The sequence below is a fragment of the Fusarium mangiferae genome (genome assembly GCF_900044065.1).
Source record: "Fusarium mangiferae strain MRC7560 genome assembly, contig: FMAN_scaffold013, whole genome shotgun sequence".
Classification (NCBI taxonomy): Eukaryota; Fungi; Ascomycota; class Sordariomycetes; order Hypocreales; family Nectriaceae; genus Fusarium; species Fusarium mangiferae.
This window is the reverse complement of record NW_024573933.1, coordinates 980,768-1,049,692: the sequence shown is the minus strand read 5'-3', so window position 1 is coordinate 1,049,692 and position 68,925 is coordinate 980,768. Positions and strand designations below refer to the sequence as shown.

General features: G+C 46.7%; 16 protein-coding genes and 2 non-coding genes across 18 annotated transcripts in view; 10 read left to right on the top strand and 8 right to left on the bottom strand.

Moving 5' to 3' along the window:
• Positions 1-1,750, bottom strand: part of FMAN_00338 (putative ZFR1 regulator of fumonisin biosynthesis) — a gene marked incomplete at both ends in the record, with an annotated part of 2,538 nt that extends 788 nt beyond the window's left edge. Inside the window, one exon of the mRNA XM_041822177.1 lies at positions 1-1,750. This exon is cut by the window's left edge and continues 788 nt beyond it. Within this exon, the coding sequence (XP_041687883.1) occupies positions 1-1,750 (1,750 nt within the window).
• A 7,831-nt stretch (positions 1,751-9,581) lies between these two features.
• On the top strand, positions 9,582-10,643 carry FMAN_00337 (putative AAH1-adenosine deaminase; the record flags this gene model as incomplete). The annotated part of the gene is made up of 1 exon (XM_041822176.1): positions 9,582-10,643. The coding sequence occupies one exon, from the start codon at positions 9,582-9,584 to the stop codon at positions 10,641-10,643; it is 1,062 nt and encodes a 353-aa protein (XP_041687882.1).
• A 344-nt stretch (positions 10,644-10,987) lies between these two features.
• On the bottom strand, positions 10,988-14,536 carry FMAN_00336 (putative ubiquitin fusion degradation protein 2; the record flags this gene model as incomplete). Its single annotated transcript, XM_041822175.1, has 7 exons — positions 10,988-11,879; positions 11,931-12,296; positions 12,352-12,444; positions 12,492-13,655; positions 13,704-14,092; positions 14,156-14,389; positions 14,471-14,536. The coding sequence occupies 7 exons, from the start codon at positions 14,534-14,536 to the stop codon at positions 10,988-10,990; spliced, it is 3,204 nt and encodes a 1,067-aa protein (XP_041687881.1).
• Positions 14,537-15,622: 1,086 nt separating this feature from the next.
• Positions 15,623-17,212, bottom strand: FMAN_00335 (uncharacterized protein; the record flags this gene model as incomplete). The annotated part of the gene is made up of 1 exon (XM_041822174.1): positions 15,623-17,212. The coding sequence occupies one exon, from the start codon at positions 17,210-17,212 to the stop codon at positions 15,623-15,625; it is 1,590 nt and encodes a 529-aa protein (XP_041687880.1).
• Positions 17,213-19,613: 2,401 nt separating this feature from the next.
• FMAN_00334 (uncharacterized protein) lies at positions 19,614-22,515 on the top strand (the record flags this gene model as incomplete). The annotated part of the gene is made up of 4 exons (XM_041822173.1): positions 19,614-20,585; positions 20,634-20,935; positions 20,986-21,301; positions 21,346-22,515. The coding sequence occupies 4 exons, from the start codon at positions 19,614-19,616 to the stop codon at positions 22,513-22,515; spliced, it is 2,760 nt and encodes a 919-aa protein (XP_041687879.1).
• A 1,053-nt stretch (positions 22,516-23,568) lies between these two features.
• On the top strand, positions 23,569-24,751 carry FMAN_00333 (uncharacterized protein; the record flags this gene model as incomplete). Its single annotated transcript, XM_041822172.1, has 3 exons — positions 23,569-24,326; positions 24,379-24,536; positions 24,588-24,751. The coding sequence occupies 3 exons, from the start codon at positions 23,569-23,571 to the stop codon at positions 24,749-24,751; spliced, it is 1,080 nt and encodes a 359-aa protein (XP_041687878.1).
• A 1,172-nt stretch (positions 24,752-25,923) lies between these two features.
• FMAN_00332 (uncharacterized protein) lies at positions 25,924-27,080 on the bottom strand (the record flags this gene model as incomplete). The annotated part of the gene is made up of 7 exons (XM_041822171.1): positions 25,924-26,039; positions 26,096-26,343; positions 26,405-26,482; positions 26,543-26,620; positions 26,693-26,776; positions 26,829-26,850; positions 26,903-27,080. The coding sequence occupies 7 exons, from the start codon at positions 27,078-27,080 to the stop codon at positions 25,924-25,926; spliced, it is 804 nt and encodes a 267-aa protein (XP_041687877.1).
• Positions 27,081-28,617: 1,537 nt separating this feature from the next.
• On the top strand, positions 28,618-30,159 carry FMAN_00331 (uncharacterized protein; the record flags this gene model as incomplete). Its single annotated transcript, XM_041822170.1, has 2 exons — positions 28,618-29,238; positions 29,296-30,159. 2 exons carry the CDS (start codon positions 28,618-28,620, stop codon positions 30,157-30,159), a joined length of 1,485 nt encoding a protein of 494 aa, XP_041687876.1.
• Positions 30,160-31,649: 1,490 nt separating this feature from the next.
• On the top strand, positions 31,650-31,768 carry tRNA. The gene is made up of 2 exons: positions 31,650-31,686; positions 31,734-31,768. It is a non-coding gene (tRNA).
• Positions 31,769-31,912: 144 nt separating this feature from the next.
• On the top strand, positions 31,913-31,998 carry tRNA. The gene is given in 2 exon segments: positions 31,913-31,948; positions 31,963-31,998. It is a non-coding gene; the product is annotated as a tRNA-Ala (tRNA).
• A 1,557-nt stretch (positions 31,999-33,555) lies between these two features.
• FMAN_00330 (uncharacterized protein) lies at positions 33,556-35,825 on the top strand (the record flags this gene model as incomplete). The annotated part of the gene is made up of 2 exons (XM_041822169.1): positions 33,556-33,647; positions 33,698-35,825. The coding sequence occupies 2 exons, from the start codon at positions 33,556-33,558 to the stop codon at positions 35,823-35,825; spliced, it is 2,220 nt and encodes a 739-aa protein (XP_041687875.1).
• A 3,434-nt stretch (positions 35,826-39,259) lies between these two features.
• FMAN_00329 (putative glutamate decarboxylase) lies at positions 39,260-41,096 on the top strand (the record flags this gene model as incomplete). The annotated part of the gene is made up of 4 exons (XM_041822167.1): positions 39,260-39,516; positions 39,576-39,603; positions 39,766-40,992; positions 41,043-41,096. The coding sequence occupies 4 exons, from the start codon at positions 39,260-39,262 to the stop codon at positions 41,094-41,096; spliced, it is 1,566 nt and encodes a 521-aa protein (XP_041687874.1).
• Positions 41,097-41,450: 354 nt separating this feature from the next.
• On the bottom strand, positions 41,451-42,845 carry FMAN_00328 (putative acetylornithine aminotransferase precursor; the record flags this gene model as incomplete). Its single annotated transcript, XM_041822166.1, has 2 exons — positions 41,451-42,476; positions 42,531-42,845. The coding sequence occupies 2 exons, from the start codon at positions 42,843-42,845 to the stop codon at positions 41,451-41,453; spliced, it is 1,341 nt and encodes a 446-aa protein (XP_041687873.1).
• Positions 42,846-45,336: 2,491 nt separating this feature from the next.
• On the top strand, positions 45,337-46,933 carry FMAN_00327 (uncharacterized protein; the record flags this gene model as incomplete). The annotated part of the gene is made up of 2 exons (XM_041822165.1): positions 45,337-46,022; positions 46,072-46,933. 2 exons carry the CDS (start codon positions 45,337-45,339, stop codon positions 46,931-46,933), a joined length of 1,548 nt encoding a protein of 515 aa, XP_041687872.1.
• Positions 46,934-47,683: 750 nt separating this feature from the next.
• On the bottom strand, positions 47,684-48,762 carry FMAN_00326 (uncharacterized protein; the record flags this gene model as incomplete). The annotated part of the gene is made up of 5 exons (XM_041822164.1): positions 47,684-47,836; positions 47,887-48,071; positions 48,123-48,349; positions 48,403-48,492; positions 48,548-48,762. 5 exons carry the CDS (start codon positions 48,760-48,762, stop codon positions 47,684-47,686), a joined length of 870 nt encoding a protein of 289 aa, XP_041687871.1.
• A 2,260-nt stretch (positions 48,763-51,022) lies between these two features.
• On the top strand, positions 51,023-51,775 carry FMAN_00325 (uncharacterized protein; the record flags this gene model as incomplete). The annotated part of the gene is made up of 1 exon (XM_041822163.1): positions 51,023-51,775. One exon carries the CDS (start codon positions 51,023-51,025, stop codon positions 51,773-51,775), a length of 753 nt encoding a protein of 250 aa, XP_041687870.1.
• Positions 51,776-52,236: 461 nt separating this feature from the next.
• FMAN_00324 (uncharacterized protein) lies at positions 52,237-53,473 on the bottom strand (the record flags this gene model as incomplete). Its single annotated transcript, XM_041822162.1, has 3 exons — positions 52,237-52,450; positions 52,496-52,704; positions 52,751-53,473. The coding sequence occupies 3 exons, from the start codon at positions 53,471-53,473 to the stop codon at positions 52,237-52,239; spliced, it is 1,146 nt and encodes a 381-aa protein (XP_041687869.1).
• Positions 53,474-59,062: 5,589 nt separating this feature from the next.
• Positions 59,063-61,397, bottom strand: FMAN_00323 (uncharacterized protein; the record flags this gene model as incomplete). Its single annotated transcript, XM_041822161.1, has 2 exons — positions 59,063-61,137; positions 61,184-61,397. 2 exons carry the CDS (start codon positions 61,395-61,397, stop codon positions 59,063-59,065), a joined length of 2,289 nt encoding a protein of 762 aa, XP_041687868.1.
• Between the last annotated feature and the right edge of the window lie 7,528 nt (positions 61,398-68,925).

The following is a 68,925-nucleotide window of genomic DNA, read 5'->3' as shown; positions in this document are numbered from 1 at the left end:
TGCTTCCGTTTAATCGATGGAGTAGAGATACGGTCTCGAGAGCAATGTGAGTACAGCTTTCGAGAGAAGCCATCCGAGCCTCGAGGGGGTACACAGGATCGAGATGATGCCGATGTAGGAGAAGACGAGCGTGGAATAGGTATGCCAACGGAGCAAGAAAGCCAGGTGCAAGGGGCACGCTGCTCGAAGGATCGCATGCTGGCGGAAAGGTGTTCAGACATTTCTTTAGATGGGTGTCAAGGGTTGAGAGATGAACTGATGACATCGACTGGGGTGTCAGCGCTGTAAGAAGCGACGAGTACGACCGTACAACATGGATAACGGCGAGTAGAGAGTGAGTCAAAGGTTCCGCCCCCGTAGGTACCAACATGCCTCCTTCGTGGATAAACTGATCGTCTACCCCGGCTGGCAATGACACGTCACAGTCGTCGTCGTCGATCAGAACGGGTCGGCTCAGCTCAGTAGCCAGGGTCCTATCCAGTATGTATATCATCCACCAGGTCCTGCGTCGCATCTCTCCTTCAATCACTGGCCATGGTCCTGATTCAACGTGCATGCCGAGATCTTGAGAAACACGGACAGCCCTACCCAACCATCCCCAAGCCGCTGACTTCAGGTTCATCTCGTTCAGGCAGAGAGTTACTAATGTTAGTGCCCGGGCATGTTCCAGAGTAAAGTCGTTAGACCATGGATCAATCATCTTGTTGACCATCTCAAGAAATTCGGCAGGTTCGTAAAAGGAGTTTGGCTGGGAGCCTGATGTTGTGTTAAAGAGACTGCCAGTTGCCAGGACTGCGAAGAACATAGAAAGCCAGGCTGGGGACATTCTGTTGGACGCATTGCTGTCGTAGAGGTCGTTGATAGTAGATCGGAACGATGGCATGTGTATGATCGGAAACATGGAGTGGGACGAGTTGCAATAGGCGTGCAGCAGTTGGTCTACCACGTGCCTAGCAGGTAGCTCTGGTCTCGGGGGGTCGAAGAATATAGGGGCTCGTTCACGATACTGGGCCGGGAGTTTCCAGATACCTCTCGAAAAATCGCGTACATTGGCCCTCGCTCTCGCTAGCTCTGGAACTGGTGCCGGTCTCTTTCGTCGCTTCGGTTCGGATCCAATGGCCGGTAAGCTAAAGCTATTCTCGTCACCTCCTTCAGCATCGAGGTCCATGGGCCCTTCTCGATCCTGAAGCATACGGCGCAATCCACTGTTCTCCCTTTTCACTCGTTCCATTTGCTTCTCCAAGTCCTGCACCTGTTTGATAGACGACATGCGCCGGTTCGTCTCCTTGGTGAATTGACATTTGACATTTCGACTCGAACACTCCGAGCAACTTGTCGTCTCGGTTGCGTCACATTTCACCTTTCTTTCTCGACAAGCATCACAACTGGGGTCCTTCCTTCGCTGTCGGTATGCTCTCTTCTGTCCCTGACCACCTGGTCCTGTTAAATGGGCGGATGATGGTCCCGGAGTGCTGGCTACAGATTCATTCGAAGCGAGTGAATCGTGTCCAAGAGAAGATGACGTGGTCATTGGGCCGTACGGTTGAAAGCCCTGAGTGACTGGAGGTAAAGGGGGGATGCCAATAGGTTGGGGCGTTGCCGGAACATTCAAACGTGGGTTGGTACTCATGGCCCCTGGCGCAAACTGGGACAAAGATTTGGGGGAAGTTGCAGATGAGACAGAAGACGAGTCGTAGGATCTGTTTGAGAGATTGGGCGAGCGAGCATAAACGTTCTGCGGTGTTGACATAGCTGGGTGCCCTCTCGGTGCCCAGCCTCTACTAGGATTTGTCGAGGAAGCCTCAAAAGGTCCCCCAACGGGATGAACGTTAGGGGGGCGTCGGTCAACGAGCATAAAGGTAACTCTGTTGAACGAAAGCTGCAGGTCGTCAAGTACAGAGTGGGCAAACTCCCGTTTCTCGCTTTGCCCGGAAAGAAGAAGCTAGGATATGCCGTTTGTTTGTCAATTAACCCTGCAACGGAGCCTTCAATCTTTGCCGCCAGTGTCCTAGTCCGCAATCAACAGTGTGAATTCGTCTCTGCGAAATGGATATCTTGAGTGCCGCGAAGCTGTGTAACCCGAGACCTTTTTGCTCCGAAGTAGTTATTCGGCTCATCACCTTGTTTAACACTAGGAATAGATTGCGGGTTTCCCAAACTACAATGCTTGGACCAGGAACGGCTAAGCAAAGCTCTAGGCCGTTACCGTTGTACCTGATAGCACTCCTCCTAGACTTAGAATGTCTATTTGGGGTCCAAAGTTCCAGTGGTAGGCGACAGTATCTGCGGCTCGGAGTACTGGCCGGGTTAGAACGAGTGACTTCAAGAAGGGCGTCGGCTGTGTGTTGAAGTCGCAGCCTTAGAGACCCGGGACAATCTTCTGTTCTGGAAGGGCCTGCGAAGAAGAAAAGAAAAGGCGAGGCCACGAGGCCGGAGCTGACGTCGTTAGGTTTGGCTCACGGCGACTAGGCTGAGAGAAAGAGGAAATGTACCGTATGGAAGAAGAGGCGCCTGCAGGCAGGTATATCGCTGCTCGTCACTAGCTACCTGGGCGGGCACAACAGCACCAGGAGCAGCAGGAGCAGCACCGTGTTAGTGGCGCTGGTCCGTGATCCGGGGCTCTCCGCGCGTTAACGCAGATTCGGAAATATTATCTGGGCCAGGCGATGGTAAATTGGGGGGAGGGGTGGCCGGACCCTTGACGAGTTGGCTGAGCAGGGCTGTTGAGATCAGCCATGGCCGCTAATGTGTTTCGAGCGGAGACGGGCATCCTGGAATATGTTGCTAGTCATAATCCCAGATCCTAGCAGTATATCCATCGATCCAACAAGACAAGTGCTTGTACCAACCCCAATGCCACCCTCGGATGTCAGAACTCGGGTCCGTAGTGAGATCCTGGACTTGATCATCAACAAGAAGACCCTGTGCGCCAAATGCTCTCAGCTATGCCAGGCATGAGCATGACTACAGAGCATATGCCCTCAAAGCTTGGTTGGTTCAGTAAGCGCACTATATGTTCAGTGACCAACGACTGAGTGAGCCATTTCCCGGCGCTGTGCTGACGATATGCCCGTCTGGTTCTCGGCGCTGGTCTGCTGAGAAAAGTTTGGTACTTCCGGAAGATGTTATGCACAAACAAGCCGGTCGATATTCGGTCATCTGTGCCTTGTGTTATCCGCGATGCCATGTGCTACCCCCGCGCCTAGATCGGCGTGCCTTGTTGTAGTAAGGCCGGTCAGGTATTCGTAGATGAGGCCCAGAAAATTCGCCGAATCTCAACCTCCAGTCTCAGACACGTTGAGTTGATTCTAATGTACAAAATACCACTATAATAAGCCAGATCTATTCCCAGATTCCCCGGGCATAACACCTTGCAATAATATGCAGCCGAACCAAAGTTTGTACGTATCGATCAAATCGAGTTACTTATGTGAAAGTGACATGTTTGCAGGCGATTGCACACATCAGGGTGTAGTCTCAGAACTGAAACACATCGTCTGTGCGGTCTGGCATGGTTCAGCGGTATCTGGCTACTATCTGACTGCTTGGCTAGTGGAGCTATGGAGCTATGGAGCTCAACCAGTACTGGACTGCACAAGGCTCACTAACTCCTGATTCATGGTTGTCATGCCAGATATGTGGCGTCAGCAACCGATAGGCAGTTTGAGGCCAGGGATAGAATGGTGATGTACTCCGTAGACGGGAACTATAATAACTAGTCGCTCTCGCGTTTGTGTGCAGTCCGAGCATGTCGATTACAATGGCCCTTGGCCCATTCGAGGCTTTGCGCCGAGCTGGTGGACTGGAATCGTTTGCTGGTCGACTTAGAGGGCTGCAAGCTGCCGTTGGGCAGACGGCCTGCCGGGCGGGCATGGGTTCGGTCATGATGGTTTCCGAAGGTGCCACCTTGTCCAGGTGTTCGCCAATAGGACGGTTATATCCGCCGCCGTGGGTGGGAGGCGGATGACGAATCCCCAGTCAGGGTCGCAGTGGGGATTCGGGCTAGAGCCGAGTGAACCGCCGGGAAGGGAAGGGTTGGACGGGTGGCTCGCCCGGGCCCTATATGGAAGGGCAGGATCTCGATATCTGGTCAGCGCGAGGAATGAAGGTTAAAATAAACTGCACCATACAAGCATAGCAACCAGCTAGGACACCAAGGCACTCGGTAGGGAATTCATACATGATAACGTCCAGGGCCATGAAGGGTCCAGAGATTTCGCACTCCGCATGGAACTGTACAATCACCAATACATACAGTGCTGCCCGGGCCATGACCCGCCTTGTATGTAACAGAAGGCAGGGGCATACTGTAAGAAAGCACAGGTCGGCGAGCAACCGGCGTTGGAGATTCGAGTGGCTTGCTCTCTTTAGACATCCTATCAAGCCCACGTCCATGACCAAGTGAAGTGGGAGAGATGCGGGCCCGCCTCGTATGCTGGTTACATCCATACACATTCTAAAATTCCAGAAGGGCAGACGCAGTGCTTCGATGCCAGGATAGAGTTGGGACGAGATGAGTTAGTTGTCCAGCCAAGTCTGATTCGTATGCAAGTCAATCCCTACAATTCAGAGAACCGGCGACATGGACATGGACCACAGACACACTGATTCATATTTAGTGGCGGCAGGGGCGCTTCGCTTTGGGGAGTTGTCACGCGCCTCAGACTAAAAGCAATCCGTTGCGGCGTCTACCAACGGCCGATTGAAAGTGGAAACAGATGGTCGGGGCCGAAAACCGGTATACTTCGATCGGTGCCTTGTATGTATCGAGTCGTGTTTGGTCACGGCCCCCAAGCTCTCTAAGCATCCAAAGGTAGTTTGGCACAATAGCAAAGGCTGCGCTACGAATACTTGGCAGAGCATCGGATCGCGAATTGGGGTGATGAAGGTGAAGCCCTCATTCGCTACTAGGCTTTGGCGTGTGCCCTTGTCAAGATCGAGGGAGCGGGGGGCCGTGTGGGCTGAGATTCGAGCTGTGGTTTCGGATGCTGACTACCGGGCGTAGAAGGGGTGCCATATGTACATGCTATCGTCTTACAGCAGGGACCACGATCTCGGAGACGGTTTTAGTGTGAGCTATGGCACCGTGTTATTGATACAGTACTCGGGGACTCGCATGTGCGCGAGGTAGCGAGCGAGCGATGCAGGCTGTAGATGCAGCTGAAGCTGAAGCGGAAGCGGAAGTATCTTTTTCTGAATTCGCAAATAGGAGTTGAGAAGAAGATGAAAATAACGTTGTTGGCGGGGGGAATGCATGCCGCGATACAACTTAGGCGAGCCTCAGGTTTACGCTGTAGACAGGGAAGGTAAAGTTAAGGTTGCCTTTGTTACAGGGGTCTCACCGTGCAGGACCTGCCGTGTTTCTCAGTTCATACAGTATCCGATGTCTTTCCTTAGGCTTCTTGGTCAATTCAGGGAGGGAAACAATGATTCTCACTCAACCCACTGTCAATGAGATGGTTCCTTCTTCGATCGGTCGGGAATTTAGTACCTGCCTATAGTAGATAGAGTTAAAGATTAACTCCTGCCTCTAGAGTACTAAGTACAGCAAACCTGCTAATTTAAACTTATGGGCAGGAAGGGCCTTATCGCGGACATCTACTTGTCTGTATAACTTACCCTATTCCCATGCTCAGATTTCCATGTCGATGAACAAAACCTCCCCTGCTCCTTGTGTTGATTCATCAATTCCACTGCCAGGTCTGATTTCCCCGTTCCCTAAGTATCTTTCCTCGTATTCTCCGTCGGCCTTCAATGCCATTTCTTCAAACGACTCGCCTAATCCCTTCGGTCTGAGCTCTTTCACTCGGCCAAGAACCTTGCATTTTCAACAGCCACCTGAGAAGAGACGGATCTGGCGATCAAACTTGCCCGCTGGCACGGATTTAATGGTCAAGCCTTTGTTTCATCGGCCCGTCCTTCGTTTATGAGCCTTGTCATCCGGGAATGAATCGCGCTTCTGAGTATCAAAGCCAGTCCCTGACACAGATAGGACAGCATCCAACCCAGTTCGAGTATCACACAGACTCGGCAAGAGATTCAACGATCGAAAGACTCCGAGTGCCTCGGAGTTCCTCAAATTTGACAGTCAGCGGTTGAAGATTGGCCCATCGGTGCGTCTTTCCATCGTCTTGGATGTCGGAATGAGCCTTCAAGAGCCGTGCTACGAATTGACTCCAGGGGTTTGTGAGCAATTGGCTAAATTCATGAGCGATGGAATGTGGCAGCTCGAATCACCGCCACCGGCTGCATACATCCGCACTTGTTGATCATTCTTCTTCCTGCCAGCCGTTGGAGTCTTCAACAACACTTCGACTGACTCAAAGACATCAAAAGGCAGCCGATGTTCGCATAATTGATCAGCATATCGCAATTAGATATTTATTCTTGAGATACTTTCTGTCACTCTTTGGCGGCTCATCCTTCCTATTCAAGATGATCCGCTCAAGCCACAGAAACGTTTACATGTCAGGTTGACCAGAATGACCAATGATATAAGACGGATCTGTTGCACCTCACTCTTCAATTGGTTTCGTTGGGGCTGATTGAGACCCACATCTCACTATATACCGCCATGGGTTTGGATGGGCTTCATTTTCTCCAGCAACCTGGTTTTCGGACCAGGCATACGGTAATCGCCTGGTTGGATACGCGAATTTGGCGTTCAGAACCACGCCAATCCACGTGTTTTTACCGTGCGGATCGCGGAGAAAGATTATGACAGTTGGATAAGCATCAAGGTCAAGCCCTTTCCTCCCTCAGCTCCATTGGATACTTCCTCACTGATAAGTATGCAGGTAGCTGTGTGGCACAACAGTCGTAATTTCAAGCACCGCTAAATCATATAGCCGCCACAAGCTAAGACTAGCACAAGGCTTTGAGCATTTGACATGAATCATTGAGGAAGATGGCATTCCGCATTCTTCACCTGATTCTGAACATATCTCCGTACAATATCTCCTCTAGCCACTCGACTAGCTATCTGATCCATTTGCCTGGCCAAAATGCCGGCAAAGCTTGGTCCAATTAGCATGTGGCTCCTCCGCCCGATGTTTGGTTGCTAATCGGTTCTTGAGACATTCTAGCCGTCCTTGACTGGGATGCTCTGCCCCTTCTCTCCACTCGCTCGGCGAACAGACCAAGCAGGCTTATTCTCAATTCAACATCCTCGTCCCTCATGACTCCTGGAGCTTACGTACCCTGTTCCACATGGCCTAGTTTCTAGGACCAGCCTGCCAGCTCCATCGTGATGGATTAGAGCTCCATTGGTTGAGTTATGCCAAGGACAAATGAACGTCCCGGACAGGCAGATCTATAGCGTTGTACACGGCCCGAAACGCCTGTCTTTGTCTCCTGGACCGAGTTGAAGTCTGCTTGGGACTTGCGACTGGACCCTCAACTCTGTTGGTCTGTGTTCTCAATCGACGAAGTGTCTGTCTGTCAGGCAGGCAAGATAATAATGCACACTAGTATAACTAGTTAACGGGACACCTGCGTTCCGACGCCATCTGCCAGTTATATAAGCTACCGAACGGAATGGCGCCACCGACATTGCGACTAGCCCTTAAGCAGGTATATGGTATCAGACAACTCTGGTCAATTTCTGGTCATATCGCTTTCAAGAAGGAAGAGTTATCAATCCTGACTCTTAGTAATATCAAATACACGACTCTCTGACAGATAATGTATCCAAGAGGCGTTCGAGATCGTGTGGATTCTATTGGAGGGAAATCACACGGAGACAGATGTCCTCTTCGGATCAGAAACACGACTGGGCCGTCCATTCTCGACAGCAAAGGCCGAGTTGGATGACATTCCGGACCTGCCTGTCGGGAGAAACTCATCAATGGCACGCATTTGGGTCCCTACATCTCATCATGGCGGCACAGATCCAACCAACCCCCCGCAATGTCTGAAACTGAGCCATGTACAGAGCAGTAGTGTCCCTATGGAGTCGGGGAACCGGTCTTTTCCACCCCTGTTGCTAGGAATTGATATTTCCGAGAATCCGAAAATCCAATGTGAAGCGTGTTCTATTAACCATAATGCCATATTGCCTGTTGGGAAGGGAGAGAAGCTAATTACTGTCGATAGCGCATGTCACCCTATAGATGCTGTGAATCCTCATGCACATCCGATTGTGATCATGGGAACTGTTCCGATTCGTACCGTCACACTATTTGATGGATAAGATGCTACATGTCCTGACGAGGGTAGCAACCTAGCTGAAAGCTGAGGCGAGTCAAGATCAGGGGACCATCCTCCCTTCTCGGCGTGCACGCATACGGCTCCTACAGTAGGGAACGATAAGCCGGCAATTCTAGCCAGTAAGTTGCTTTTAATCGATTCTCCTGACACCCACATCCTTTTCGCCCATGCTCGGGAAGACACAAAACGCCTTGGCATCGAGACGGAGGAATACTACATCATCACCGCTAATACTAAGCTGGCACAGAAGCCCGCGCAGATTCTGGCGATACCTAACACGGAACCCAGAGCGAGGCAGGAAAAACATGGAGTAATCAATATGAGAGAATTGTCTCTCAAAGTTTGCTTGGCGTTTGAGAGTGCTGAGATGTGGATTTGGGACCCGCAAGCCATAGATATCCTATCCTAGCCTGTCTGTTCCTGAGGTTGTAGTGTACTGTGCTCTGAGAAGGACTGGACAAGGTTCATTTGCTTTTGGCGCGGGTGTCGGAACGGGAGTGCGTCCCTATTCCTGGAAACGGATGGTTCAGGGGTGGCACGATAAGCCGCTGTTCAGTCAAGTGACGGTCAAGACTCAAGACATTCAAGAGACTGGCATCTGAGGAGGAGATGAGAAGAAGCCTCTCAAGGGTGGAGAGACTTGTGCAGTCTTAGGCCGTGGAGTTCTTCGTGTGTGCCATGGCCCAACCCAACTAGCCCAACAAACGACTAGGTAGGCACAAGACGTTCAGTAGGATGCTAATTGACCACTAGGCCGGGACTAGTACCCGAGGTCAGCACTTGATGCGATGATCAGTGGACATTGAAAAGGAATTTCAATTGACAAAGGCAAGAGACTCCGGCACTCATTTCAGCCCACGGATCCCATGTCGACCTATGCGACTATGACAAGTCGCTTACCAAGCTTGCCAAGCAAGATACCTGTCTCAACACGTCGAGATCAACCAAGATAATAGCGACCATTTCAGCGACGGAATACTAACTACTCTGTCTACATACACAGAATACTCACACACAGTTAATATATCTATCTATCTATCTATCTATCTATCTGCCTAATGCTTGATACACTTTCCGAGATCACAATGAATGAAACCACAAACAAAGAATGACTTTAACGGGGCCGGGAGCTCCCGCAACTCTACGTGCTGTTATTGGACGAGATGCTAATCAATCTGGGCCTGGGCCTATCGAGTTCCATTGTCAAAACTTGATCAATCGGTGCGAATATTTCGAATTCTCCACAGTCTAATTGCCTCTGTCTCTTTGGTAAAAGCGAAGAGAAAGAAGAAGAAGAAAGACTGCAGTGGTAATCCCAGACAAGAACTCAGCGAAACGAAATAAACTTGATCGGCAAAGATCAATCACTCAATATGTGCAAATCTCAGTTCCACAGCTTCCTCAAGGCTCTGCCCAAGGTCGAGCAGCATCTCCATATTGAGGGAACTCTTGAGCCTGAGCTTCTTTTCTCCCTCGCTGAGAAGAACGGGATCAAATTGCCAGAAGACCCTGTCTATGAGTCGGCTGACAAGCTGCGAGAGCGTTATGGGAGATTCACATGTCTCGATGATTTCCTGCACTACTACTACCTCGGGATGAGCGTGCTTATCACCGAAAACGACTTTGAGACTCTTGCGTACCAGTATTTCCAGCGCGCGGCGAGCGAAAAGGTTCGACATGCTGAGATCTTCTTCGATCCTCAGGCGCACATCGCTCGAGGTGTCAGCTACGACACCGTCGTCGCGGGACTCACAGCCGCCAAGCGTCGTGCTCAGAAGGAGTTGGGCATTACTGTCGAGCTGATTGTCTGTATTCTTCGCCATCTTCCTGTTCCCGAGTCTCATGCTCTTGTCGATACTCTTCTGGACCGCGGCCACTTCAATGATGGTACCCTGACGGGCTTTGGCATGGTCTCGAGCGAGAAGGCGTTCCCCCCTGAGCTCTTCACCGAGGTCTATGCCCGTGTTGCAAAGACTGGTACTCATCTCACCACTCACGCCGGCGAGGAAGCACCCCCTTCTTTCATCACTGCATCGCTCGAGCACCTGAAGGTTTCGCGCATCGACCACGGTCTCGCAGCCGCTCAGGACCCCGAACTCCTCAAGAGACTGGCTGCCAACCGTACCCTCTTGACTTTCTGCCCTTGGTCAAACGTAGCTCTCTGCAACCTTCCTGAGCTCGCGGATGCCCCTGTGCGTAAGTTCCTCGATGCTGGCGTCCTCTTCAGTGTCAACAGCGACGATCCTGCTTACTTTGGCGCCTACGTCCAGGAAGTCTACTGCCGCGTCCAGGATACCTTCAGCCTCTCCGTCAAGGACTGGGCATGGATCGTCCGCGGTGCCGTCGAGGAAGGCTGGTGCTCTGATGAGCGCAAGCAGGAGATTCTCAAAGAGCTGGAGCAAGTGTTGGAGGAGTACAAGGATTTGAAGGCCTGAGTTGTGATTCAAAAGTGAAGTAGGCGTTGGGGAGAGGGGGAGGGATACGGCGGAAATACCCTGATGTGTAGGTAGATAGGACGGTTAACTGGAAATGCAACTCGCTATATTTCTGACGAACAAGATATTTATCATCTAAAAATGCGCTGCAGTTCCTGAGCCGCTGCTTGTCTTCATACCTGATCTGTCATATCATGTAGACTGTCCCTTCTAAGCAGGCCATTCTCCATGCTCATACGATGAGCGAAGTGACGCACACATGCACCACCCCCAATCTTCGACAGACAATAGAGCATATATAATCAGACGATTCCCCTTTTTCAAAACCATTCTATCGCATTGATTTAACCCTCTGTGGTATCCATGGCATCACTCTTCAACTTGTCCTTGGCAGCTTGCACCCGCTCCTCTCGCCACTGCTCAATCCTCTCCTTTAGTTCCGTCTGTGGAATTGCGTCATCGATAGTCATGGCTTGTCTCGTGAAAGGATCCTTAGGATCGCTTAGCAGATGCTGGACAATGGTTGATCGGTCAACGATATGCTTGCTGGGTAGCAAGACCGGATCCTTCATGAGATCACCCATGATGGGGTCCTCAAACTCGGCAGGGATGTCACCCAGGTCGAGTTCCGCTTGGTCGAGGAGCGTCTTGGCATCGACAAATTTCACCCTGAGCTTGTCCCATCGAGCGACATCTGCGGGATCCTTCTGGTGCTTGGAGACGAGGATGCGTGAAACGCGCTCCAGCACTTCAGGCTTGTAGGAACGACCATCTGCAGCAACGGCGTCAATGAAAACTGGTGAGTTGCCGAGATTGAGATAGATGTCGACAATGTCTGAGATGATCTGGATAGGGCGGAAGTGGTACTTGTCTCTGTTAGAAACACTGAGCTCCGCAGCCGCCTTCTTTCCTGCTAACGTCTCCAGGTTGTAGTTGAGCATGCTTGCCAGACGAGACACAATCTCGGGCATGGTAAAGGCTTCACTCATAGCCTCTGTGAAAAGCTTCATCATCTCAAGCGTCTCGTTGGCCAGCTGCATGAAAGACGTGGCCTGGTTAGCCAGTTGTTGCATCTCCTCCTCCTTCTTCTGGCGATCCTCTTGCGGTATTGACGGATCTTCGAGTTCCTTCTCAATAGCACGAATCTTGGGAAACTTAGTTAAAGCTTCGTCCAAGACATATGTAGCATCGTTCAGCAACATATTGACAAACTGAACGAAGAACTGCTTGTTCACGCTGTGGCGGTGTTAGTACCGTCTCAAACGATGACTTTGGGGGGTTACTGACCGACTCTCCCGTGTCAATTGTCGCTTGTAGTGGTCGTTGACCCAGACACATTTAATCACTTGGAAGATCTCGTATCGAATGTTGAACTTGTCATAGAATGCAGAATCCGCGCCCGTTGACTCGCACTCGATGTAAAACTTCATCAATCCCTTAAGAAGGTGATCGTTGGCGAACTGGCTGCCAACAAGCTGGTCACCTAGAACACCTCGCTTTAGATGCATCAATGGCCAAGTCGCTGAGAAGAGCAGTGAAACCAATGATGACTTCAGGTAGGGGTTCTTGATGTACTCAGTTGAGCGGAGGAATGTCACGCAGAGCGCAATCATTTCATCGCCAACAGCGCTGGGAAGAATTTTAGGTAGCCACCTGTTAACTTGTTAGTTGTTGGGGCCTCCATCGAGTGCCAGTATGGTAGACGAACCTAAATATGAACTTGAAATTGTCCACGATATTCTGTAGCGTATACTCTGGAAGACATGAGAATACATCTGACTTCTCCGCAGGAAGGGGGAGTCTACAGTTGTCAGTATCATCATCCATATTGCGCGCCAGAGCACATACTGTATCTCCTTCGACTCTTGACCAGGCTTGTACTCTGATCGAGTCACCAAACGAAGCAACCACACAGCCACAATGCGCATGAAACGTAATGAAGTGCTCTGCATCCGTTCATCAAGCAGGACACCTTCGATGGAAAGCTTGACGGCAATGCTCTTCTCGAGAGCGTCGACATGTCTCTGAACAGCCTTGTCATACTGTTGAAGTTGGACAGGATTGTTCACAAATTTGATACGATCTGCCTCCATGATCTTGACTCGCTTCTCCAGATACTTTATGTCCCTGTCCAAATTCTTCAGTTGGGAGTTGCAGGCTTCACTTCCATAGTGATGCGCTGCCAGGGTCAAGAAGAAAGCCTCCGAGATGAAATTAGTTTCGCCTGTTATCTTGCTCGCATAGAACGATTTCGCATATGCATCGTCTGCGTTCAGCTTTGTCTCATCGCTGATATCTATCCGTGGCTGCTTCCGGAAGTAGTTGTCATCAATCTTGTTTACTTTGCTGAAATCCATATCCATGAAGGGTTCGCAAAATCGGTCTAGAATCGTGGTCACATTAATCATAAATCCGTTAGAAGCAACCTCTCTAGGGTCAACTTGTAGTGCTCTCCTCTTGTGATTTGAGTTCATGATGTAAGCGAACCAGTCCAGAGTTCGAGATCTGGTCTCCTGGCCTGCACGGATAAAGGCGTTTGTGATCGCGAAAAGATCATCTTGGTGTGTCCTCAGCACCATTCGCAAAGCGTCTTGTGAGTTTGCGATTCTACCCTTGTCAAGACCACGAGCCCCAGGGAAATAGCTCTTGATGACTTCATTCTGGAGTGGTGAGATGCGGAAGAACGGGCCCAGAAGGGTGTGCTTTTCAATTCCAGCAGCTGACTGAGCCATGATGAAGATCGGGTGTTTGGCGAGGTTCACGATTAGAGGAGGGAATCTGGTGTACGTTAACATGGCCTGGATATACGGCTTGTAATCCTGGTCCATGGAAATTGTACCCAGCTTGTTGCTGATCTGAATCATGGCATCGTTGAATAGAGCAGGGAAAGCCTCGTCATCGTCGAATCGCTTGATAGCTTCCTGTATGAAGTTGAAGCAAAGACCGTTCTCGTCCTGCACGCCCTTCAACAGGTATGGCATGAGCGTATCATGCTTAGGGTTCGGTGATCGGCTACATGAGGCGTCAGGATTGTATCTCCGACGCGGTGAAATTGCTTACCCATAGAGATCCGGCATGGTCAGGGCAAACAAGCAGCCGCTCATACACAAACGCTTAGCCTCTTCGTGCACCTCGAACTTGGGCCCCTCCGTTCCCTTGAACTGGAGCGACGCTTTCACAGCACGCTTCCAGCATGGCAAGAAGTAGTTCATAAGAGGCTTGTCATGGGGATAGCTGCTAGCGGCCTCCATAAGAGCTTGATCTAGCGTGTTGACGGACAGCTTCAGAGGCTCTCCGGACTCGTTTAGTTCTTCATTCAGGTTCGGGAGGAACGTCAGCCGTTGACCACTGTTATTGACCATGTTGTGCGGGTCCACAGTGATGCGGAATATCTGTGACAATGTTCGGTCGGCATAGGATTCGACGGGCTCGGGTTGGGTGGTGGATGGCTTGGGGGAGGGTCGATCCGCTGGAGCGACGTCAATCTCAGATGCCAGTCTTTTACAATTCACAGAGGAAGTACCTGTTGAACTCGATGGCTCCGCCTTCACCCCTAGCTTGTCGAAGGGGTTCGGGCTGGAAGAAGCCGCCGGAGCGGCGGGAGTGACGTTGATCTTGGGCCGTGATTCAGCGGATGCGGGCTGCGGCTGCGGCTTCGGCGTTGACGTGCGCGAGGGGTTCGACGATTCGGAATCGGGAGCCTTGTTCTCGTCTGACTTGGCAGACACAGGCGTTGAAGTCCCTAGCTTGGCGAGACGTCTCGCGCGGATCTGGAGGTCCTAGCTTAGCATAAAGTCCCCATCATGAGCTCTGTTGGCGCAACTTGCCTGTTCCATCTTCTCCTTGTCTGGGGCATCGCCTCCAGCCCATGAGGGTTGCTCGTTGGGGTCCATGATGGCGATGACGAGTCGAAGTGCGGATGAGAGAGGAAGAGGGAGTGAAAAAAGACGAGAATTATGTTGAAAGAAAGAGGTTCAGATGAGATGGCGAGGCTGAGAGGGAGACGGACGAGATCTATGAGGTGTGGACCCAAGCCTCACAAAGACGTAGTACAGTTGATAATGATGAGCTTGGGGACCTGAGGGTGGGGGGATTCCAGGCAGAGCTGGGCCTAGGAACTCTTTGGTTCGAGGTGGGGCGGTGAGGCTTTAGTGGCTGCTTCTGAGCTGTGGCGCTGAAACTTTGGTTGCCTACTCGTGTAGAAGGACCTGGAAGAAACAGTCACTGAGGTATTGGTAATAGTGTTAATGATAAGATGTTAGATATCAGTTGAACAAAGAATCTACCATTAAAGCCGTAAGATTTATATTGGCCTGCCAAATCATCTCCCAAACTCCGCAGTACTCTTCTAAACTCCGCAATATAAAGTGGCTCACGGTTTCCGAGCACTGATGGTCATGTCTAAGCTGAGGTGATACAGAGTCGAGGATACAGCATCTGTATTTCCTGTATCATGATTAAGATCTAGAACTTGCATATGATGCTTTAAAAAGGAGCTTCTCAAAACCAATCAACTATGATGTGTTCTTTCTACATAGGTCAATCAATAGCATACTTATGGCAGCCTACGTGAAAATTGCATTTTGGTTTGTCAAACTTTCATCTCTTGTGGTCAGGCTGGCTCTTCCTTAACTCAACGTTAAAACTTTTTCATCAATGGCGAAGTACCTACTAGGTATGTGAACATGAATGGAGTTCTAGACCCCTGACGTCAGGCCTTCAAGATCTTTAAGTGACGCAGCGTCATGTCTGAAATAGGCAATGGGTCACAAGAAGCATCAAAAACACAGGAAACACACATGGAAATCAAACCTGAGTCGTCAGATTAGAATAAGTCTATGATAAAAGACTATCGCCGATGCTCAATGAACCATAACCCTTTTCCGACTAAGCCTACGTGTAAATGCCGGGGTATTCCATAAACCGTGACGCCAATAAAAGATTGAAAAAAGAAGTGTAGAAAATAAAGTAAACACTGATCACAGACGGGGCAAATCTGTTCCTTCGACACTAGCTGACCGACGACGTTCTGCGAGACGAGGGCCTTCTACCGACCTGTCCCTCTGCAAAGTCGCCGTGGATCCAGAGCTCGCGGCCGCTCTTATGCGGCCTTCTTCGCGGCTTCGGTTCAGGAGCCAGTTAACATGCATTCGAATCATGTTAATATTGTTTCGCAGTTCAGTTACCTCCTCGCGGATGGGCATGATTTGGTTGATAGTCCACATACTCTGCCGTGCCTCGAGGTGTGTCAGGTTCTGGTGAACTTCTTCGAAACCAGCGTCGAGGTCTTGAATTGTGCGGTTGTCACCCATTACCGATTCGCCCACGCCCCGGCGACTGAGAGATGAGTTAAATTCTGTGATGCGTTGATTTGTTTCATCCTGGCGAGTCTGGAGTTGCTGGACTTGTTGGCCGAGGTTGGTGTAGGAATCGATAATTTCTCGTTGTGAGCGAATTATCATGCCTGACGGTGTGTCTGGGTGGAATGCGCAAGCCAGAGTATGAGCATCCATTTGCCCGCGCATCGCACGAGCTGGACAACCAAACTCGCTATAAGGACAGTTGATAACAGCACCTTCGCATTCTAATTCATCGTGGTCCTTGATCTGGCTGCGATATACGAGCTTCCAGCATGTCTCACAGCGAGTTTTGCTGTTCGGACATGACAACAAATGCAGTTCGCGATCAGTGGCCTCGATTGTCACTTTGCAGTGTAAACATTTATCTTCCTTGTGTGGGCAAGTATCATCTTCGGGTTTGGAGCGTAATCTCTTGTCACAATCAGCGCCGGGGCAGGTGAAGTCCTTGAACCGGCATTCCGTCGTAGCATGTGTTTCGACTACCTCCCGACGAACTTCCGATTTGCAGCCTCGTGCATGGTAAGGACACTTGACTTTGAGACTATTAAGCTGAGTGCGAATGAGCCGTGGTGCGCTGAAGCAGTTAGGCCAGGCAAGAGGCTCTCGGTCAATGGGACAGGCCGTTCCGGAAGGACCAGAATCGATGCTCTGTCGCAAGCATCGATAGCAGAATGTATGATCGCAGGGAGTTGTAACTGGATCCACCAGCGGATCATGACAGATAGGACAGAGTAGATTGGCATCTGGTTCATCGACATATGTCAAAGAATACATATCGAAGATGCAGTTGCCGCCATATCGTTTGGGTATTCCGAGGGAGGATAGATGTGGAGGCAGGAGGGGTCCGGTTCGACGATCCGAGTTAACATTTGGTATCAAAAAACCCGAGTATGAGGGATCAATTCTGGCTCTGATATCTTGTCTAACCTGCTGCGAGACTTGCGCTCCAACGTAGAAAGTATCTGGCGAGGGCGGCCGAACGAGACTAGTGACGAGGTCGGGAGTTGGAGATGTGCGGCGAAGGTTGCGGCGAGCGAAGCGGCGAGCAGCGGCCGGACTCAAACGAATTCCATCATCGCTCGATTCGGACGCAGACGTCAGAAGAACAGGAACAGCAGCAGTCGGCGTAGGAGCGACAGGAGAAGTAGGAGTCGGCTGTCTCGAGTCTCGGAGGGTTGTAGCCGCTGCGGGAGGAGGAGTTGTGGCCATGATCGGTAAAACGGGGGATTATGGCCGGATCAAAGAACAGTCGAATAGGACCAGATCGGAAAGAAATTGAGGACTTGAGGACGAGACATGTATTCGTGGATTGTGTGCGTGTTGCGCGACGTCGTGATGACGCTCATGGGAGGGGGAGTCGATGTTTTGATGAAGAAGGGAAGAAAGGGAGGATCTCGATGTGCACATCAGGACCGTATTAGGCGGAGGTAGAGCCGAGGAGGCCATGGCATGGCCATGATGTGATAAGAGCGCAGGTGTATGTACTAACAATTTTAGCGGGAGAGTTTAGGAGGTAGCATTTTGGCGGGGTTGACAAAAAAGAAGCGGATCAGGAGAGGAGCCTGGCCGTAGAAAAAGCAGGGGTCTTGTTATGATGCATGCGAGTAGAATGATCAATTGAGGGTCTATAGGAGATCATTGGGGGAGTGATTAGAGTCTATGAGATGGCCATGATGTGCTCTTCCCTTCCGTGTTCGTGTTGTTTATAAAAAGTGTCTTTGTTTCTCGTGATAATTGCTTCTCGCTATCTTCACCCAAGTCATTATCAGTTTCAGCTACTCCCGCGGGTCAGGGTCCTTGGCTCGGTTTTTTTTGTCGATTACATCATCGGTCTGTCATTTTCGCCTTACTTTTTCCTTTCCCATGCCCATATTGAGCACATCCCCGCCAACTGCCGACGACGAACCCTTTCTTCACCACATTGGGCTTGGTTGCACCGTTGACAGTGACAGTTTCAGGCAGGGCTCTCCCATTCCAGAATCCACATGGACGAAGGAACAAGCTTCAAGCCAGGACTTTCTAGTCAGCTAGAGCCCAACTCTCGCCATCCACAGGTTAGTTGTCTTTCAACGGCTTTTCACATTCCATATCCAGCGCCGTACCGTAAGCTACTGCACCGCTAACGTTGCAGTCCCACGCTGTACAACTCTCGATGAGTTCTCTGTGCTCCTGAACTGTGTGCGGTTCCGTAAGAAACCCCGAGATCTCCGGCTCCGCGATGGAGGTTGCAGTTTTTAGAGTTTGTTCAAAACATGGAATCGGCAATGGACAATACCGAGAAAAAGAAAAGGGGAAAGCGTTGGGTTGGTTAATTACCAAAGAATGACGATCACTGGGTACCTTGCAGAAATAAGTGAAGCAAAACGGTTGTAGACTGACTCGTGAAGGGTCTCAAATCAAGGCCGTTGCTGAACCAAGTGGAGGCTGTCAAACCTGTCAAAGCAGCATCAGGCATTTATACCGAAACCTAGTTGCGCACTGACTGCATTGCCTGCATGAAAGTAAATCGAGATACTCTTTTTAGAAGGTGATTAGGTACTACAGTATAGTCAGTCTTGAATGTCCCGAGACCAAGAAATTACCAGGTCATGGTGATCCTTCGGCATTATGAGCCTGAACTGAATCACCCCGGGGCTATCCCACCTCCGGATACATTTCAGTACAGGCGTACCATGTTCCGAATCAGCCTCCCTTTCTGCCTTTCCTCCTGTTGAGCCTCATCTTTTCTCCCTCGCCTCGTCCAGGCTCCCGCGAGGCATCTTCCCTGCTGACGTGGCAGAGATCAAGTCTTCTTTGATTCGTTTTGTTATCTGCAATACAACGTCAGACGATCCCGCTACAGAAGGTGAACCAACGGCCTCAAAACCGAACAAAGCCGACTAGATCGGCCAATTCTGTCAACGTGAGGCTTATAAAACCAAGTAATTCACTCCCTCGTGCTCTTCTCGGCATGCAGCTATTGCTCTAGTTCTGACTGTTGTATGTTGGAAATGGCCCCCAACTCGCTGCTTTTAGGGTAAGTCGCTTGGCCTGATCGACTCTGGCGAACGATTTCAGCCTTTTCCTTCCAAGCGAACCGTCGGTTTCGGCCGATATCTGCAATTGTCAGCGAATAATAGCTTGCATCGCTTCTTTGAACACTGCCACTTACAAAGAGCCTCTCTTTCAACCCGTGATTGTCCATGCCATCAACCTATCAGATCTCAAAGAATCCCATCGTCTTTCGACGTCTCCAGTTATTGTCCTTTGTTGCCTAATCAACTGTAACGCTTCCTGCTGCACTTCACCCACCTTTCAACCCATCACTTCTGACACAGCCTTGTTCGCGATGCATATTGTAACCGACTCGGTACGGGAAGAGAGCGTAAAGCGGCGGCTTACAGGCTAAGATGCATGCACTGCACTTTCAGTATACTTTGCGCAATCCCATGTGCAACACGGCGATGCTGCTGTTACCTGGTGATCATCAGCCAAAGAGGTCACTGCGTCTCCGACAAAGGCGTCCAATCCATCCGTACAAAGAAGACGCCTTAAGAGGCTATATAGGACCCCAATATTTCCAATGCACTTTAGACATTCCAACTCTTGAAAATTAATTCTTCACCTAAACATGAAGCCAACTCCTCCTACTCCTGGCCAGCAGCCGACTCTTGCTAAGCCAAAGCGTAAACCTCTGAACCCTCAAGCTCTTGTTTCCAAGTTCTGGTCAAAGTATCACTCCAAGGCACCAGGCAAGGTCACTTCCATCTTCCCTCAGAGCCTCTATGAGTCACTTCTCACAGACGCCGACTCGTCTTATCCCAAGTCTCGCAATGCAGCTCAGAGCTATGAGGATGCTGCCAAAGAATGCCGTGCTCGAGTTAGAGCCATTGTTCGGGAGTGTGAACGAACCAATGCCAAATTCAGCGACCCAGACTTTGATATTGAGACCGACTTTTCGTCTTACCAAGATAATTGTCTCAATGGTTTAATGGGGAGAGGGTTCGAGGAGGACAGCAGTGATGACGAACCACTGTCATCCGAAAGGGGACCTAATATTCAGCGAATGAAGAAACATCGCAACACACGGAACAAGAGCGACGAGCTGGAAGACGATAAGCCTGATGTTAACAAGAATAACCGGCAAAGACGCATGTTTAGCGGCAGAGACTATGGTTCTCGATACTCCAGACCAGGCTCAGTCCATCGCATTCCATGGATCTTTGAAAATCCACAGTTTACAGTTGGCGGCTTTTCCAGCACAGACATCAAACAAGGTGCTGGCGGCGACTGCTGGTGGTTAGCGGCTCTCGCAACTATCGCTCATCGCAAAGACTTGATGAAGAAGATTTGTGTCGCAAAAGATGAAGAATGTGGCGTCTACGGCTTCGTCTTCAACCGCGACGGAGAGTGGATTTCAACTGTGGTTGATGATAACCTTTACCTGAAGCACAAGGACTTTGGAGAAGATTCTGAAGTCTACGATGCGACGGGCAAGAAAGCCCGACTTTACAAGAAGCAGAAGCAAACCGGTTCTGAGTCTCTGTACTTTGCCAAGTGTGAGGACCCTAATGAGACTTGGCTGCCCTTGCTTGAGAAAGCTGTAAGTTGTCCCTTTGAGATACTCAAGACAAAAACTGACGATTTTCAGTTTGCCAAAGTCCATGGTGACTATCATGCTTTGGATGGTGGGTGGTCTGGCACTGCAGTCGAAGATCTCACAGGCGGCGTCAATACTGTGGTCGCAGGTAATAGAGTCCTTCGCAAGGAAAGACTGTGGCGTGAGATGTTGGGATCTGACGGCGAGGATGGAGAATTCGTCTTTGGTCTGTCTGCCGGCGGCCCAGGAGAGGACCATAACAACGGAATTGTGTTGCGACATGCATACTCGATTCTTAAAGTGGCCGAAGTTGAAGACGAAGATGGCAACAAAGTGCGCTTGGTCAAGATTCGGTAAATATGACTTGCAGTTTTGGCTTGGCTCAAACAACTGACACGTACAGAAACCCCTGGGGACAGAAGTCTGAAGATGGCCATGGCGAGTGGCATGGTCCATGGTCGGATGGCTCCAAGCAATGGACTCCTCACATGATTCGAAAGCTTCAGCATCAGTTTGGCGACGACGGAATTTTCTGGATGTCCTTCAACGACATGCTAGATAACTTCAAGTGGATGTACAGAACTCGTCTTTTTGATGAGCGGTGGACGGTAGCTCAACAATGGACTAGTGTCAGCATCTCTTGGCTCACCGGCTACCTCAAGAAGAAGTTTATCATCGAGGTCAAAGAGGAGGGCATGGTGGTTATTGTACTCTCACAGGTATGTTTATCATTGGAAAAGCCAACTCGTACTGACAGTCGTAGCTTGATGAACGTTATTTCAAAGACTTGAAGGGGCAGTACGAATTTGTGCTGCACTTTCTGCTCAAGACGGCTGACGACAAGACATCCATCTGCTCGGTTCGTCCGGTCCATAAGTGGGATCGACGTTCGATCAATTGCGAGGTCGAACTCGAGCCAGGCACATATGAAGTTATTCCCAAGATCACAGCCGAGAGATATTACTGGCTTCCGACTGTCCAAAAGATGGTCAAGATGGGAGCCGACAGTAATCCTCAGAAGTTACGCCAGATCGGTCTGCAATATGATCTCGCACATGCCAAGGGCGGAATCGTTGATGAAGATGAGGCCCTCCGCAAGAAGAAGGAGCTCGAGAAGAAGAAAAAGCTCAAGGGCAAGAAGCAAGAAAAGAAGAAGAAACAGATGGCAGAAGCTATGGCCAGTATGGAGGCGGCGATGGTGCAGATGAGGAATGAGTACAATCGGTCTCTCAATGAGAAGGATACTGAAAGGGAGAAGACCAAGAAAGAGAAAGAAAAGGAAAAAGAGGAGCCTGAACCAAAGATGGAGGATGAGGAAGAGCCCGTCAAGAAAGAGGATGATACTGGAGCAAAATCAGATAAGGTGCCGCCTGGATTTTGGCCAGAAGATTCTTCCAAGAGTGATTTGGAAGCCTTGACTCTTGGTGAAACACCAACCGAGCCAAAAAAGGACCCGTCTTCACTTGATACGAGCCAAGGAACCGAAGACAAGAGAAGAGGATCTGCAGACTCATCCACCAGATATTCATCTGCCGACCACAGAAGCCCTCCATCTCTCGCAAACTCACCAATGCCATCACGAGATCACAGTCCCCAACACAGCAGGAGAACAACCATGCAAAGCATAGACACAAACCCCGTCTTCACGCCTCCCACAGAGCCAACCTCGGAATCGGACCTCGACAGCTCAGACTCATCGTCCGTGTCCTCATCAGAACCAGACGATAGCTCCTCGAGCTCAGACGACGATATGCTACCCACGTCGCTGCTCCAACGACTCAAGAAGAAGAAGAAACAGCCGTGGAATGCCGTGTGCGTGATCGGCCTCAGCGTCTACGCTCAGCACGCGGGCATCAAGGTCCGTCTCGCTGATCAGAGGGGCGATGAGGCCACCGAGCTCGTGCCCCCAAAGGGCAGCCCTGCTAGTTCGTGAGCTAGACAAAAGGAATATGCCGCTTGATATACCGTTGTTGCCAAGATTGTCTAACGTTGCGAGTCGTGAGACGTGGTGTTTGCTTTGATGGCGGAGGTTTATATGTGTATTCCACGAATAGGAGAATTTAATCGTACGAGAGCAACAAATAGGATTCAACAGCACTCTTCTCAGTCATGTTTTTAGCATAGCGGTTTTACTTGTCATATATCATAAAGAATGAATACTTTGACTTCTTTTTTCCTCTCCTCGCTAAGTTTCAGTGTGGATAGCACTATTCCTCGAACTGAGTTATACCCGAGACGCAATTTAACTACAACGCAGTCCGAGTCAGAACATGATCAGTTGATAGAAAACGAAAATGGCTTTGACAATCCAATCAATCAATCGAGTTTATTTACTACATGATCTACAGCCGTGGTATCTCCATGCGTTCCACATTGACTACTACTTCGGATTTGCCTACCGTCAAACAAAAAGAAAACGTGCGGCCCATTGTTTCTCAGTGAAACTCAGCGTATAAATGAGCCCCGAACTAGCATAAAAAGCGTCCACCAAAACTTGGTGCTAAAATGACTCGTTCTTTGTGTCCAGTTCTAAACTTCAGACGCCGTTTCAACCGCACGGCCCAAACCGCTGTTTCATCTGTCGTCGTCCCGTTTCACCATCCAGGCTCACCCCTACCAAGTTACCCTTGAGATTTACATGACCGATCTTCGAGATGGTTCCCGGCCAGGGTTGTTGAGTAATGGCTTGACAGAAGAATGATCTGAGGTAAGGCTCACCGTCGTGAGAGATTGATAATACTCGGAAGCCTTTCCAACTCGGGAAGACCTTGCGGATGAAGTACGAGGTATGGATGAATCTATCACGATGCAGGGTCGTTCAAGAAGAGGTTCGAGCGTTGGAGTTGAGAGCATATAAGCTGGATAGAAGTCGTCGATAGAGTCGAAATCAGATCAACTCAGCTCAGCAACTTTGCATTCATTCGCTTTTTCCTTTCCATTCGCTTCTAAACAACTCCTTTCGTTTAAAAACTTGACCTCATTCATCATGTTCTCCAAGTCTGTTCTCATCGCCCTCGTGCCCTTTGCAGTGGCTGGTCCCATTGCTCCTCGACAGGGTCTTGGTTCTGGCCTCGGTTCTGGCCTTGGCTCTGGTATTCCCAGCTTTGGACTTCCCAGCTCTGGCGGCGACTCTACTGGTGGACTCCCCAGCATCCCCAGTATCCCAAGCCTAGGCTCTGGAGGTTCAACTGGAGGACTTCCCAGTATTCCAGGCCTAGGCTCTGGTGGTTCATCTGGAGGTATTCCTAGCATTCCAGGTCTGCCCAGCTCTGGAGGCTCAACCGGTGGTCTTCCCAGTCTCCCTATCGGAGGTGGTGGCTCAAGCTTCCTCCCAGGAGGCTCTACTGGTGGAGGCACCACAGGAGACACTTCTGGAGATACCTCCGGCAGCGCTTCAACCAGCGCTCCCGCTTCTCAGCCCACGGGCTTTAGCGAGACTCCCCGTGCTGAGGGCGGTTCATCCACCTCTCCCTTCGGCAGCTTCCTTGGATCTGCCGGTGGCAGCAGTGGCGGTTTCGGTGGTTCCACTCAGAACGGCCTCAGCGGCGACTGCAAGGACGTAACTGTCATCTTTGCCCGCGGTACCACTGAGATGGGCAATGTCGGTACTGCCGCGGGACCTCCTTTCTTCCAGGCTCTTGCTCAGCAGCTCGGAAGCGATAAGCTCGCTGTCCAGGGTGTTGAGTATGCCGCCAGTGTCGGTGGCATTATGCAAATGGGTGACCAGGCTGGTTCCCAGAAGATGTAAGTCAATACATCTTGAGTTCATGAAGTCGCTTGTAACTAACATATACAGGGCGAGTCTTGTTAAGGAGGCTTACCAGAAGTGCCCCAAGACCAAGGTCGTCATGTCTGGATACTCACAGGGTGCTATGCTGGTCCACAACGCAGCCAAGTCTCTCCCCGCCGATACCACCAGCAAGATTGCAGCCGTTGTCAACTTTGGCGATCCTTGTAAGTCCCCTTCAGCTTCCAACAAAACCTCAGAAACTAACAGCTCTATAGTCCAGCGACAGGCTATCCAGGGTGTTCCTTCTGACCGCGTCAAGATTATCTGCCACGCTGGTGACGGTGTCTGTGCTGGTACTGCCGCTATCACTCCTGACCACTTGACTTACAGCCAGGATGCCAACACTGCTGCTCAGTTTGTTGTTAGCAAGGTCAAATAAATGACACGCTGACGGACCCAAAATAAAGGGATGAATGGAATGAAATAATGGAAATATGGCTGGAGCAGAGCTTCGGGCGTGGATAGGTTTAAAATTCTCCTGTATCTTTTAAAGCTGCTTGAATATGACAATATTTAGTAAAGAATTTACATAGGTTGGCCTAAATTTGTCAAGTATGTTCAGTATTTAGGCCTAAATCGTCCTAAATTAACCTAACCTTATGATGATTTCTTCACTGGGCGACCGGAACATGAGCAATCAAAGGAGGAGGGCTATTCATTCAACCTCCCTTTGGTCACATCCCCTACCTCGTCTTCTCCTTCTCCTTGACCGCACGGCGGCCACTGGTCGAGCTCTCAAGCCCAACTTGAACTACAACTGGCTGGACGATATTATAAACACAACTTGACACATGATTTCTGACATTTGGTAGACCGCATTGGCATTTTGTCCTTTATATAAAGTAAACTTTTATGGCAATTGACCGTGACTGGCGTAGTGTGGACGGACTGGTCAACCTTCACCAAGATTTCTCAAATTCATCGACGAATCTTGTGCTTAATGCATCCTAAGATTTTCTCAAATAATCACTAAATTGTCAACCCTATTCAGTCTTTAGGCCTAAAGGACTCCTAAACTTTATACAATCTTTTGATAAGTTCCTCTCTGGGCAGGCCACCGGATGAAGGAGATCCCAAGGGAAGTGGCACATCAGCTGCCACAACCATTTAATAAGAAAGGAGCCCTTGCTTAGAGCAAAACAGATGGAATTCTGCAGGTATAGTGTAAAAGGAATTGTTTTTCCCAAGCAAAAGTTAAAGTGGGGCATCGGTTGTGAGAGCCCGACAAGTGACGGGAACGAACTCTCAACACCACAATATGTTCCAAAATAATCAGAACAACTTCAACAACAAACGGGGATATGGTGTAGGGTCTATTATCTCTCTCTGATGAAAAATCTATTACAAAGAACTTAGCCTATAATATTATGAGTATGTATTAAATATTCTGTAAGTTTCACGAAGCTGAGGCATAACTTAGTCATGGAAAATAGTTAGTGAGCATCACAGGTAAGTCAAAGAACATTGCATGGATAATCAGACGAGGAGGGCAATTCATTCATTCATTTTTTTTTTCTTAAAAAAAAAAAGAGGTCCCTCTGGTCACGCCCCCTAGTTCTTCTTCTGCTTCTTCTGCTTGACCGCACGGGGGCGGCCACTGGTCGAGCCCCCAGGCCCAGCCTGGACAACAGCACCAGGCATAACGGTGAAGTTATTCACCACACTTGCTATAATATGATTAGCCTTACATGATTAATAATAGATTTGCAGGTATTTGACTTACCAGCGGCGGGAGCAGCGGCAGCCCGGGGTCGGGCAAAACAATCCTCTGGTCGGTGCCCCCCCCATTTGAGACAATGGGGGCACAGGTGCCGTCGGGGCTTACGCCCACGACGGGCACCCGGCCGGGGACCACCGGTCTTCTTGGCAGCGGCGGCAGCATCGGCGGCGGCGGCAGCAGGGAAAGTTGTTTGCACTCCCGAAGGAGTGGCCTCCGCAGAGGACTTTGGGGCCACAGGGGACCCAGGTGTGCTTGTCTATTAGTATGTTAGTTCTTGAACTTAAGCATTATCTCTCGATGGATAGTATTTACCAAAGAAGGTTGAAGCACCCCCGAAGGGGTGGCCTCCGCAGAGGACTTTGGGGCCACGGATGACCCAGATTCGCTTGTCTATTAGTGTGTTAGTTCTTGAACTTGGGCATTATCTCTTGATAGATAGATAGGACTTACAAAAAGAGGTTGTTGCACCCCAGAAGGGGTGGCCTCCGCAGAGGACTTTTGGGTCTCCGATGACCCAGATGCGTTCGGCTATCAGGATGTCAGTCACCATTCTTCCATTACTTGGAGAGCTTTCCTTGAATAAGAAAGCCAGACACTTACAACCGCAGAAGAGGGGAGTTGTTGCACCCCCGAAGGGGTGGCCTCCTCAGAGGACTTTCCGGTCGCCCAGGACCCAAACGACCACTAGGTTGTGTTAGTGCTTCTTGAGACGTGATTGGCTGATCAAATTACTTACCAGGCAGCGCGTGAAGTTATCCCTAGGAAATAAGAAATGTCAGCAACTACTCAACAATACATAGGCAAATAAACAAGAAATGGGAGGGCCCGATAGATCGTAGAAAATATGAACGGTCGTAAAGCCAGGAAACAGACCCGCATGTTGACAATCAAGAGATGCGGGCTGAACATAGGCCGAGTTCGATATTGTCGGTGTTTGATAATACGGGAAGGGAGAGAGCCACGGATTCGACACCGCGTAGGGAGCCATCGGAGTAAGCGATAACCAGAATGTGGAAGTGATCAGGCAAGTTAAACAAGAGCGGTTGCCGAGTGAAGCACAACTTGCAACAAACAGTAGAGCTCTTCTTGTTGATCACCACATGTTGACAAATCGATTCGTAGAAAGGGAAGTGGCATAGATATTGCCGAAAGCACAAATTCTTGGGAAGAGGTACTCACATGTTGTTGTTGTTGTTGGATAAGGAGAAAGAAAAAAGAAAAAAAGGAGGGGGCAGAAGAAGTTCTTATATTCACGCGCCCAGCGAGCAACCCCCTACGCCATGAACCCCGTGCGCGTGACACGTCTATAACCTCACGCGAAGCTGGCACTGCACCGGCAGCTATGAATAAACTACCTACGCTTATTGGACAATTGGATTGACTGGCAATGAAGTTATCAACTTGATGTGGTACATGCATAAATTCACGCCGTAGCCACTCGTGTATTATTCTCACTTGAAGCAGAAAGACATGATGTATCTTGGATTTTACTATCACTCATACATGTATACATAGGGTATTGAGTTTGCAAACCATTTTACTCGATATAGCAAGTAAAAATAGGGAGTTATCTCAAAGTACAATGATCGAGCCCCCCTGACGATCCGCAACACAGCAAGTAAGGGCCTTGTTTTCTGCGTTGAACTCAGCCCACACGGTGCTGTGATATTAGAAAGATGAACATCTATTAGTAGATGAGCTGTCTCACGAATGGTGAGTTGCCATGAATGGGTTCCTTCAGTGATAACATGATAACATGGCCGGCTCCCAAGAATCTGGCATGGTAAGAATAATACCACAGGCAAATTTTAAAATAATACTGGTTCTTGTAAGAAAGAGATCCATCTGAATTACATAAATATGGCAGATTCTCACGAGTCTCATTACAATGCCACTAGAAAAGATCGAGCGCGCGGGTTCGGAACTGTGCCCCTGAGCAAGCCCACCAGCCACCTTATCAAGATGTAGATGCCAGTCTGAAGCCTTCTCGGTAGTAAGAAGAACAAACAAGATTGTTCAATGAGGTTATACTAGCATTTGCGGGGTAAGGCTACTCAATTGATGCTCTATGGAATGCACGAAGTCCAGATGGTAATGGGAAACCATCCTGCCGCACTCTTCTAACAAATGAAATACACAGAAGTCGTTTTCAACATCTACTACAGGAAATCAATGCATTATATAGTTGTAAGAAAACTGCCAAGAGCTCATCATAGTCCACTGCCAGTGTCTTGTGTCTTGTGTCGCATTCGAGGTCGTCAAGTAAGACCCCCCTTTCACGTTTGAGGCCGGAGCTGTCTGCCCGGGTTGCTAGGGCATCAAAGCATAACACGCGCAAGCTCAGAGTCACAAGAGCAAATACCCCGCACATTTCTGCTCAATGAGAATATTATGACTATCCAACTCCTTGGCATAACAATAGAGCCTTTTCAACCCAGCGCAACCATCGATATTGGACAGATACCTACGGAATCTATCAGGACCAGACTTATTCGCCTCGTCAACATTAAAATATTATATCAGTCATGTCCATCGAAAAATACTTCTTCAAGAAGTCGGTTGTCGCCTCGTCGCCTGCTGCCCCATCGCCTGCTAAGGCCCAGGAGAAGGAGAATGACGACTCTGGCTCTGTTCTCGACAAGGACACAGGCCTCATCCTTCCTGGAGACATAAAGGTAGCTTATGAGATCCGAGCTAACACTGACGTGGGCCCAGTTAGAAGTCTTCAAGACTCAGTGCGGGCTACAGCAAAGGTCCTTGGTCTTGAAACACAGGCCTCGACATACAGAGACTTGGCTTTGGGGCTCATCACTCCGTCAAGTCTCAAGAACAAGCTCGTGGCATTCATCGATGCACCACACGCGCTTCCGGACAAGTCTCTTGTTCCTGTTGACGCGTTCCTTGGTAAGCCAAACAGGGACGATTGGGATACTCATTGCGTGACAGTCAAGGAGTCCTGGCAGATATTTTGTGCAAAGGTCGACTCAATTTCCGGGGGCCAAATCGAATTGAAGCATATGGCAGCACCATCTGGGCCAGCGCACTCAAAAGTCGCCATGCTCTGGCACTACCCGACCTTCACGTCAGGGAATTCAGTGTACAGTCATGTTATGGACCCAGACAGTCCCAGTCTTTGGGCACAGCAAGTAAGTCCTGAGTATCGAACACGTACTTGGCATGGCTGATACCCTCATTAGAAAAAGATGGGCCTAGACGATGGTATCAAGACGCTCGATATGTTCCCGTTCCGCCTTGATTACAACCACGACAATGGTCCGGAATGGGAAAAGCGGTTCGATAATTGGCCAGCCCTTCGAGAAGCTTGCCTAGAGCATGTCAAAGAGATCATCGAAGATGATCGCCTTCTGGTGGTTGTTGGAGATGAGATCTGGCAAGAGGCAAAATGGTTAGTCAAGAGCCGTCGCTGGACGCTTACATACGTTGAGCTACAGGTAGACATCAAGATGTTCAGCGCCAAACCTAGGATCTATCTCGCCCAAGATTTCCAAGGCAGGGTCCGACAGGTGCTGATTCGAATTTGGCATGGTCAGTACGTATATCACAACAGCCATGAAGAAAGGGGCGCTATCTGGGATCTCATGTGGAACACTGCGTGTGAGATCGCAGGTGTCGAGATCAAGAACCCTGAACTACTGACTTGGGCAGCCACCCATTTCTTAAGAAGCTCATCCCAGGATCCTGAAGTGGCTCAAACAAGGCCTGGGTCCTACACAGTCTTCATGAACCTAAGGCGACGACAGAATGCCGAAGGTCGACTGTTGTCCGCTGAAGAGATTCGTCAGTATCTGCCTGCCCTGTTTAACCGATTTCCAGAGCTCGGTGACCTTGTGCAGCAGGCTAGTGACAAAGGACATGCCGCTCTGTCCGCCGTCGAGCAGCACTTCAACCAGAAGTCTGTACAGACGCCCCAAGACAGAAAGAATAAGCGTGAAGCCGAATCGCCAGCTATCGCTCCTCCGGCAAAACGAGTCGCTACCGACGCCAAGAAGATCGAAGCTGCAGGAGCATCCGCCGCTGCCCGAAAGACCAGTCAAGATCGAAAATAGGAAGCCCTCTTGAACTGTCATCAAGTGCAAGACGCGGAGGCACATCGACTAAACCCGGACAAGACACTAGAGCAGTCCCGAACCTTGGAGCGAATCGACAGGCTGAAAGAATTCCGAGATATCAGTGGAAAGAAGTTCAGCGCCGAACTAGGCAGCTTCGTGGTTTTTTACCATCCAAAGAAGTATCCTCGAGGCCTGCGATTCCTCCCTGAGCATGGAGCCGACCCCTATGCTGGTAAACATCATCCAGCCGTCATCATTGGGCAGTCAACAAGACTGCTGAACGCCATGGAGAGGCATAATCTTGCCGGGCCAGTTGAGTAATCCTGACAAAAGCCCAACGTCCATGCTTTTTGAGAACCATGTGGTGTTACTTAATCACTTAATTTTGGTAGTGCTACTTGTCTTCGATGAGTATTGTCAAGTCGTCACGCATGCTTCTATACATCGGACGCCACTGTTTCTTTTTGAACTGGTGAGATCGCATGTCTTCAAGACTCGGTCACAGCCCCTCTTCGTTTGAACTGGGAAGATCGCAAGCTCTCGTAAGCTGCGCCCCGTTCCTTTTTGGGTTCGGTAAGATTGTTCATCTTTTAAGATATTCAATGCCTGTCCATATTTTGGTCAGTAAGGTCACTTTTTTTTAGACAGTGACATTTTGAAATCTCCCAATTTGGGGGGCCCTACGGGGTAGGGTGACGAAGTCGGACTCTGCACCTCCACGCGGTGTTGCCTGGTAATGCCCTCAGGGTAGCCAACGCAGAGACGCAAATACATGGAGGCCTTTTGGTGAACCTTTTGGAAGAACTTGGCGCACTGGTGTTAGAGCACTGCAAGATGGTGATGGTGGAGTTCATCAGACCTAATTTTCAGACGCCTGGAGGCACTATTAACAAGTTGGAGCTTATAGAGTGGCCTACCGAAGGATGCTAATGTTTCAAAATAGTAACGTCCCAATCTTGACCAGAAAGTGCCCAAGACTGAAGCGCGAAGCTATGTTGCAATGATGCTGACTGCATGTATCTTCTGAATCGAGCTGGCTCATAGTATCAAAGTACGAAGTTCAGGTATATGATCCGGTCTTGGTGTCTGAAATTTATCATCCATGGTTCCGCTGGATTTGTGCAATGCACAGGCTAACAACGAGCTATTTCATAAACGAATGACTATCTTATGGCAATAATAAATAAGTTTAGCTTTACGGAGTGCCTATCCCTGAATTAAAGTCTGCTCAGGCCATTTAGTAAAACGTGAGCATTGCGATATGAAACTGCACACACACTGGATGTCAGGATTGGGGTGTTTGAATCATCGTAACAGTGGATACCAGCACAGCATGCTAAGATAACTAACGGGCGGTACCTCGTCACTCGGGGTAAATAATCATTTGTATGCCGTTTGGCTGTAGTTTTTGCTAAGGCGGGTAGCTCGAGCTGGCTAACTGTTATAGGAGCTGATCGAAAATCTTCCCCACAATAGTTATTACACAAGGTTGACTGGTCTAACGGTTAGGACGGTGTCCCCCAGTCTGGTCATCTTGCCCCCGGGTAAACTGGGAGCAAGGTGACTGGGTGTGACTCAAGACTGGGTTCAATTCCCAGGTTAACTATTAAATGATATGTATTTTTTTATATTTAAACTTTCCTTTATAAAAGCAGTATCTTAAGAATATCTCTTAAAAAAATGCAGTTAATTTAACTGGAATTAAAGTAGGGTTATTAATTTTATATCTAACAGCTATAAATATCAAGAAGGGGATATGGTGTAGGGGAATCACGTTCGCTTTGCATTGTTTCGAATGCTTGCGAAAGGTCGGGGGTTCAAATCCCTCTGTCTCCAAGCTTTTGTCTGTCAAGTTGCGGCATTTTTGGACAAGATGTGTCCAGTCCTGACAACTCTATTTTTAGTTTTGGATACCCCACACATGTACATCAGCATGTTGACTGGGACTGCTATACATTCTCTAATGTGCCCTTTTATCTTGTGGCCCTTGTGTGACCATCGAAGCGAGTGTCTAATTTGGCGACTCCCTAGGAGCGTGGATGTGAAGCACTGCTCTAGGACATAGCGACTGCCTGGAAACACACGCGGGCTATCAAGTAGTGGCAAGAGAATCAGCGATGGTGATTGCAAGTCAATCCTTCTACTGGGTGTCATGCACTTGTTTCGCGACGTTCGCCATAATTAGCAATGAACCCCCTGTATAAGTTGAAACCGCGTTGTACGTCCAAGTGGGAACTGAACACAAGTTATGAATATGATGACACGGCTCTGGAAACATAGATATCTAATCAGTCTTGACTTTTTTCTTCTCGAACTTTGAGAATACTCTTGCCAAACCTCGTCCCTACATCCATATACCGTCCATAAGCGCCTGTAACCATCAAACCAGTCAAAGTATCAATAATCCTTCTTTGTCAATGACAAGTCAGCCATGCCGTGTTGCTGCATGTGATTGACAAGCCAGGGGGTGCTGCATTTGGAGAAGCAGACACGTGCCGCCCCAAGCCATGAATGAATGAATCATGTGTCCCGTATGAACAAAGCCTACATTCCATTTCGTTTCCGGACGATTACCTATTAGCCTTTCCTTTCAGCTGATGTGCCATGCATAATTGGAGTTCACGACGGGAGAGGCTTGAGACCTCGTGAGCAAGAAAAAAAGACGTGGCATTGTTATGATAGTTTCTTGTGTCTCATAATACGTAAGTTGTAGATTTTGTATCGATTTCTCGAATGTCATGTTGTAATATTCCCCATATCAGCGACGTCATATTCAATGCGGCCCCCACAGAAGAACCATGGACTGAAATGTCCCCCGCGTTTATCCCCGGAGTTTGGAGATGACACTTTCACATGTTAATAAAATACAAAGGCAGCGAGTGAGTACTACGCTACCAAAATATGTCACGAGTCACGAGTCGTCATCTCACTTCGGCCTTTGGACCGAATTGAGCTTGGAATGATCCATTGTTTGCTCGAGAATTGGCCTTGGCCTCTGTTGTTTTTGTATCTATCCAATGGCTTTTGACTTTTGCTCTCTCTTTTCCTCTTTTCCTCTTCTCATTGAGGATATTCTTGTGGACGTGAAACACTCCAAACACTCGGTATCATACTACAGACCGTTGCACTTATCGACTTATAACGGCCAACTCACGATAAGGCTCTCGTAACCCTGTCCTGTCCTAGTCCCACCACCGAGGATATCGAGTCGTGTGTGTTACAGGGCCTTTTTTTCTTTCATGTGAACGACCATCAATTTATCCGAGAGACCCTACGACACGACACGACACCATGTGTCTGCGCTCTAATTGATTTACTTTGTTTCCTTGCTGATCTTTCATACTTCGTCGGCATTACCAAATAAAACACATACCCAGACTTGGTCTACTCATCATGATAGACCACGTCTTAGGACGGCCTTCAGTCAAGTCTCGACGACTCCAGGTCCTCGCAGTCTTGACTTTTTGGTCTGCCTATTTAGTAAAGTAAACATCCCACCTCCGAATATGCGTCCGGAGCACTAACACACTTGCAGAGGCCACAAACATGGCCCTCCCGGCGCTCAGTTGCTCTCGAGGCTCTTCTCCAAGCGCCTGACAGCATGGCAAACCGTCGTGATAACGATGATCTACTTATACGCCGCCCGAAACTTCAGCACCCTAGTCGGACTCGCGAGCCCAGAGCCCTTGGCCAATATGTACGACGCAACATACTACCGAGCTACATGGGTCCTGACTGCGCTGGACGCTGGCTTCTGGACGGCCATGAAGATCAAGACGAAATGGTTGCGCGATATGGCGAGCATCGTCTTCTCACTCTTCTACCTCGTGGCTGCTGAAAAGGCAGACGAAAAAGTCCGAAAGGTCCGGGGTATGATTACCGTTGAACATCTGCGAGTGTCCTGGAATAAGGGCACCTCACCGTATTTGAGTTTCTTTCAAGGACTCATGCGACCTCGTTTCATGCGTTGGCCTCCAAGGCAGATCCGAATTCCACGGCCCGCCGATAGCGACTACAAAGAGCCTGTACTTGCGTGGCTGTACTACGATGGCCCTTTGTCAGATCTTCACCGTCACGATAGACTGATTCTCGATATCCCGGGTGGTGGCTTCGTTGCCATGGATCCTCGCTGTAACGATGACAAGCTGTTCTCATGGGCTGCCAAGTCAGCGTTGCCAATTCTGAGTCTCGACTATAAGAAGGCACCAGAGTTCCCGTATCCATATGCACTGAATGAATGCTTCGATGTTTACAGAACTATTGTAAACACCAAAGGTCGATGCATAGGTCTGCCAGGCACCGAAGTCCCTCGAATCATCGTCACTGGTGATAGTGCTGGAGGAAACCTGGCGGTTGCTTCAACATTGATGATCATGGAGACAAGACATTCCGCGTTCCGCAGACCAGGCCAAACAGAACTGCCAGCTCCTGATGGACTTGTGTGCTTCTATCCAGCTTTGGACATGAACATCGGCAACTGGATGACAGATGAGCAGATGTCATTGATCAAAGACCGAAAGGCGAGGAAAACGAATAGAAGAATTATGCGACGCAAGAGCATGCAGTATAACGAGCTCGTGGGAACTCCCCATCACTCTGACGATGAAGAAGATGGATCACCGCCACCGCATACCAAGTTGAGCGCTTTGACGACGAAGGAGGCTTTGATTGCGGCATCTCAAGGACCTAGAAGTCCACACCCTGAGTTCTCTCATGTTGGTCCTCGATCATTGAGCTTCCCGAAAGATGTCTCTGAGACCGACGAAAAAAAGTCATCTCATCATCCTGAACCGATGAAGACGCGACTGGCTACTTCGTCGATGATCTCTTACTTCAACGACCGAGTCCTCACCCCTGAAATGATGAGAGCCATGATTATCTTGTACATCGGCGCTCATAACCGACCTGATTTCAGCCAGGACTATCTTCTTAGTCCCGTGCTGGCTCCAGAAGCACTGCTCGTCGACTTTCCCAAGACATACTTTATGACTGGAGAGCGAGATCCTCTGGTCGATGATACGGTCATCTTTGCAGGACGACTTCGCCGTGCCAAAGAGGCTGCATTTGTTCAGGAACAGACGGAAAGACACCAGAATGCCGAGTTCAATGACAGAGACGCAGCCGAGGTGATGTTGATTCCTGGAACATCTCATGGCTTCATGCAGTTCCCAACTGTGTATCCTCCTGCCTGGCGACACTTTGAGAGATGCATCGATTGGTTCGACCAACTCTTCGACCACGCAGAAGTCATGCGCGTTCGCAAAGACAGACAAGCCCGAGCCGCCAGGTCCCAGACCAACGGCTTCGGAATCAACGGCGACGGTCGTCACCACATGCGCACTGAATCCAGCGAAGAAGACCGACCCCTCGAGATCAGCATGACAAAGATGAATCAGCGACGCAGCTCCAACCAGACAACACCCCAGCAGAGCCCCGACCTCAACGGCGGCAGCGAAAGCGGCGACACAACGCCACGAGCGCACACCAACGGAACGCCTTTATCAAACGGCGATAAGAACGCCAAGAGACGCAAGAGTGCGGGTCTGAGCAAGAGCAAGAATAGAAACAAGAGCCTTGTCAAGCTCAAGAGTTCTGATGATCTGCTGGGGAGACGTATGCAGGGACTTGCGAGCGGGTTGACGGGGATGGGCGATGACGACTAGAGTATGTACATACATACAGCTCGGAAAGGACGGGATCTTGCATTGAGATGGATACTGCATGATGATGTGGGTTTTGTCGCATAAAGCGAGATGAGTTGCATCGCGAGGTTGCATTTTGCGTTGGTTTGTAACTTGGAGTACACAATGAGGGCACATATGTTTTCTGTAGTTGATTCTTACGAAGGTATGACTGTTTGTAGATACACATAGGACACCCTTATTAGAATGTTTTGTACAACTTGCGGCCTGGAGTGAGGTGTCATGAGGATCACCAAGACTATGACTGCCTGGTCAACCAAGCTGCAATGCATCGAATTTCTAGAAGACTGCCCAAAGTCACTGACCATCGTCTCGAAATAGTAAGACGGGACAGAACGGATCGGTCAAGCCTGGATCGCGGATATTGAATCCCGGCGGACCGTCGCGCTGTGGGCCTGGTTAACGCAAGTTACTCCTGAGGCGCTGTGGCTGGAAGTATTGCCCTGAAGATGTTGGTTGATGTTAATAATGAAGAGTATGCAGTGTCATTGCTTATTCACTACTGCTAAACTGCGCAAAGGTGCTCTAATCGCTGACAAAGTGGCTAATACAGCCTGAAATGCCTTCAAAAATGATTTCAGAACGACACAGCGTTAACGCCTCAGCCTGCGATGCCCACCGATAAAAGTGAAGCCATTCGAAGCATTGCCTGCGTCTAGAAGAAACAGGGCTCAAAAGGGGGCGGACGGACCGTGTCTGCGTCAGAGCTCTTAGTCTCGGTGAGCACAACACGCAACATATGATAGACCCCACGAAATTGGGCGGGAGTTGGGCCGATTGGATTATGAGCAAGGATTCAGCTTTCAATCCGGGGACGTTGGGCTGTGAGGAATAAGAAAGAACACGCCACTTGGACGACAGAGGTCAGGTTACTTGGGGTGAGAAAGCAGCTCACGGAGAAACCGTACAGGGACCCCTTTTTGGGGGATTATTCTTCACGGATAGAGAGGCATAAATGATACGTGTGTTTTGAGGAGAGTTTTGTCGATCGTTTAGAACTCGTAATGCTCACCAGTAGACGTGTAGTTTTCTACGGGTCTAGATGGCCTCATATGAAACGATACATAGTGGATAATGCTGTAACGAAGACTGGACATGGTGAGCAGAGGTGAGCGAGTCCAGCCTCCTTGGCTGATCTCTCGGCATAATTGCCTAGAGTACTCGCTAATCAAGTACCTATGAGTGCCCGTTTCAACCTCAAGTCTCAGCCTCTGGGAACAGAGAGTGAAGCATTTCTTACGGAACTCGGCCGTGGATGTGGGTCTGGAGGCCCGTCTCACCGGCCGGTAACCTCCGTGATTGGACCGCGCTTGTTGGCCGGGCTGCCGTCGCGACATTTCCCATTCTATTCAGCCCTGTAAATATCAAGGAAATAGTAAACAGAGAGGCTTTGGCCATAAGGGTCACGGCGATGATGGAAAGGGGAAGGTAGAAGGATAGAAAGGATATTGCTAATAACACAAGTTCTCGAATTTACCCGGTAAAATTGTGCCTTTCTATCGCTGAGAACAATATTGATGCCCGAGCAGGGGGCTTACATGGTACTGCTGCAAGTCATTCTCGAGCCTTGTCCTCTAGGAATTTCGATAATCTTCACTGAATGACTGGAATCGAATTCTTGTGGCCAAAATATGGGGGGCAAACAACATGAGGCGCAAGATATGTGTGCCCATAATCGAGATCAAGAGACGATGGAGTGAGTTTGGGGGTTCAACGCCCGCAATACTATCCAACATCCATATCGAGATGAGAACAGCAATAGTTAGAGCCCATCGTAAAACAGGGCACACCGACTTTACCTGGGGAAATACCATGCTACGTCAACTCACCTACATACATCGTTCCAGAAAAGGCCCAGCAAATAGGATCAAGTCCCTTCCCAGAACCTGCACCCCAAAGAACTAGGATATCTGTCCGTCCGATCTGCTACAGAGGAAAAAACACCGCAACCCCTTTCCCACGGAGACTGACCGTCTGTGTTTTGCAAAAAAGGGAACATCATCAGATGCTTCAACCCTGGCCCGGAGACCAGAACCCGAAAACCGCGTGTTATTTCTCTCGGCTTCACGTCACCGAATCGACACTGACCGAGTTACCCAATGTGGTAACAGGGGCTGCTGCTGCAAGGTGAGCTGACCTTGACTTGTTTGCGTTACGCCTGAGACAGAAAAAATCCATCGCTGGGTTACTTATTTCGGTCTACGTGAGGCCGCCCGCAAACAAAAGAACTTGACCTGAATAAACCGGTAATTTTAATAAAGTCTATGAGGGATATATACAGCCAATGCTAGAGGCCAGAACGGTAGGTGTCGGTGTAAGTCAAAGAAACGAGACTCCCCAGTATCACCGAAAAAAGAAGCAGGGGGGGATAGCGCAAAGGTGAGCGAGCGAGCGAGCGAGCGAGGAATCGTCATCATCATGCCCGGACAAAAAGTCCCAATAATAGGAGAAAAGCGGATGAAAACGGGGTCGTTGATGATGTAGTTGTCAGGTATTTTTCTGGCGTGTTTCTGACTGCGCTGGTACAGAGGATAATACGATGCTGGGATCGGGATCATCAACAGGGCAGTGCTTGTAAAGTTACAGAAGCCTCAGGTACCAGAACCACGTTGGGCCTTTGACCTTGATTTACGGATAGCTACCTATGGACTAAGGTATGCGCGGGCTCCCGTTTGAGGTGCCGGATTTCCATGCTTGTAAATTTGGAGGCATTTATTTTATTCACGTCCTCATGAGAATTGTTTAAAAAGTCGGTGGCTCTGCCTCGCTGGGAGTTCTTTTGTTTTCTCTTGATTCCACTCGTATCCCTTCTATTGCATCACTCATACATAACCATCCATCTCTTATATCCATCCATTCTCTGGGTATTCATCTGCCATCCCCGTCATAACAGCTCCTCTTGTATTACACGTCCTTTCCCCTTCACGCTAAGGAACAGCTTCAGCTCTCAAACACCAAAGATTATTGCCGAGCTTCCCGTTCTACCCCTCCACTGAACCTTCACGGCTGCGGCTTGCCGTCATCGTCACTGTAGCTCTAACCAACTAAAACGGCCACGTCCAGAGACGCGCCACGCATACCAAACACTCACTACACTATACGAAAGCAAGCAAGGAAAAACCGGCAGCTCCCGTTTTTCCCTTTTCGGCCCATTACATTAGACTTTGTGTGTGATATCTACTGCCTATATCAAGAGCTACCCCTCTTCCCCCAACTCTTGCATCATGAGTCTCGTACAACATTCATCAAGTGAGGCTGCCTCACCTGTTCCCATCATCGAGACAGACGACCAAGGAAGACCCGTAAAGTCAAGTACAAACGGTTACTTCCCCTCCAACGGCCAACATCTCCCTTCTTCTGCCAACGGAACTGTTACTCCTTCGTTCATCGACAACATGTCTCATCTCTCTGTTGTCCGTGGGAGAGACGACTCTGACGCTGCGTCCATCCGCTCCACGAGCTCTCGCACCTCGAGAAAGCCTCAGATGCAGCTTGCGAGCTACCAGGATGAGTTCACCACCAGCGTCTACGGCTCTCGCTTTGCGGGCATGGACCTCCCCAGGCATCATATGCCCGAGAATGAGATGCCCCGCGACATTGCCTATCGCATGATCAAGGATGATCTGAGTCTCGACAACAACCCCATGCTCAAGTAAGTTTTCATATCCACCCCCAAGAGCCGAAACCAGCTGCTAACAGCTATTTTACTAGCTTGGCGTCCTTTGTCACTACTTACATGGTACGTAATCAATCCATATCCGTCGTTTGCCAAGCCCGCCCACAGCGGAGACGAACTATTTCTTGGCTCTGGGGATGACAGCTCGCTCTGTGCAACACCAGCGCGAGCACTAAATTACCCCGCCACCATATCTCTGAATAGCTTCACTAACACCCACAACAGGAAGATGAGGCCGAAAAGCTCATGGCCGAGTCCTTCTCCAAAAACTTCATCGATTACGAGGAGTACCCTCAATCCGCCGACATTCAGAACCGCTGTGTCAACATGATCGGTGATCTCTTCCACGCGCCTCCTGGCGAATCAGTCGGTACATCTACCGTTGGTTCATCAGAAGCCATCATGCTTGCTGTCCTGGCCATGAAGAAGCGCTGGAAGAACCGCAGACAAGCTGAGGGGAAGAGCACTGAGCACCCCAACATTGTCATGTCATCTGCCGTGCAGGTCTGTTGGGAAAAGGCCACTCGATATTTCGAGATTGACGAGAAGCTCGTCTACTGCACTCCTGATCGATTCGTCATGGATCCTGATGAGGCTGTTGATCTGTGTGACGAGAATACCATCGGCATGTGTGCTATTCTCGGAACTACTTACACTGGCGAGTACGAGGATATCAAGGCCATTAACGATCTCCTCGTTGAGCGAAATCTCGACGTTCCTATTCACGTCGATGCTGCCAGCGGCGGTTTTGTCGCACCTTTCGTGGTTCCTGACCTAGAATGGGATTTCCGATGTGAAAAGGTCGTCTCCATCAACGTCTCAGGCCACAAGTACGGTCTTGTGTATCCTGGTGTTGGTTGGGTTATCTGGCGATCCCCCGAGTATCTTCCCCAAGAGCTCGTCTTCAACATCAACTACCTCGGAGCCGACCAATCCTCTTTCACCCTCAACTTCTCCAAGGGTGCATCGCAGGTCATTGGTCAGTACTACCAGCTCATCCGTCTCGGAAAGCATGGCTACCGTGCTATCATGAGCAACCTCACCCGCACTGCCGACTACCTCACAGAAACCCTTGAGAACTTGGGTTTCGTCATCATGTCAGAACGATCTGGAGCTGGTCTCCCCCTCGTTGCCTTCCGCTTCAAGACTGTTGAAGAGGGCGGTGATCCTGATCGCTACTACGATGAGTTTGCTCTCGCTCACCACCTCCGCTCCCGAGGTTGGGTCGTCCCTGCTTACACCATGGCTCCCAACTCTGGTGTCAAGATGTTGCGTGTTGTTGTCCGAGAGGACTTTACAAAGAGCCGATGTGACCAGCTCATCTGCGATGTCAAGCTGTGCCACGGTCTTCTCAAGGAGACAGACCAGGAGTCTATCAAGAAGCGTGAGGAGTACATCAGGAATCACATTTCTGCCATGGGTCGTGGAAAGCATGCCCACCCTGTTTACAAGGTAAGTAATCTATGTTCTTTGACAGTTGTTCATCAGCTAACATATCCCAGGGCGAGTCGCATTCTCTCCAGGGCAAGACTGGCAAGACACATGCTATTTGCTAGATTTACATAGACGGATATAGGGTATAGGATATCGGGGATGTTTGGCGTTGAGCGTGTCATGATATGCGTTTTATATATACGGACACGGGCCATCAATTGATTTGCATCTACATTCTGACATGCTATTCCCCATTACTTTGTGATTTTTCATCGTAACCCTTTTGCATTCATGCCAATTCCAGTGACTTAACTTAACTCTTCTATTTAATCTTTAAGTGACATTCGTCTCATCTTCATATTTACGGCAATTGCAAAACGTAAATCAGTATATGGTATCTAGCCTTTTGTCTAGTCTCGCTCTCGTCTTAACATCAAACACTTTTAACCAGCAATCATAAACACCCAACTCTATCTTTATCGAGTAGCAGCAATAGCAGCCTCCACAATATCCAATCCCTGGTTAATCTCCTCATCTGTAACAGTCAAGCTCGGCACAAATCGCAATGTGTTGACGCCAGCACTAATGATGAGCAATCCCCGCTCACGGGCAGCCTTGATAATGGCTGTAGGATCCTCAGACAACTGGAGGCCCAGGATCAGACCTCGTCCACGGACCTCTGTGACAAGATCGGGATATTGGCTCTGGAGCTTGGCGAAGCGCTTCTTGAAGATCTCGGACTTGGCCCGAACGTCGGCTTGGAGCTGCTTGTCGGAGAGACGACCGACAATGTAGTGCGCCAGACGACAAGCAAGAGGGTTTCCGCCAAATGTGGTACCGTGGTCACCAACCTTCATCTTATCAGACACATCTTGTGTAACAAGTACAGCGCCAATGGGGAAACCATTTCCGAGAGCCTTGGCTGTTGTGAGGACATCGGGATGAGCCTCCTTGGGCAAGTTACCGTGAGCCCAAAGAGATCCTGTTCGACCGAGACCAGACTGAATCTCATCGTAGATAAGGACAGCACCGACCTCACGACATCGCTTCGCAAGCGCAACAAGGAACTCCTCAGTCGCAGGAGTAACACCACCCTCGCCCTGTATAGGCTCAACAATAACACCGCATGTCTTCTCAGTGACCAAATCATTGATTCCAGCAATATCGTTGTAATTTCCCGTCTTGAAGCCAGGAACCATGGGCGAAAAGGGCTTCTGGTACTTGGGGTTCGGTGTCGCGGACAAGCTGCCCATAGTTCGGCCGTGGAAACCATTGTTGAACGAGACGATCTCGACTTTCTCGCCCGAGGGATCGACTACCTTTCCGGCTTTGCGGGCGAACTTGATAGCGGCCTCGTTGGCTTCGGAGCCGGAGTTGCAGACGAAGACTGAGGCGGCATTGTGCATGGCACCTGACTCGAGGGTTTTTTCGACGAGGAGTTTGGAGAGGGCGCCCGTCCATGGGTTGTAGTAGAGGTTGGAGGCGTGGACGAGAGTTTGGGCCTTGAATTGACCGTTAGCAACGCAGTTCCACCATCTAAACTATATTATTCTTACCTGCTCGTTCAAGATTCGAGTAAACTCGGGATCGCAATGACCGAGGCCATTGACAGCGATACCGGCTGTAAAGTCCAAGAACTTTCGATCCTCAGCATCCCACAACCACGAACCCTTTCCCTTGACAAACACTGGCGGAGGGCGGGCATATGTGGCGACCATATAAGGCGCATGCTCGTTCACAATGGCAGCGCTCTTGGAATCGGACGCGACGTCGGCATTTGGTAGCGAAGCGAAACCTCGGCGGACGATCCGAGGACGGGCGACGGCAGCGCAGGACGCCAATCGAGCTCGGAGGGGGAGTCGCAGAGCCATTGCGATTATGTATTATTAAGTAAGAAGAGGATACGGAAAAGAGAGGAAATGCGAGGTTTAGTGAGTATAATTGCGTTTGGAGGGGAAAGAGAGAGAATATTTGTGATTCTTATCTTATCAATCGCCTCCGCTATCGCAGTTCGATTTTGACACTAAAAACTTTATTCGAGTCACTTCCCTGCCAAAAAAGGACCCAATATGGAGACGTTTTGACTCAAATAATGGAATCATATTTAATCCTTGTTAATGTGCGATAATTTTATATTGAGAAACCCTTCAAGGCGCGCCCTTGTCGTATCATCTTGCTATTCAGAGACCAATGCTCTCTAACCTGAGTTATCATATACTCACCTGTATCAGCGAGATGTATGTGCATTTACACTTTAGGTGAAACTCTGCAGACCAGTCACCGTTTATGACCTGGTGAGTCTTGTGGCCAACGCACGATGTCTAGATAGTCTCCTATAGCTGAGGCTAGTTTGCGTCACTGGTAAAAGTGTATCACCCATCAAATTAACCACGTCTTCAAATCGCTTGCGACCTCTTCGCGCTGAAACTTTATGGATATGAAAGCCCATTTTGTGAGAAGTTATTACTAATAAATGGTGCCCTGATAACAATATCACCTGTGAAATGTGTATCTTGAGCAAGCGGTTTGTGTAAATTCCAGGCAATAGGTTGAGACGAGCAATAGACACGCCATGTCATCTCTGGAGTCTTGACACTATCAACAAAGTACTCCAATCTTTCCCCAAGTAAGGAATTGAGAAACATGTCTCAGACATATGCAGTTTGTCAATAGTCGTGTTTTGTCTTGAGGCGACTCCGATCTTAACATTCCAACGGATGAAACATGAACATCCAACTGCATAGAATCCTTCAGCTCGCAAACAATACACCGGATCATCTATTCACCAAATACAGGTCGTATTAGAGAGGAAACGATGTAAGAGCCACTCCACTCAGTTGATTCTTTAGCAGTGTCCCAGTTGCACCGGCCAGCCAAACCCGACGCCAATGTCCAACGGCATTCCAGTCCATATCCTATAATTAACGCCCGTTATACGAGCTTATCACTACATCCAATCAAGTAAAGAACCGCTGTACAGCCATATACAAGACCTCTTTCATGTGAGCGTAGATCCCTGGATCGTGCACCGCTGGAGGAGTAAAGATTCACGCCACCGTTGGTCGCAGCCCTACCAACGCCTGTGATAAATCCTCCGTCGACGATCCCGATGAGTTTGGTCATACAAGCGTCACCTAACTAATCGACTCAAGATCCAATATCCGGAGTGTAGAACAATATCCCCCCATCTGGTCAAATCATGGCGTCCAACACTCACACCGACTATACTTGGCGTTCTCCTCGGCGTCCGAAGACCTGGCTGGAGTCACACTCGGCCGGATTCGCACCGATCCGAAAAAGCGATTTGTTTGTTGTAGATCTAGACTTTTGATGGCGATATGTCTGCATGGGTTGAGGGAACAAAGAGGGTGTTGTGCAATTAGCGTATGACCCAAAGACTTGGAACTGGGAAACCTGAACCAGGGTGTCTAAAAGCAGAATGGCTACACACAAACGGGGTCATTCGGAGATTCCAGAAACCAGTCTGTTGGTTCGTAGTCTGGAGCGTGATATACTTCAGCTTGCGTCTTTGGCCTCAGGTACAGAAGTCTATTAACAAAGCTACACACTTTAGACTTGCCGTCTCCTGAAGAACTATATACTTAGCTTAGACGTTGTAAAGTCAAATAAAAGCGTAACGGTTATTAGGATCGCACAGACGAACGTTTCTCGCCGTATTGCCATGTTAGCATCATAAGTTGGTCCAACCCCAAATGCGTACGCCACCAACCCCTTTGCCTCCTATAATATGCGAGACATAACGACGTAAGAAAAGGGCGTCAGAGAAGGCTGTACAAGCCTAGGCGTTTCTGATGAACTATTGACAACCTCCAAGGTATCGCCGGATCTAGAATGTCTGTTGGGTTGTTCACAAGTGAGGGCATCGCCGTGTACACCCACTCCTTTAGAAAGAGGAACCAACTGCATATATGTCTTTCCAACAATATCGAACTCTATCTAAAATCCTGTGTAACGACAAACATGACGATTCTTCGACTTCATTGGGTATTCGACTCTTTTATGGATACGTGTGGCTCGAAAATTCGCTAGATCATGGTCTTGGAGGCATTATTCATGTGATAAGTGATGCAGCTGGGAATGTGATATGGCGAGTTTGCTAGTCCAGACCTTTGGGCTTATTCACAGTTGAGGGAGGTCGGAGGTGGAGAGACTTGTCGAGACCTGAAGTCGATCATGATGAAGGTGTTTGGAGTTGAGGAAGAGCTCTATCTTGAAGTTGTATAAGTGGGAGTGATGGCCAGACGAAAGGAGAGGTTCATCAGAGCAACTATCACATCATTTCTTACACAATTATCTCTCTAATTCTCTTCTTATATCATTGCTTAGTGTTGACAACTCAACATGTCTTCTATCCTCCAGTCTCAGGCCCTCACCTCCCTCACCATCAATCTCATTCCCACCTTCATACTCTTCTCCGTAGCCGTCTACATTCTCCCAGCACTGACTCGCCGTCTTCTGCAATTTCTTTCTTCTCCAAGCTCCTTCAAGGAGCAGTCTTCCATCAATGACTCCCCTTCCATCTCCGATCTCCCCCGCCTGTCCGGTGTTGTTCCCTGGCTGGGTCATCTCTTTGGCCTGACCATCGACAGCACTCGCTACATCAACCGTCTGATCAAGTCCACCACTGCACCAATCTTCACCATCAACATCCCATTTGCACGAATCACTGTCTGTCATCCCAGCATGGATCGAGTTCTCTCTCGTCACGTCAATGACACTGGTCTTGCTCAAGTTCTTGTCTATGTTGGTCCTCGTCTCTTTGGTCTCAAGGAGGATACCATCAAGGCTGTCTTCGGCTACAACCCTCAACCTCTGCACAAGCAAAAGTTTGGACACGCCGAGAACATTGTGTCCCTCAATCAGCGCTCAAGCAACAACATTAGGGAGCGTGTGATGAACATGCCCGAGACTAATGAAGTTCTGGTTGGACGTTGGGTGTTTGAGTTGGCTGTCTCTGCGACGGCGAGTGCAGTCTGGGGAGTTGCCAACCCCTGGAGTATGGATCAAGACTTTTCCAATGAGTTCATGTAAGTTCTACCCGAATGTATTCGACGTCAACTACTAAAAAGACTTTAGGAAACTCAGCGAGACGTTTGATACTCTTGGACGGCCCTTCGCTTGGCTTACAGCAAACTCAGCCTGGAACTCTCGCAAGTATCTCCTTACCAGACTTCGCGAATTCCATCTCGAGCACCGCGAAGCTCGTGTTAAAACTACCGTTCACAGCATCAACGTCGTGGCTCACAGTGATCCCAACTGGGAGAACAACCCAGACTATTACCATATCGAGATGGTCTCAGCTCTAGGCCTCCTCGCAACCACTAGCACTCTTGCAGTCTGGCTTACGCGCCACTTGCTGACGGACCTAGAGCTGATGAAGGTTATTCTCAACGAGGTGCAACAGCTCAAACACGTTGAAGGAGAAGACAAGCCGCGTCTGGATTTTGCCAATGTTCGTACTGAATGCCCGTGGTTGATGGCATCTTGGTACGAGACTCTCCGTCTTCACATGACAGGAGTCGCTCGCATCGCTCGCCACGATTTCATGCTGAACCTTCCTGACTCGGATCCTATTGCGGTTCCTCAAGGAGAAATCTTCATGCTCCCAATGTGTGCATCCAACTTGGACGTCGACAATTGGGGTCCTGATGCCGCGACCTTCAAAGCTTCTCGCTTCATCAACAAAGCGGGCGAAGTCTCTGGAAGTGCCGTTCGCAAGGTCAGAGCTTTTGGGGTTGCAGGTAATATGTGTCCAGGTCGCGTGTTCGGTACTGATATCGTCTTTTCTGTTGTTGCTACTATGCTTCGAACATTTGAGATTGAAGCTGCTCCTGGTGAGGAGTTTAGAGTGCCAACTCTGCGCGGAGGTTTCAATGTTGGATTTGAGAGATACGGAGACGATGTCAAGGTGCTTCTTAGAAAGAAAGGCATCGCTTAAAGAGGGCTTGGACCTGTATTGGAAGTGCTGGAGTCAAGAAGCAGTCTCCCAAGATAGATTACGAATGTGGATGTCTAGGAGTTAAATTGATTCTCAATATATCATGATCTTTAAATTATATTACTATTCGTCGCCATTTACTGGTTAACCTCAATCCGGCATCCAGCCACGTTATTATCTGTAGCCCAAAAACAGCATTGTCGGGTATTCATAGCGTCGAAGGCGACCAGTCAAAAAGATGACATATGACACGGCAACACTATCTTAACGTCGTTTCTAAAGCTCACTGTCTATGAGAGAATTATGTATGGCACTATGGTAAGACTCCTCCTCGTATCGCTTCTAATTGTCGTTGTAAGCACACGCCGACTTTGGGTGGAAGACGAAGGAGATCTACTGCGTAATAAACTCAACGAAAAGACACTCACTTTCACACACAAGTTTGTGTGGATCCCCCCCAGAACTAGTAACCAGAGTTGCTTCATAAAACGAATAATTAAAGTGGTACAGAGCATAACGGGAAACGTCCCTGGTATTCACTGTCTTTTCCGCTAATAAAGTAACTAGATCCTTTGGTTATAACCAATAACTAAATCAAGTTCGAATCTCAAGGTCCGAACGTCGGACAAGAAGCCACCCATTTCCAATTGTTGGATGATTCAACGCCATCACCAACGCCAGTAAGGAGATGCCCCAATGTGCGTATCATCCTCACAACCCCTTTTCCATATTAATCCCATCATATCCAGCTTAAGCACGACGAGCCTTCTCGCTGTGTCCCTTGATGACAGTGGACAAGTCGCCAACGGGGATTTGAATAGGGAAGTCGACGATGGCGAAGAGGACAGCAATGAGGATGTACCAGCCAGACATGCATGTTACGAATCCAAAGGCACCACCAGCCTGCGACAGGTCAGTAAGAGGTCAGATGTGTAGTGTAAGGGAAGACATACCACGAGGAGCTTTTGTGCGAGCTTTGCATTTCCAGTAAAGTCATCTGCCAGAGCCCAGAAAGCAGCAGTGATCATCAAGAAGCAGAAAGTCAAGCTGAAGAAGATCATGACGAAGACGACGTTGGTTCGGAAAGCGCAGATGAGGAAGATGAAGGACAAGACACCCATGAAGAGCAACCAAAAAGCTATTTATCGTTAGCAAAGGATCATCGGCTAGTACAGCAATATAGACTCACCAAGACTGGCATTGAAACCTTGGGTAGCAAGACCCTCAGCAGAAGATGTGGCATCGGCGGGAGCATAAGAGGCGTAGGCAGCAAAAGCAGGGATGAGAGTGCCACCGTAAGAGAACCAGAAACCACCGAAGGAGCAGAAGACGCAGGCTGGGAAACTGTTGCCGAGGACCCATTCGAGAATACCACCGATGATCATGAGAAGACCGCCCATGAAGACGTAGACGGCACTGATACTATTGTTAGACGCGTTTATAGGGGGTGTTAGGGGATGAAGACGTACTTTGAAGCAGCACCACTGCCACCAGCGCCTCGCCAGCCCATGAGATCGCAGGTCAGGGGTGTGAAAGCGAGGAGGAAGCCAACAAGAGCACTGCAATTGTTGTTAGTAATAGACTTCGGCATGGGGAGAAGTGAATGGAGCGTACATAGGTGTAGGGTTTCCAAATGTCTGTCGAAGATCTCCCTTGACCTGGTTCATAGGCGAAAGGTAAAGCTTCTCAAACAACTCAGGGCTCATCTGAACACTCTGAGCAGTTCGCAACCTTTTCAGGCTCTCCAGGCGCTGAGCCTCAGGGTCGAAGCCATTGAGACCATCGTGCTTCTCGTTGAATTGCTCGCTGTGCTCGGTGGTAGCGGCCATGATGGTGATTTCGTCCAGGATGGGAGATTGTTGGGAAGAGACTGATCTTTCTTAGTGAAAAGGAGAAGAGTCGCAGTGTTATATAGAATCGAAATCAGATTATGGGGTAGTGAAGAAGAGAGACAACAAGTCAACGCAGATGCAGGGACAGGGACGGACTTATATCAGGCCATAGCTCCCCTAATATATATAAATTGCAAGCTAACACGGGGACATAAGCTCAAAAGCCAAGCCTGGTCCCCCAGATTGGCACGGAACAGGGGCGCCACCCTTTGATCCGGCCCCATGTTACATCTTTGGTTCATGTTGCTTTTGCTTTTGTTTCCCCAGGTCCTGTATGGACTGTCCATCCAGTCGCAGATCTCCACCACTAGGAGAAGAGGAACAACAACGGCATCTGGGCGTCAAGAAGATCAGCCCGCCTGTCCGTCCGTCTAGAAGCACAAGTCCTGGGCCTGGTTGGCATTGGCGCCGTGTCATCCGAGTCAAGGCATGTCTTCGATTCATCAAAGCCACAGCAGGATTGGAGAAGGAGGCCTAACTCTCCGATTCGACGAGTTCTGTCTCAGTCTAACCTCTCGCAGCCTAAAGAGTGTAGCATCCTACCCCAGCTTGGCGTTGCGCGTTTGCGTTGCGGGGGAGGAATTTAGATTGGCAGCGCTAAGACCTTGAGTTGGAGTTCAAGTTCTCTACTAACCCCAGATGCCACCATCTCCACACGATCCCTTCGCCCGGCTGAGGGAGACAGGGACTAGGCAGGGAAGCAGCCTCACCGTTGATGCATTTTTGTGCGGGGGGGATTCTTTTTGGGGGAGAGTAAATGTTCTACGCGTATCAATTGCTAGTTGAGGATAGTCTAGATCGAGAGGCAAGATTGACTTTGAGTTATTCCCCGGCCAGCCGAGTTGCTGTGAGGGGAAGACACGGTGACTTGGACAAGATATAGGAGAACAGCACAACAGCGAGAACAGATCACTTACAAAACTGCAGTCTGGGGAAAGGATCAAAATTACCAACAAATGTGTATATTATGGATACGTATCAGAGATCACCGGGGCCCCGGACTGGTACTACCTCCGTGCATCTTAGAGTTGGGTTCGTGTTGGTGGTCTAAGAAGCAGAACTTCGGATCCGCTGCCAGATGAGTGGATATCACTATAGAATGGATGTACATGAGATTCACGGAGGATGCCTATAAGGTTACTGTAGTGGTGTAGGGGCAACGTGGCAGGGTACGTATAAGTCAGTGTCTGGCACAAGAAAGCTTTTGTTGATGGGTCGATAATGATGCGTGCCAGTCTAACTAGTTGGGCTGACAGAGGAGACAAGACCGGCCGTTGAGAACGCGTTTAACCTCTGTATGGCTACATAACAGTTACTTACACGTTGTAACGGTCGTTGACTGACTCGAGAAATGTAACCCTCTTCTCCAATTGAGCACTTGATATGCTGTATCTCTGCCAACAAAGAATCGAAGAGCATCTCAACAGTCAAAGCACACTTCAGCTTTGACTGTCACCTGATTCCACTCTCAACACAAAAGTCCATCGATCGTCACGTCCAAGCCCAAGAACGTGCAGAGCCTGAGTCTGAACAACTCCCTTTTCCCCATTGCCCCAGATTCTGATCCCTCTGACCCCCCTGCGACGCCCTGAGATGAGGGGAAACAATGGTTGACTGCGGCTCCGTGGTTTAGTCTTACGCTAAATCGCGGTTCCGCCTTTTAGTGAGGTCGCTAAAAATACGGTACTTGCAGTGCTGTATTTCCGGGGTTGTCGGAAGAACAAAAGACCGAGACTCGTCATCTCATTGGTCGGTGAACAACAACCAACTCACGCCGTCATTGATGGCATTTGGCCCACAAGTTCCATGTTATCAACTCGGCTCGATCATGATGATTTACACATTCAATCGCCGTTTTATAACCTCATCGTGATTACAAGACTTAATGGCTTTGTCTCCTAGTCAAAGGGCTCATCATTATCGATAAATGATCCATCATGGCTTGCTCTGGTCCCCCTGACGTTTTGCTGTTTATGGTATTGACTTACACGTCTATGCTGTCATCATGAGTAGCCCATCCGTCATGACTGTATCAACGACGTCACAGACAGAGACAGTAGAAAACAAACAGAAGGGAGAAATCCATTCTCTTCACCAAACATTGTCCAATTGATCTCATCTGACCTCTAACTATTGCTCTACAACGCATCAATTGTAAACACTCTAACATCACTCACGTCTTAAAAACACCACCAAGATGAAGGCAGTTTTCGGTGCTGGCCAACAAGGTTCCGCTGCAGTTCCCATCATTTCAGGTGTAGCAGCTCTCGGCGCAGGTGTCTACTATCTAGGCAGATCCAAGCCCGAGACCACACCTGAGCAAGATCGCAGGGGTCGCGCGGAGGCCAAAAAGGCCGAAGGACTCAGCGGCGCCGGCATTGGAGGAAATGCCGTCACAGGCGGCCACGAGCTTAGCCACGTCAACTCGAACCGCAAAGAGGGCACCACAGCACCTCCAGAGAAGCTTCCCAGCGGCGGAGTAGGCGGCGGAGTTGGCGCTGGCGGTTCCAACGTTCGAACTTCAGTTGAGATGTCTGCCAAGGACCAGCCCGGTACGTCGAGCACTTCTCATGCCAGTGGAATGTTGCAGGGCTTGTTTGGCACTGGAGGATCGAAAGCTGGTGGCGGGTCTGGAAAGGAGCCCAAGGATACGAGAGTGGCTAGCAACTACGATGGCACGCCAACCAAGAGAGACGCGACGAAGCACGACCAACACCAACCTAGAGTGGACAAATCAGGTGGCGGCGACGACAGCAATAACAAGGGTGGAAGCAGCAGCAGCAGCAGCAGCAAGAATAGCAATGACCAGTCAGCTTCGCAGTCCCTCCAGGGCGCTTTTGGACAGGGAGGAGGCAATGTCGCTGAGCGCGGTGATCAGAGCCAAGGGTTCCGTGATCCCCGAGTTGCGAGCAATCATACCGAGACGATGACCAAGAAGCATGCCAACTAGGAAGAGACGCTCAAGTATTCAAAGCAGGAGTTTCTTAAAAAAAAATATGAGCAAGTTTTACCGAGTTGCCTTGTCGGCATAATCTCCTGAAAGTCAAGGATGTCAAATCTAGAATCCTTTCGTGAAACAGGCACGTTTAGTGAGACCTAGCAACGCCATGATATTGTGTCTAGCAACATAATCCAATCTCCCGTGAGCGCATGGTTGAGTTGTTGGGCTGAAGTGACCTGCATCGCATAGCCAAGCCTCTCCCCATAATCTTTTAAGACCCATGTCCCAAGACGATCAACAAAACGTTACTAGATCTGATCTGAACTCATGTGAAAATGGAGAAAGAGAAAAAAAGGAGTGACTGCAACTTGAGCGACCAATAGAAGAGTGTCACTGCCACGCCCTCCGTGTCTCCGGATCTACCCCAGATTGCAAGTCCCGTTTCCCCATACCATCCACCATCTGCCGTGTCAAACACCTCCAGCCTGAGTATTCTGTCTGGAGAACCACCATTTCCCCGGGAACTTTTGCTCAATACTTGGTGGGTACGTCCAGAAAATGAGGAACGCAACAACTTTGTTGAGGATTCGAGCTGGCCTTGATTGATTTGGCATGTAGCGGCGCCAGAGCTTATATTCGGAGACAAGGAGAGTGTTTCCAAGGATGTTTATGAAACGAAATAACCTGATCTATTAGTGTGATTCTTTTGTTGTCGGCATTTGTACTTACGTGTTGCAAGCAATGAAAAAGATTGTTGCAATGTCTGCTGCTCGAACTCCCTCGGATCTTATCCCCATGGTCCTGACAACACCTGTAAGGGGCGGAATCCAAAGTCCAAAAATACCCATTTCTAAGATTAAAGACCAGTGATAAGTCCTCAGCTCTGTGCCCCTTACCATACTCAAGCAGAACACCCAACACGCCATGAGAAAGTTGACCTACGCCCGTCAGCACAGCACTATGCTCTTACATTCACTCACTTACCACTGTAGGTCCAAGAACCAGTTTCTCCTTTTTGTAATACTTCCAACACAGCGACGCTGCTGCAATGGTGATTGTACTCTGCGCACAGCCAACCAAAAAGTAGTACAGCAGTATCATCCGATATCGCCTATAGCACACACGATGGAACTCATACTCTTTCCACGCCGCATCCGACGTAACAGGAAACCCACAGTATCGACATACACAGACCGTCGCAAACGTTCCGAGGGTATACATGCGGCCCACGACGAAGCCTCCTCGTGAGGAAACGCAGTCGAGACACTCGTTGGCCAGAGGATATCTCGCGTCAGACTCATCGGCGTGGATGAGATGATCTCTCATCGCGTCGTAGCGAAGACAGCGAAAACATGTTGAGAGGAGTTCGAATTTGATGCTGGGGAAGACTTCGCGTATGAAAGGTTTGTTGATAGTATAGCGGAGGAGACGACATGTCCGTCGTAGAGACTCGACCTCGCCGAATGTGAGATGCTGTAGGATCATAAGTTGGAGTTCTGCTGGGAGCCGAAGAAGTTCATTTTCGGAATTTACAGCAATCAAGCTGTTATCCTTCGCCAGTTTGTGGAAGAGTTGCGGCGCTATCCTCTGAATATCTTCCTCGTCACCGCTTGTCGAAGGTGCCTTTGTGTTGCTGTCATGACTGATGGGCAAAGCCTCACCACAAAACTGCTGTCGCAAGTGATCGAGCGCTCTCACAGAAATCATTTCAACTCAGGTTTCCGCATCGCCAGTTCCCATAATGAATATTGCAAGAACTACTTCCCTGCGAAAGAACCTCACAGTGTCTCATACACACGCAAGAGGCCCGACCTTTATCAACTCTCGTCAGCTCCAACCCATCTTTCGGGCTTCTGCTGACGATTATGGGTAATTCTGACACTGAGGTCGAATATTACTCGTGAAGGAGTGTCGGATAAGCAGAGCTCGGAGTCTCCAATACAGTCAGCAGACGCGCTTACTGTCGTAAACACCACCATTCCTACTGTTCTAGGAGCTTAATACTTTATTTTATCTAGCATACCAGGGCTTTTGCCGAGAGATACTTGATTTAGTGCTGAGTAACACTCTTCTTCGTGGTGTTGGCCCAGATTAGTTGGTAGATGTTGGTTGGTTTATAAGAGACTTGGTCTGCTTGGAAGAGAGGCACAGCATGATCATCGTCATCTTAGCATTTTCTACTCGATTCCAAAACATAATTATATGAATATGGGATGAACATTCATGTTGATAATCATAAGGAGCAGTGCAGTGTGTGACTGAGCCCAGGTGCTGAACAATATCATCAACGTGAGGATTTGAGACGCGATAACTTTCTTATTTCGCGTCCTTCGCTCCAATATAAATGCTTCTCCTCAAAAGATGTTCTTCTAAATCTCGATAGCCAACCTGCTATGTATCATCCAATAAGTTTGCGCGTATCTCAAGTCCAATGAATACGGCATCCGTGTATTTTCGTCTTCAGTTACGAATGATCATCGACCAGTACTTCATGATTAGCAACGTGCAAATTCGATGCCTGGCTTCACATTAATATAATATGAGCAAGTCAGTGGATTAGTTTTGCATCATATACAAAGCATGCGACGGAGGTCGACAGGTGAAGCTTTGTCAGTCTAGGGTATTTATCAAGGAAAGTTGGCAGCGATAACTATCCCCTGCACATTTCCGTGCCGCGTCTGATGATATGGCATCTATCTGATTCTCGAGTCCATTGCAGCTTTGTGTAGAGATCAAGTTTGGTAGAAGACGCGTCAACAAGCCTCAGATAGCCTCGAGTGTTAGGAGGCCGCTGGCGTCCACACCCAGAAGACATCGCGTTGCAAAATAGCCAACGTTGAAAAGTTCTGTATCGGATGAATGCAGATTTGTTTTGAACTTGAAGTACATATTTCATTCTATGTGTCCCGGTATACATATAATCTTTGTCGTAGTATGCCTTTCTATTTATACCAGGTCTGGTTAACACGATTAATAAGGATAATAGAATATACTCTCTAGTATTCAACACCACAGTTCTGATCTCATCAGATTATCGGCCGTGTATTTCAAGCCCACACTTAGAATTGTAGTTTAGAATGATCAAGAGGGTTAGTCTTAATTCCCAGAGAGACGTCTTCCAGTCATTGATGGACTCGCCCGACCTAGAATTGAGCACACGAGGAAGACCTGCATGGGCGTTTGAGACACCTACGAGAGACGACTCTCATTGAGCTGGCAGCTTTATATGATTCCAGCTCCAGCAATCCGTTTTGCAAAGAGATCCTCGTTCAAGTCAGCAAGCCCCTCCCCAGAGGAGGCAATGATACCATCCTTAGCAACGAGTTGTATTCCATCTTTCAACTATAGGTACCACTAGGGGCCTCATCACTATGTAATGAATGTTCTGTGATATTACATATCTTGTGGCATGTAAGGAGCCGTGTTATTAAAGTGGTTCAAGAAGTATGCATTACATGCTGAAGCCCATATACCCTCGGAATACCGAAGTAGCCAGTACCTGAAGCCGAATATATCGCCTTCATTAATAGAAAAGATAGTGGTTTCTGCTGTAGTGACCGGACCCAAGAGATCTTGATTCTAAAGCCATGAGAACAGATCTGAATTAGGGCAGACTTTGTTTTGGTCAACATTCAGATCTAAGAAGTTGGCTACAGGATACTTTTGTAATCTCCTAAACTTAGCGATTCGAGGATCTCTGCATGGGAGCTCAATTAGAGAGTAGAATCAGAGGGTACGGGCAAGCCTTGAGGTTGCCTGCAACCATGACTTGAAACTCAATAGACCTGTTATGAAGAATCATCGCCACTTAAAAATTCTAATTCATGCGAAAAAAAGACTGTATGGTGCGTTTATATGGCTACAATTATTGATCATGGTTGAATGATTGATGCGAGCTGAAACTGATGGTCAATTATATATATGTATCTTACACCTATTTGGTGTTGATATTGAGCTTACAATGCTTGGGTAATTTCATTCTCATCAGTAAGTTGGGTATGACATTAAGCTCTGTCCACATAGCTATTCTATCACTTGATGCCACTACCTCAAAGGCCAATATAATTCATATCATGGCCGAGTTATTCTATACAATCATCGTTGTCTCTTGGCAATGCCTCGTTTGCCTGGTAGTTATCCGCGTTACTTATCCCTTGAAATCCGAGAGTGTCCCTTTTCTGTCAAGTATGTCTAACAATATAGCCTATGGATTATAATTTTCCCCCCTTACTACTGCACTTGATTGAGTCTGTCTGCCTTGCAGCTAATGACTACCAAGTCTATTGCTATGGGGAACATCAAATGTGCTATCTCGGATTCCCGGGGATCTGACGGAAGCTGTGAAACTCCGGCGGACCACGGCCCGGCCCAGAAAAAACCGGAAAAGATGGCGGCACCATGTCCGACGGTCTTTTCGCATCTCTTGTTCCGTACTATGTGGACATGATGACGGATTGACAGGATGACTCACCCGGTGACTCAGCTTGGTACACTATCAACTTGGCATGACCCTTGCGTCGCGCGTGTGTTTATCCGGCCAGCAGGTTCAGTAGAATATGCTGAGGATAGATCGACGGGTTGGAAACGGGGCATTGTGATAAGATACTACGTACAGGCTGCAACTAATTCTTTGAAAAAATAACACGAGATCATCACTATTGTTTTGTTTTAGATATCTTAGTTTATTGCAAGGGGCCTTGAGATCGGCATCTGTTATTAATGATTGCTTGCTGCTTGGTTCAAAGTTCCACTAATCAGAGGTCTTGTTTGATATGTAGGAATCCAGGTGCAGGATACAGACAACTAACAACTATTTCTCAGGGTTGCAATTGCCCATGTTTAAGTTGATATTCTATATCACAAAGGCTCTCACTTGCTCAGCATATCGCCATTCGAGGTCTTGGCGTTGCCCTACACAATTCCACTACCAATAACAATCCATTTGTTCTATACAATCGCCGTTGAACCTGTCAGCCTTGTCCCATTTCCAGACTCCAGAGCGCCTCTCGGATTTCCTATACGATAAAAGCCGCGGCCCGGGCGGACCTCAGCACGGCCCCACACGGACGGGACCATGGCAGAAGATCTGGCCTTGACTCTTTGACCTCTGTTTTTTTTTTTGTTGCTACTGGTAGAACGGCACTGGTCACTATGACGAATTGCTAAGATGCTTGTGGCGTGATAACACAAACGAGGTAGCCCCTTAGCAGCCCGTGTGTTTTTCTAGTTCAGGTCTTAATTAATGACAGGTCATTGACAGCTTTGCTAGCCTTTGTGGAAGCCGGCGGGAGAGTTTTTTGCCACCTCTTCCAAGTATTAGCAGAGGTTTACCGAACTGCCAAGGAGGAAATTTCGGCCTACTTTGCAAGGTATTCTCATCTCACGCGATATTGATCCTCTCTGCGTTCCCAATGGTGCATTCCTCCCATGTGCGTTCGCCGAAGCTGCAGTATGCAAGAGATCGATAGCTCGACAACTCCCCATGTCATGCCACGCTCTGCCAGGGATTAATAGCACCATAGTCCGTAGAGCTGCTGAAGATCTCGATGACAGCCGCATACTCTGCCCAGAAGAAGGAAAGGGAAGCACCAACAGACCCGAGAGTCCGGCTCACTAGACAGCCATGCAAGGAACGGGAGTGTCCGTTCCCAACCCCTCGGGAGCAGCGGAGCTTTGCCATAGGTCCCCGATACGTGTGATCCCTGGACGTCAGGCAGCCACCTCCGTCGACACCAGGTTAGAAGTGTAGATGCCGCGGCGATGCCGACGCGCAACGCGACGCCCGTCGCACTGCGTTCCGGCTGCGTGGAACAGGTCCTGGTAGGAAAACAAGACGATGTTACGCTCTAGAAATCCCCTTATGCTTCGAGCTGCAGGAATATTATCTAAAAGATTGCAATTATGCCCCATTGGAGGCTAGACTGACATTAGCTGGGCCTGCTTTCCAGGTCCAGTGCGTTCTAGACCACCGCAGCACGAGCCTGTAGACTGTAGACTGCAGACTGCAGCATGCATGCATGCATGCTGCACGCACGAATGGGGACGCTTTTGTTTTGGTCCTGCGAGAAATGAAACCCAAGACGGAGACTGAACTGAAAGATAATCAAACCCAAATGCTCGGCTTCATTGCACATTGAGAAGTCCATCCAGCCATTCGGGAAACCGTTCTGGTGAGGCTAACGTTTACGGCTCGGGTCGCTGCGCTAGCGCCAAGAATGCACTGCTCGTATTGGGCCCCCGTCTCCTACTCAGGGCTCCGTTGCGAATAGCTTCAAAGCCGCCAAACTCTACCAATTACCGTGCCTTGTGCCTGTAGCCCGCTGCTTTTATCCAAAAGGGGAGAGTTTGGTTCTAACCCAACGGTCAGATTCCTTGCTGTTAGCTAAGCTCGGGCCCTCTCTTTGCAACGCCCTCCAAGGACTGGTCAAGATCAACTCTCTGTGCCGTGTGCCACCAAACTCTATACTCAACCCGTCAAAGACATTCTTACCCACAGCGCAGAACATCTCCGTCCCCCCCCTCTCGTCCATGATGCACATGCCCAAGGGTTCTTCACTGTAAGGCAGGGAAAAGGGTCCATGGGTAGGCGAACTTTTTCCTGTCAGCTGAGGGTCCAGACTCTAGTATGCATTGACGCAATGCAGGGCACTTTGTTAGGAACCCCTCTTTGGCATCATTTGCCATGAAGAGGCTGCCTATCTTGGACGACGCGTTGACTTGATGTTACTCGCTATAGCTGTCAGCTTGCTAGTTAGTCTGTCTTGGAATCCATACCTCGGCTAGCAAGCGAATGTCCATCATCTCCTTAGTTAGGAATGTGGTCACAATATGGTCAGGTTTGAGCTGACTGTCAATATCCAGACTATGAGGGAATAAATCTGCATTGCATCAAAGCGCAACATAAGAGGAATTCGTCGTAATCAAGTCAATCCAGAAGACGAATTATGCATCCTGAAGAACCGACAGTTTCAGCGACGAGAGACATGACATTTGCCACCTGAGCTGGCGATCCCTGAGCAAATGTCGATGCCCAGAATTTCCTCATTCGGTGTATATCGGCCTACCTATGCTAGCCAAGTATTTCCCCATCAGATAATTGTGAAACTCGATGCCAAGTGCGCCGTTGACGATGTTCGGTCTCCTCTAGCCCGACGTCAAAACGAAAGTATCAAAAGTTTCAAGATCAGTTCCAGACACAGAAACCTACCCTTTGACAGACTATTTGATAAAACAAAGTTTGAAGTGTCCGGAGTATTCCTCGCACAATTTCTTCGGGCAGTAGTTTAGACGCCCGGCTCATCTCCAATAGTCTGCGGTTTTGCTCCGTAGCGCCCTCTGGTGAGTCGAAACCTCGAGCTTCCCAAGCCAGAATCCATGGGGTGGACCAGGCGGGCAGGTTCCGCTGGCAGACTCGCCTTGCAGCTTGAGGTATTTTGCCCTGCCTTGGAGTCGAAACTGTTTTAGCTCAGACAGCACGTCTTTCATCGCGTCAAGCTCAACCCTTGTGGGCTCTCTTATGGCGGCAGACCTATGCCGACAGGGCATGATCGCCATACACCATGCTGTGTGAAAGACGAGTGCCGAAGAGGGGACGCCCGCACGTATTTGTGCAGGGGAGGCCGGTCCGATACGATCATGCACTTTGTAATGCAACGCCAGCTCTCGATAGTCTCGTAGCATGGGGTTGCTACTCTCGTTAGAGGCTGAGCCGACCCATACCTTGACCCTAGTGGACTTTCCATCCACCCAGACGTCTATATCCAGGTAGTCAGTCTCCAGGTCCTGCTCCCTTTGAGAAACGGAAAACTCCGTCTGATCCCGTTTGTGAGGGGGAGAGGTAGCTAGCTCTCGAACGGGCCGTGGGCGCCCGCCGGCCTCGTCATCAAAGAAACTGAACCCCTTATCGCCCGAGTTTAGCAGTTCCTCAGCATCTATTTCTCCTGCAGTATAGGCATCACCCTCGTAAGCATCCTGCTCGAACTCGAGCCGGAAGTGACGGAGGCCGGCCAAGACGCTGGGACCCCGCCGAGATGACAGGTCAAAAAGCGCACGCTCCTGCGCAGAGAGAAGTTTTAGGAAGGAAATCAGTCTATTGATCAGCGGGCCACTCGAGCGTCGCGGAATATGTGTAAGGGTTAGTGAGGTGATGCGTGGGTTCATATCAGGGACAAATGGCTCGGGGAAGGCCATCTCAGCCCGCGGCAGTAGGATATTCTCAGCGATGTGCAGACAAGCCATGCTGGAGAATCCCTCAAGTTCCAATGTGGGAATTTGAGTCACTACTGAATGGTGTAGCTTGACTACCTGCAAGTTGGACGACAGCACGGGCCGTAGTGTATGTGTAGCATAAAAGCCATAGAGTTTAGCCGCCTTAGGCCACCACACTGCGGCCATAGTTCCTTTCAGAGGCGGAACAAGCATCATCGAGTCGCAGCTAAACTGCTCGAGGCGCCCACGGCACAGCGTAAGCAGCTTCATGACGCCGAGGGCTGAGACCCTGTTGCCAGAGACGTTGAGATGCGTAAGCCCCCGTAACGCTTGAAAGCTCGCTGGCGGGAAATAGGGGTCCTCGCCTTGGAGGCCCCGGCAAACGGCGTCCGCCGCATCTGATTTGACGGGGAACTTCCCGTCCAGTCGTTTAGACGCACATTCTTGGGGCAATGTATCGTGAAGATCATACAACGGCGCGTCGACAAAATGTCTGTTTGGGTGACTGAAAGAGGCACTCCATTCAGACTCAACAATGCGAATCCAAGTCCCAAAGTCAGGGGTTGTGCATCTGAATTCCAGCTTACCCTCGACATCAAAGTTGGTATCCGGGGGAGGATCGGCTGGCTGCAAACAATGAGCCCCGATACTATCGAGCGCCTGGTCTGTTAGCTTGTTGTTACTCAAGTCCAAGCTCCATAGACGAGTTCCGAATCGAGCGGTTAGATTCTCGACGGTGGTGTCGTCGACCTCCTTGCCTTGGATTTTCAGGACACGTAGTTCAGGGAGCACATCGTCTTGGAATAAGGGACGGAGTGACCCCGAAGTGTACGACAGATCTAGATAGACAATTCCGCGAAGGGTGTTGATGAACTTGTTTGATAGTGACACAGGGCAAACGGCCATGCTGAGGAGTTGAATCCGATGGCCAACCTCTGCGAAGGATTCAGAAGGGTCAAGATCTTCATGGCCATCGATGAGAATACAGATTAGGTTTGGTAAGAACCTGACTGCATTCTTCAAGCTCGTATTGAGATTGACACCCATGCTGAGAGAATATGTGCCCCTGATGGAGCGAGCATCAAAGACTCGAACAAGGCTCAACGTCTCGGATCTCACCCGACTGACGCCGTTGAAAACAGAGTTCATCAACCAATCCAAATCTGATGAAACTAATCAGTTCCTGCTATGAGGGCAAGAGACTAGGGCATTGTTCAGTTGGCGGCTCACCATGTTCTGCATCATCAAGACCGGTAACAATGTCTGAGCGTGGGATACGACTCCATATGCGTGGGGCAAAAACGTCCCAATACCGGCGATTTACACCGCACAAAGCCGGATAGTCCTTGGGAGAGATGTAGGGAGCCACTAGGGGCAGCCAGTCGGGAGAGATGGCATCTTGGTAAGATGGAAGCGAGGCCATCGCGAGATTGCTAAGTCAGCCAGGTTCAGCATCGAGACAACCAGGCTCCGGGATCCCCGGGGTTTGCGTCGGTCGAGATAATCCGGGCCTCGACTCTGACGATCATGGGCATACAGTAAAAAGAGATGGAGAGAGAGACGGGAATAAAAAGTGCTGACGCTCCGTTCCTCAGCTGGTTACTAGCAATGCATGTGCATGTTGCTGGCTGGGCCGGCAGTGGAGATTGGTGATATGACATTATTCAGACGGCAATACTCCGCGGATTTGTCATTGGCTGTGGCACAGCAGCGAGTGCCAAGCGCACAGGCCCCTTTGTGAGCCTCTAGCCTTTGCAGGTACGGAAGGCCAAATCGATATCTATGCTAAAATTTATCTCTTAATAGGCCAACCCTATACCATATAATACTATAATTAATATTTCTTATAATTTAATATAAATAAGGTAAATATAGGTCTAATTAATTATAGCCTCTTATTTAAAAGGGTTATATAGCTTTATATAATTTTATAATAGTTATTATTAATCTTAAGTTTAGCTTTATTTTTATCCTTTAAATCTATTATATCTTATAAGGTAAGAAATCCCTACTTTTAATATATTATATCTATCTGTAATTACCTTCTATAACCTAATATATATTTTATTAAATTTATATACTTTAAAGCTTTATTTTTATTTTACTTTAAAGTAATTTAAAGTATATTCCCCTTTAATTTTATACCTAAAGCTAGATTATTAAGGCGCTAAACTTTAGCCTATATTAACCCTTTCTTTATTTTACTTTTATACCTTTTTATACCTTTATATTATATTAATTAAAATTATATAATTAAAGGCTTTATTTTTATATCTCTTTTATTTTTTATTTTTTATATTTTAATATATTATATAAGTAACTTAAGGCTAATATTTAATTAAAAGATTTATTTAAATATTATAAAGATCTATATAATTTTATAATATTATAGCTCTCTATAAAACTATAAAAGCTAAAAGGAAATACTTAGCCTATAAAGCTAAAAAAGCCTATCTTATAGAGAAGGCTAAAGTTAAGTATATTATTATAAAGAAGGCTAAAGTTAAGTATATTACTATTAAAAAGGCTAAAGCTAATTATATTACTATTAAAAAGGCTAAAGAGAAATATATTGCCTTTAAGAAAAAGCTTAAAGCTAACTATATTATTACTTAAAAAAAGAAGGCTAAAGAAATCTATATTATTACTAAAAAGTTTAAAGTAAAATATATTAAATTAAAGTAATATTATAATAAGCTTATAAAAATACTTATTTAGGCTAAAATAAAAATAAAAAATAAAGCTTTTAAAGAGGATTATATTATTAAGAAAAAGTAACTTAAATATTAATTATATATCCTTAAATATAATAATAATAAAGACTATAAAGCTATAAAGGAAGCTTTATAATATAATTTTAATAATTATATTTTTAAGTATTTAATTAAAGAGGTTAATAAAATTCTTACCCTTACCTTTAACTATAAGGCTAAATGCCTTTCTATAAACCTATAGTTAACTATTTAGATATATATAAATATATTAAAGAATTATTCCTATAAAGGCCTTATATATATAAAGTTTAATAAAAATAAAATAAAATATTTAATTACTTTCTATTTTATATTATATTATATTAATTTATATAGCTTTTTAAAGAGTCTAATTTACTTTCTTTATATAAAAAGAAAGATAAAAACCTTAAGGCTAAATATATATTTAAATTTTTATTATAAAATGCTAATACTATACTTTACTATTTATATAGATTTATAATACTTAAATTACTTTTATATAATAAGTATATATTTAATAATAGTGCTTTTACCTATTACTATATTATAGCTCTATTTAAGGGCTATATTAATTACCTTTAGAACTATTTAAAATTAAATTGCAGCTATATTAGGGATATATACTTATAGTACCTTATATATCTCTATACTGATTTATTTAATAGTAAAGAGGACCTTATAGATATATTAAAAGACTTTATTAAAAAGGAGTATTATAGACTTTCTTAATTTTTCTATAAGGTTACTAACTATAAGAAAAAGAAGAAAAAGTTTAAAGGTAAAGGTAAATCTAAATCTAAAAAGGTAAAGGGCAGTAAATAAGGTATTTTAATTCTATATATAACTATTTAAAATAGTATTAACTTCTTTTAGTTACCTATAATTAATTTTTAAGTCTTTATTTTTATAAAGATATAGCTTATAGCTTATAAATTATAATTAATATTATAGATATATAAAGTATTATAAAGCATTATAGATTACTGTAAATAACTATAAGGTATATAAAGTATTATAATATTTAATAATAAAAGTTTAATATTTTTATTAACTTACTTTATTAATTAATTATATCTTTAAATTATATCTATAATAAATATATATATAGTATTTTATAGTATTTTATAATATCTTATAGTATCTTATAATACCTTATAGTACTTTATAGTATTTTATAGTTTTTTATTATAAATAATTTTAAATATTTTTTTTTAATATTACTAGCTATAATTAATATAGTATATTTATATACTATATCTTAAGGCTATATACTATAGTATAAGGCTATATATTATTCTTTACAGTTTTATCTTAAGCCCCTTAATATAAATTTATTTTCTTATATTATATTAATCTTTTTTTTAACCTTATAATAAGCTTTAAAAGGCGCCTTTCTATTAACCTTAATACTTTTTATATTTAAATTAAATAATAGAAGTATTATAACTAAATAACTATAGATAATATTATATAGTATATTTTAATTAAATTTAATATTTCTACCTTTTATAAAGTATTATATTAATATTTTTAGATTTAGCAGTTAAATTAAATAATATTTAATACTATTTAGGCATAAATAAAAGATATTAAGGCATTATAAAATTATATTAAAGAGCTTTTCTTTAAAAATATTCTTAAAGATAAAAATATCTTTTTATAGTTATAAAAGAAAGGCTTTATAATAACTAATAAGAGGCTAATTAAAATATAATAAAGCCTTAGCCTTTTATAGTATTAGACCTTTAAGTAAAAAGAGAAATAACTTATTAAATTATATTATTTCTTTAAGAATAATACCTTATTAAATATTAAGCTTTAATTATTTAGTTAGAAATATCTTTATATTTATATTTAATAAAAATAGCTATCTTTAAGTTAATAGGCACTATATAAAGCATTTTATAACTTTATATCTATAAATATAATTAATTAATAGAATATAATATAATACTATTAAACTAAATAGATAGTATTTAGGCCTAACTTTATTTAGTTAATTAATACTTATAATAAATTAAAGATATAGGGAATTAAAATATATATATTAATTAATATATACTTATAGTATATTATATAGCTATATATTAATATATTAGCTAATATATTATAAAGTATATTTAAGTAATACCTTTATATTTTAAAGAATTAAGAAAGTATACCTTTTATTATTTAATTAAATCATAGTAATAAGACTTTTATAATAGCTAGGGCTTATTTTTACCTTTTATAAGTATAAAGCTCCCTATAGGCTACTATAGCTTAATAGATATAATTTTATAATTATTAAATATATAATAAAAGTATATATAATAAAAAGATTAAAAGTTAGTAATACTAATTTAGTAATAATTAAGTAAGACATTAATATATATATATATATATATATATATACTAACTGCTTATAGAAGTATTTTAAAAGAATTATAGCTAATAGGCATTTTTTTATTAATTTTATTTTAAATTAAATTACTATTTTATATCTTTTTATACTAATTATATATATAGAACTTTTTAAATTTATATATATATAGAATATATATTATATTTATAAATAGTATAATAGGCTATATATTCTTTTTAATTAGCTTTAGGTCTTATATTATTAACTAAAAATCTATAAAATAAAGAGTTATATTTATTTAATACTATTTAATTAATTATAGCCTTTTAAAGAGCTTTTTAAATATAATAATATTAATCTTAATATATATTTACCTTATAATATAATTATAGTATATAAAAAGATTCTTAAAGGGCAGATCTTTTTTTAAAATACCCTTAAGAACCTAAAGCTCTTTATATACTTATATCTATAGATATAATTAGAAGTATATATACTTAATAAAAAATAGCTAGCTATTAGTCTTCTAGAAATACCTATAAGTAGGATTAATTATATATAATCTTATTTAGCTATATATAATATTAATATATAGCTACTTAATTAAAAGATTTAAGGTAATATTAATTAAAATAAGATTAATTATAGGGTTAAAAGCTAGCTATATATTATTCCTTAAACCTCTATAATAAGGCCTTTAATTATAAAGGGTGCCTTTTAGCTTTTTTTTAATCTTATTTCTCTTTATCTTTTTTACCTTTTTAACCTTTATTTAATATTATAAATTAAAGAAATACCTTAAATATATTTAAATCTTTATATTATCTTTTTTCTTTATCTTTTATCTTTTTAATTTTAACTTTAGCTTTAATTTTAGTTTTAATATTATTCTCTTTTTTTTTATTTTATATAAATTCTTTTTTATTTTTTATCTCTTTTTTAATCTTTATTATATACTTTAAAGTAAGTATTTTAGTTTCTACTTACTTAATTATTTACTTATTAGGCTATGAGGTATTACTATCTTTTAAATTATCTTATATATTAAAATATAAAAATATAAAAAAAACTAAAGCTTTAGCCTTTATAGAAAGTATAATATTTATTACCTTAAAAAAGTCCTTTAGCTATAAGGTCTTATAAATAGTATCTCTATATATAATAAATTTATTTAAATATATATTAATAATATAACTATTAATAAGCTTTTATTTTATTAATAAAAACTCTTTATAGTAATTTAATATAATAAAATAAACTATTTTATTATAAAATAAAAATATAAAGCCTAATAAGGCTATAATTTTACTTTTAATATTCTTACTTTTAACTCCTTTATTATACTTTAATATAAAAATACCTAAAATAACTTTTTTAAGGTATCTTAAAGTAATATAAAATATAGCCTTTAGTTTAATAATAATTATACTCTTATAGTTTATTACTATAATACTATACTGCTAGCTTTTAATGGCTATATTAATAGTATTAATATATATAATAGAAATTAATTATATTTATTTAATTTAAATTATTATTAAATTAGGCCTAAAGAGGCTACTTATAATAAGGTTAATAACTTTAATAACTTTAATAAATAGTTATTAATAAAATAGGTAAAAACTAGCTTTTCTAAAGGCTTTTAATTCTATATAAAGTTTATTATAATTATAGCCAGTTTTAAGGTAAAATTTAATATAATCTATAATAATAAAAGTAAAAGTAAATAGTTTAGCTTTAAATAGTATACTATAGGCTTATATAGATATATATAAAAGAGAAGGCTATAGCCCTTAATATAGGCCTTAGTCTATAGTACTGCATTATAGTAATAATATTTAATATAATAATATTATATTACCTAGAAGCCTAAAGGGGCCTTTAGTGCTATATTAAGGTAGATAGAGTAAAAAAAATCCCTTAAGATGAATTTTGGCATAGATGTCAATTTGGCCTTCCGTAGCAGGCAGTGGAGGCAGCCTGTTTTAATGGCTTATGCCAAGATCGGAGCTAAGTTACAGGGGGTCGATCAGGTACGTAAGGTAGGTGAGGTGTGCACTGTATCAATAGCATCTCTTAAACTGTAGGACTTTCTATTCGTCATCAGTGACCTTCAGAGCTGAATTAAGATTCAACTGGAGTTACAGAGGAGAGGGTCTGTATCCTTGAACAGCTGTCAAGGCTGCAGTTGATGCAACCCTGCGAGATTGATTAACAGGTGATTCCTCGGAAAACAGAGCTGTCACTGTAACTTCTCACAACTCAACAGATTATCGCCTCTCGCATTGCATTGCAGTGCAGTGCAGTACAGTATCCGACGGCAGGCATTCTACCTGATTATATCCCCACAAAATGCCATGCAGGTCATGTACCTGTCCCTGTCCCTGTCTTGCCTGTCTCGCTTGGCAGACTTGCCAACCAATTCGACGCATTCTTTCCCCGCGATCTATCACATCTCTCAAAATACAGGCGCGCAAATACATGTGATACGTTCACCCGACGGGGGAAGAGACTCCGCCTGTTACTGTATAGGCGTCGAATTACCCAGCCTAGGTACTTACTGCACTGTAGGCCAAGGTAATCGACATATGCAATCTAATGCACGGAATAGCACGTCCCCCCATACCAAGATCATGTTGGTCTGTTTCTTTTTTTTGCTTCTCTTTTTGTATTTACGTACAGTAGCCTTCTAATCTCTTGCGTCATTGCCACCGCCGTACGTAGTTCATCAAATCACGCTGTTCTGCACAACCGCCTCTTTTTGCATTCCTACGACAACAGTCTCAGAAGCAAAGCGAACTATCAATCCATCCATTTACTCATCCATTGCCTAATACATGCAGCCCATATCCAACTATTACTGATTCTTGGGTACAGAACCCGGCATCGATCGCGGCCTTCACATCTTACACCCGAAATCGCAATTCAGCTTGACCAGGCCTGTGCTTGATTATCTGATCTACATTGCATTCTCCGTTTCCGCTGCAACCTCGTTTAGATAAGTAAACCGGCTGCCGGGAACGAACCATGCAACGATCATTCATAGGCTACAGGTTCCCAAAGCATATTCCCTCACACCCAATCGTAACAGGTAAACAGCCAAACACGAAATAGCCTCCACCGGTCCGTTCAAACTCTGTTTTCGCTCTGACAAGTGCCGGCCCAGGGAACAGAAAGAGACTTTCAGGGGTTCTTGTGCTCTACTTGCGACTAAGAACTGCACTGTACGGATAGATAAATTACTGTGTTGGGGAACCTCTGTGCAACCCCGCCAATCTCATCAACGAAGCCATTCCCGTAACTCAATAGCCTCGACCCTAGTCTCCGCGCCGGCCTTGTCGCTAAACCGGTATTTGTCACATGTCCTTTATTCCCGTCTACGTGGTCCATGATAGACGTAATTCTCTCTCTCTGTCTCTTGGTTCAAGGGCATCACGGGGTCTAGGAGATGAGTGGTGACATTAGCTCATGTAACTTGTCATTTTTTTTTTCGTATTGAGCTAACTATGGCGCTGTGATGTAGTTGAGTGCTATCCATAGTCTGCTAGATAACAAAAAAAAAATAAGGTCCATATCTTTTTAGAGTCTGCGGAGATCGCGGGCGTTTTGTCCCTGTTTCCTGTTCCTGAGCCTCCCTGAATCGAATCTATCGTGTCATGTTCCAGTAGTTTCTCGTCCCCTCCCATCTCGCGTTGCACATCGGCGTCTCATCTCAGCTCATTCCAGGCACAAACGTCTCCTCAACGCCTGAAATCCCAAGGGAATGGGTCTGTGCAACAGTACAGAATCTGTGGGAATCCTTATCCGAGCTGCAAAACACATACGGCAAGAGAAAAAAAGGGTCCAAGGGTTTTGTGTCAGCCTTTAATTCA